The sequence below is a fragment of the Siniperca chuatsi genome, linkage group LG17 (genome assembly GCF_020085105.1).
Source record: "Siniperca chuatsi isolate FFG_IHB_CAS linkage group LG17, ASM2008510v1, whole genome shotgun sequence".
NCBI lineage: Eukaryota > Metazoa > Chordata > Actinopteri > Centrarchiformes > Sinipercidae > Siniperca > Siniperca chuatsi.
In genome coordinates, this window is record NC_058058.1 from 15,388,531 (window position 1) to 15,449,478 (window position 60,948).

At 40.0% G+C, this 60,948-nt stretch overlaps 4 protein-coding genes across 10 annotated transcripts in view; 1 reads left to right on the forward strand and 3 right to left on the reverse strand.

Moving 5' to 3' along the window:
* The window catches only part of LOC122864514, a 50,448-nt gene extending 35,031 nt beyond the window's left edge, over window positions 1–15,417 (reverse strand). For 4 of the 7 annotated variants that reach the window (XM_044172006.1, XM_044172005.1, XM_044171999.1 and 1 more), the window contains exons 1-11: window positions 15,085–15,414; window positions 10,479–10,547; window positions 9,906–9,930; window positions 9,774–9,791; window positions 8,810–8,875; window positions 8,050–8,186; window positions 6,852–6,968; window positions 5,893–5,950; window positions 5,754–5,801; window positions 2,962–3,030; window positions 1,819–1,958 (exon numbers count right to left, since the gene is read on the reverse strand). In XM_044172006.1, the coding sequence (XP_044027941.1) occupies window positions 1,819–1,958; window positions 2,962–3,030; window positions 5,754–5,801; window positions 5,893–5,950; window positions 6,852–6,968; window positions 8,050–8,186; window positions 8,810–8,875; window positions 9,774–9,791; window positions 9,906–9,930; window positions 10,479–10,547; window positions 15,085–15,111 (774 nt within the window). In that variant the 5' untranslated portion in view covers window positions 15,112–15,414. Of the gene's footprint in view, window positions 1–1,818; window positions 1,959–2,961; window positions 3,031–5,753; window positions 5,802–5,892; window positions 5,951–6,851; window positions 6,969–8,049; window positions 8,187–8,809; window positions 8,876–9,773; window positions 9,792–9,905; window positions 9,931–10,478; window positions 10,548–15,084 lie in introns of all 7 variants that reach the window. The other 3 variants (XM_044172000.1, XM_044172001.1, XM_044172008.1) reach the window with 2 other exon arrangements.
* A 4,798-nt stretch (window positions 15,418–20,215) lies between these two features.
* On the reverse strand, window positions 20,216–31,327 carry fkbp9 (FKBP prolyl isomerase 9). Its single transcript, XM_044172215.1, has 10 exons — window positions 30,998–31,327; window positions 29,855–30,000; window positions 27,634–27,823; window positions 27,393–27,538; window positions 25,663–25,852; window positions 24,556–24,701; window positions 24,242–24,431; window positions 22,668–22,813; window positions 21,553–21,716; window positions 20,216–21,428 (listed from the first exon to the last, which is right to left on the reverse strand). Exons 1-10 carry the CDS (start codon window positions 31,198–31,200, stop codon window positions 21,249–21,251), a joined length of 1,701 nt encoding a protein of 566 aa, XP_044028150.1. The 5' UTR covers window positions 31,201–31,327; the 3' UTR covers window positions 20,216–21,248.
* Window positions 31,328–32,192: 865 nt separating this feature from the next.
* Window positions 32,193–38,465, forward strand: LOC122864673 (cartilage associated protein). The gene is made up of 7 exons (XM_044172217.1): window positions 32,193–32,816; window positions 34,494–34,643; window positions 35,352–35,523; window positions 35,776–35,904; window positions 36,520–36,665; window positions 37,481–37,564; window positions 38,067–38,465. The coding sequence occupies exons 1-7, from the start codon at window positions 32,358–32,360 to the stop codon at window positions 38,142–38,144; spliced, it is 1,218 nt and encodes a 405-aa protein (XP_044028152.1). The 5' UTR covers window positions 32,193–32,357; the 3' UTR covers window positions 38,145–38,465.
* Window positions 38,466–39,335: 870 nt separating this feature from the next.
* On the reverse strand, window positions 39,336–54,298 carry susd5 (sushi domain containing 5). Its single transcript, XM_044172218.1, has 5 exons — window positions 53,900–54,298; window positions 52,604–52,781; window positions 47,477–47,586; window positions 45,251–45,439; window positions 39,336–44,128 (listed from the first exon to the last, which is right to left on the reverse strand). Exons 1-5 carry the CDS (start codon window positions 53,985–53,987, stop codon window positions 42,177–42,179), a joined length of 2,517 nt encoding a protein of 838 aa, XP_044028153.1. The 5' UTR covers window positions 53,988–54,298; the 3' UTR covers window positions 39,336–42,176.
* Between the last annotated feature and the right edge of the window lie 6,650 nt (window positions 54,299–60,948).

Below are 60,948 nucleotides of genomic sequence, written 5' to 3' on the forward strand. Positions count from 1 at the left end.
ACAATTGTGAAAGGTTGCTTTTTCCAGTTAAGAAACATCGCCAAACTCAAATCGTTCTTCTCTTTTAAATTATCTGAAGATTGTAACTAATGCCTTAATTTCCTCTCGGCTGGACTATTGCAATGCTCTGTATGTGGGAATTAGCCAGTCATCCATCCATCTCATTTGCAGCTAGTACAGAATGCGGCTGCTAGACTAGTAACTGGTACCTGGAAGAGAGACAGCATCACACCTGTATTGGCGTCCCTGCATTGGCTACCGGTCAAGTATAGGACCGAGTTTAAGGTTCTATTATTTGTTTCTAAAGCTTTACACAGCATGGTGCCCCTGTACATCTCTAAACTCCTCTGCCCCTTTTCCAACCCCAGATCAGCTTCTCCTGGCTGTCCCTTGATCAAAGCTAAGGTGTAAGGGCAATTGTGCATTTGCAGTAGCTGTCCCAAAGCTTTGGAACAGTTTAATGTTTGCAATTGAGTGTTCCCCTCTGCAGACAAACTAAAGACCCACATGTTTTCCCAGGTCTTTCAATGTCCATCTCTTTGAAGCTTTTATGCTTCACTTTTGGTCTTCTGTATTTTAAAAAATTTCCACCTGTACCTTTATTTATGTATGGCATAGTATTGTTATGCTGGCTACCAAGTCATGTTATTCTATTTTATCTGTTATTTTATTGTACAGCACTTCGGTCAACTAATTATTCTGATTGCTTTATAAATAAACTTGATTTAATATTACAGTATCTAAGTGCTGCAATCGACACGGTCGACCCCAACATATTACTAGACTGACTGGAAAAATAGCACAGTACTAAACTGGTTTGAATCCTACTTAAAAGGACAGGGATTACTTTGTGTCTATAGGTGATAACACATCTGAGTGGACAAAAATGACACGACACCTCTTCCATTTAACATCTACATGCTCCCACTGGCTCAGATTATGGAAAACAACAAAATAAGTTACCTTAGTTATGCAGACGACACACAGCTTTATATAACCATATCACCAGGGGACTACAATCTCATACAAGAGCTGAGTAAGCACATTGGACAAATCAACGATTGGATGTGCCAGAATTTTCTTCTATTAAACAAAGCCGAAACTGAAATCGATGGGCCTCATGCTTCTTATTTTTCTCTTCTTTACGTACGGTGGGCTTGTATGACTGTGCTACGTCAGATTCAGCAAATGCTCCTAACTTATAACTTTCTAAATGGCCCGCATAAACAAATCACAAATTAAAGGGCATATGTCTCCGGATTAGGAATAACTTTTCCATGCATTTATCTTCAGTAGACTTAACTATTGTAACCATGTCTTTACAGGCTTCCTGTCCGTCAAAGAATTGTTTTAAAAATACCGCTGTTGGTTTATAAAGCACTGAATGGTTTAGGGCCAAAATACATTTCTGATCTTTTCATTCGGATGGTTCTGATCTGAGCCATCCAGACTTCAAGTCACCTGGGACAGGTCTGCTTTCTGTCCCCAGAGTCAAAACTAAACATGGAGAAGCAGCATTCAGCGTTTATGCACCATATATCTGGAACAAAATCCCAGAAAACTGCAGGTCTGCTGCAACTCTGTTCTTTAAATCAAGGCTGAAGACTTTTCTATTTGCCGCTGCCTTTTGTAACTTTTACTGTTCTGTCCTTATTTTTATGCCTTTTATGTTTTATGTAAAGTACTTTGAATTGCCTCGTTGTTGAAATATGCTATACAGTTAAACTTACCTTGCCTTTTGTCTTGGTCTGGCAGACCATAAGATTTTGTGCCATTATTTGTTTTATGAATATTCTTTTTAATGTCATAGCTACTTACAAAGTAAGAAAAGATGTGATCAAAGCTCAGGACATGTTTGATGATCGCGTGGGTGGCCAAAGTTAGGTTGCAGAGCGTGCAAAGGTAGTATCTCTTCTCAGTCGGTCCAACACAAATGCATTCAACAAGATGCTGCATGCCTACAAGGCCATGATCAGAGAAGATAGAAAAGGGGAAGAGATTTTAGTTCAAAAAGAAAGCTGTGGAAGGTTAACAATGAAGCAAACTCTCCAACAACAGTATGTCTGTTCAAGTATGAATTTCATCTCATGGATTGGTAAAATCCTTCCTTGGATCAATACATTTTTGTTGAATTGGTATTCTATTAATATTACTGTAGTGACAAGGTAAGTTCACATAGATCACATAAGAAAACATTCCTATAAATGAATGAATTAATTTATTTCATTTGTACATTCAGTCATTAAAATCTAATATTCAATGTTGGGAGACAAAATAAATTTTCCCCTTAATATCTTCTTGTTTTTCATGCCCTTCCTGTTATCCATACCTAAGGAAACCATCTTTCATTTCATTACCAGCATGCAAAAATCTAAATTGCTTTAAAAAAGGTGGGGTAAGCGATTCTAATCCAGTACACGTCATTTTGTCAAATTCAGCAAATATCTCTTCACGGTCCGCTAGCTGTTCGTTCTGTGTGTGCGCTGAAAAAAAATCTGGTGTTTGTACACTGCCCTGGCTCTGTAAATGGGAAATAAACTACGTGGCTTGGACCAAGACACACAACACTATTCCAGCCATGATTTGTGTGTCGGGTAACGTTAAATGACTTGCCCATGGACATTTAGCTTACTTTCTACTTTGCCATGATATGCTGTTGTGATGCTTGCTATAGCAGCAGGAAAGTTGTATCGCATCACTGTCTGGAGCTGGTTTGCTGGCTCTGGGAAACCGTCTCGTCCTCTCTGGCTGTTAGCTTCGCAGCAGCAACTGTAGGGACATTTTGCTAACCCACAACCTAGCTAACGTTATTTATATTACTTACTGTGTTGTTATTCACGCTATATCATGGTATTTGTCATGGTACTGGATTTCTCCAAAATCGCATACCCCACCTTTAATCCAGAAGATTTAAAAATATATTGTGTTAGATCAGGTGTTATTTTAGGCACATTTACTGACCAAGAAGTGGATGCTTCCTGTTGCTGTCTCTTTGGTATGTTTGTATCATTGTCCTCTTTGGCTTGACAGCTAGAAGGGAAAAAACATTGCAGTGATGAAGCATGCACTAAAGGACAATAAGAATGAATATACAGAATCTGTTATGATAAGAATTGTAGATGTTCAAATTTTCATTTTTTCTGAGCACCTTAAGACTTCTTGTGTTAGGATATTATATAATTGAAACAAGCAGGTACTAAATGGACCTTGTGGTGAAATTCTTAATTTTTATCTGAATTCTCAGGTTTTATCAAGTTTAGTCCTTAAAACAGATAAATTATTGTAGGTGATTTTAATATTTGAGTGGACAGCGATAATGATAGCCTCAGTACTGCGTTTATCTCATTATTAGATTCAACTGGCTTCTCTCAGAGTGTACATAACCACACCCTCAACCTTGTTCTGGCATATGGCATTGAAATTAAACAATTAAGTCTTTTCACAGAATCATCAGGCAAAAATTACTACACTAGATGTCTATCTGATAGCATTGTAGCTAAATTTAAGGAAGTTATTCCATCTGCATTTAATTCAATGCCATGTCTCAATATAACAGAGGACTCCTGTGCCAGCTTTAGTCCCTCCCAAATTGATCATCTTGTTGATAATGCTGGAGGCTCACTGCTAACGAAACTCTACTATTTCCCCTCTAAAAAAGATGATAATAAAACAAAGAAGGTTAGCTCCATGGTATAACCCCCAAACCTGCAAATTAAACAACGCGAAAACCTGAAAGGAAATGGCATTCCACCAGTCTGGAAGAATCTCATTAGTCTGGCAAGATAGTCTTAAAACATATAGGATGCCAGAGTGGCTTATTACTCATCATTAATAGAGGAAAATAAGATCCAAGGTTTCTTTTCAGCGCTGTAGCCAGGCTGACAGAGTCACAGCTCTACTGAGCCATGTATTCCTATTGCCCTCAGTAGTAACGACTACATGAGTTTCTTTAATGATACAATTCTAAATTAGGCAACTTAAAGAAGTCTTACCCTAAGTTAGCAATTCTTTACTAAATATGATCAATCTGTCTTTATTAACAGGCAATGTACCACAGTCTTTTAAAGTAGAAGTAATTAAACCACTTCTTAAAAAGCCCACTCTTTATCCAGGGGTTTTAGCCAACTATAGACCAATATCTAACCTTCCCTTTCTCTCCAAGATCCTTGAGAAAGCAGTCGCCAATCAATTGTATGACTTTCTAAATAACAATAGTTTATTTGAGGATTTTCAGTCAGGTTTTAGAGTGCATCATAGCACAGAGACAGCACTGGTAAAAATTTCAAATGACCTTCAAGTTGCAACAGACAGAGGACTGGTCTCTGTACTTGACTTGTTAGATCTTGTTGCTGCATTCAACATCATTGACCATCACATCCTATTACAGAGACCGGAACATTTAATAGGATTTAAACCAGCTTAGTACAGTTCCTTTAATGCCAAACTATTAGATAAATCTCACTTTGTACATGTTAAAGATGAATACTACATGCACGCCAAAATTATTCACAGAGTTCCACAAGGTTCTGTGCTTGGACCAATTCTATTCACCTTATATATGCTTCCTTTAGGCAATATTATTAGGAAACACTCCATAAACTTTCATTGTTATGCAGATGATACCCAATTATATCTAGCGATCAAGCCAGATGAAACCTAAGCTAAACTTAAAACATGTCTGAAGAATATAAAAATCTGGATGACCTGTAATTTTCTGATGTTAAACTCAAACAAAACAGAAGTTATTGTTATTGCAGAATTTAGGGGTTTAGTTACACCTTAAAGAGCTCATAGTACCCTATTACCCCACTAGAACACTGCGCTCCCAGAATCCAGGGTTACTTGTGGTTCCTAGAGTCTCCAAAAGTAGAATGGGAGCCAGAGCCTTCAGTTATCCAGCTCCTCTTCTGTGGAATCAGGTCCCAGTTTGGGTTCAGGAGGCAGACACCATCTCCACATTTAAGAGTAAGCTTATGACTTTCCTCTTTGATAAAGCTTATAGTTAGGGCTGGCTTGGGTGAGTCCTGAACCAGCCCTTAGGTTATGCTGCTGTAGGCCTAGACTGCCAGGAGACTTCCCATGATGCACCTCTCTCCTCCTCTCCCTCTGTACGCATTCTTATCCCACTAATGCATGTTACTAACGCGACATCTTCACTCGCCCGTAGTTTTTGTACTTTCTCGTCTCTTTCCTCTCTCCTTCTGTCGCTTTCAGCAGGTACTTCTGCCTCCAGAGTCTGGATCTGTGATTGCAAGCCACCTTCTACCCGCATGTTCCTGCTCAACAACCGCTACTACGATTATTATTAGTCTTATTACGATGATCATCATCATCATATATTATTATTATTATTATTATTATTATTCGACCACTACCAATTCCATTATTTTAAATCTCAATGTGGAATTTGGATTGTTCTACTGTATGTTCTCTTTCCTCCTGCTCTATATAAAAAAGTGCAATGAGATAACTTCTGTTATGAATTGGCTCTATATAAATAAAATTGAATTGACTGCTGTTTCCAAGGTGAAGAATAAACTTGAACTTCAGCAGACATATTAACTGGGTTAAGTGATCAATACAAGTAGTGATTACAACAAAGGGCAGCTGTTTTGATTATTTGACAGACTGATAAAAGCGATGTTTTATTTTGGTAAAGGAGTAGATTGAACTCTATATTGAACTCCATAACTCCCTGAGACCTGATTAATTCTTCTGCAGAAATAAGAGTCTGGAAAAAATTGTGCACACACCTTCAAGCAGCTTGAGAAGCTTGTCATTTTCACTGAGTGCGCGCATCACTAGGGAGAAGGATCAGATAATTTTCATTAACAGACAATTTAATAAAATTCTCAAACAAATATTACATAGAGAAATCTTAAAATCCTATACCTTCAAAGTAGGTACTTGTTTCAAGCTTTTTCAACAGATTTTCAGGTAAATCCAACATCTGCAAAGAGAAAATGTGGTGAAAAGGCATAACATCTCCTATAATTTATTTTTCATCCCACCAATAAAAAAAATGCAACATAGTCTCTTTATATGGCAGTGCTGTGTAACCATAAAACAATGGTAAGAAACAATGTGGTGGTGGGGTGAACTAGAACAGCTGCAATGCATCCTTGGCAATGAGAAAAAGCATGACCATTTAACGGGTTTCAGTTCAGTCACACACACACACACACACTCAAGTATGATGCTATATGAAGACATTTCCTAAAGAGGACATGAAGTAAGAGCATTGTGTTTTGGGCAGCAGAAACAAGCTGTAAACACAACAATGACATTATCACCTTTTAAGTCGATATGGGTGAATGTGTTAGCAAACAGTTGCCCATTTACACATCCAACAGTCACGGAACAACATAAGCATTCATTTAGAGTCTTGTTTGTGGCCACCTGATGAATGTTAAGTCCAGTATTAGGACTCCTTTTAGCTTTGTTTTGGTATCCAGCAACTATTGAAAGAAATATCTGTTTCTTAAGCTGCTAAATGCTCCGCTATGTTCACCAGCTAGCCGCTAACTTTGTCTGTGTGCCATTTGGTGATGGGCAGCTAGTGTACAGTGGGTTTTAGAGCTTTTTCTGCCTGCTGCAGCCAAAAACGACATGATGGCTGAACCAAAACAGTAAAATTATGGGCTGGAAAACAAACAATGAGCTGAGCTATAAAGTTCCATAAAGCTGAGTTGAGAGTTGGGTGATAATTCTTTGTGGGTTTTCACTATGAGCAACCCCTTACACACATGAGTAGTTATGTGATCTATTGTTAATAGAAAATTATTGAATATAGCTGCTTTAAGTTTTCAATATACATTTACATGTATGATTGAAGGCCTCCAGGTACAAACCTGTAGTTGTCCGGGCCCTCTTTCTTTAACTTCCTTTGTGATCTCAGGCCTCAGAACGACTCTCATATCCATGCTGGGGACCCAGGAGAAACTCAGTACATTGGGGTTTGTGTAGTTCTGAAATACACAATACAAATTAAATTGTGCCTCCAAATATTAAAAAGGGGCAAAATGTAAGACTTGAGACTAATCTCCACCTGTCATACTCCCCCCTCAAAAAATACATACAATTTTAGAAAATAAATAGGAGGCAGCATATCACATATCCGGAGCTGCGTGAGCAGGCACTGAAACCGGGATCAGCAGCCTCCCAGTCAACACAGCCAGACTGGGACCGAAAACAGCCTCCAAGACCAGCGGTGGCCAGTTTGACAACAGGTAATACAGTACGGAGGTAGTTTACAGCGGCTCTGACCAGGACTCTGCCTCCGGGTACAACAAAGACACGGCGCATTCAGGTGGTGACAGGAGAGGTGTCAAGTGGGAGAGCAGCGAGAGGAAAGCCAGGCATCAGAGAGGCAGCAACAGCGTGTAGAGGCAGAATATTTTTCACAACAGGGTGAATTAAGGATTTATTTCCACCAAACCAGAGATGGTGATTGTTGGAACAGTTTAAAGACTAACCAAGACGGTTTTGGTGAATTTTTAGTTTCTGTCCAGTTTGAATGTGAAGTGTGTTTTACGATGTAATAGTTCGGTGAAAGAGAGAAACATGAATTTAGAAGGTGTACTGTTGTATTTTTCTGTTCGGTAAGGAAAATAGGTGTAAGAATATTTTCTTTGACATTTTGAGAGTTTATTTTGTTTATTTGTTAGATGAAAAAAACAAAACAAAAAAAAAAAAACTAAGAGCGCTTGTGTAATGTAGCGAATTCGCCGCTGGCACAGATCTCCCAGCTGGAACTATCTGAGCCATATTATCGGAGCAGATATCGCTTCTCGAGGCACAAGTGGTATTACAACACAGGACGGGCCAGAACGAGCCAGGGCTAGCAGGTTAGCATGCTAATTTCAGTAGATATCTCCAACACAGTACATTGACGTCATTGACATAATGTCAAAACTGTTACTTCTTTACATTCTGTAGACAAGGTTAGTTAATTTTTTTTAACATTTTAAAATACAATTCTGGCCAAATCTTACATATTGCCCCTATAAAAACATTGGTTAATTTTTATGATTTATGATCAGCACTTACAAAGTAGTTGCTGCAATGGTCACCAGAAGAGAGGTGGTGTAAAATCTTGTCTGGTGGACGCTTTTCCTCACAGACATGGCACAGGTAAAAAAAGGTCTTTGTCTCTCGACTGAAACACATAGTCAGCAGAGACAAGCCTGGAAGAAAGCACATTTCAAATAGAATAAATTGCTTCAGACACAATGAATCTTTTACATCTTCAGCAGTACTGCACATCACCTCACAGGTTTACATTTGTTTTAATGAGAATGACGGCATCCATGACCATCTGACGCCTGACACATTGCTTTAACTATGCACATATTTATGACTTCTCAGGCTTTTCTTTACACAAAAAAACCCCCGAAGCTTCTCCAGAGCTTTTAACCATAATCACACAGTCTTGAAGACCAGAGCTTTCAAGAACTGGAAAAAGCTAGTAAGCCTTGAGACCTTGAGTTGCCTGCGAAGACAGCTCTGGGAGACAATACAGTGAGCTACAGTTGAGAGCACAGAGGTCAGCTCCATTTCTAGGGCAGCCAGTGACCTTACTTGACTTTAGCCTTGTTTCTGTCCCTCACTTGTTAACCATATTTCTATCTATAAGGCCTTGGGGAAATAACTTACAAAATGGAATAGTAGACATGCAACATAGGAAATTCAATGACATTCCCAAGGTCAAAAAAAGAAACTTGATGCTAAACTTGAACCTTTTCTTGTTTTGTTTTTTTACAGTATATCTGTACCGCATGTCCTGTGCACTTAAAGACACTATACTAACCTATGATGGGCTGTTTCATTTCATGTTTGGATAGCGGATCCATCACAATAATGAAGGGAAAGAAGCCTGTAGAGCAAACATGACAATGAAAGAAAAAATTATTACACTTGAGGTACTCAGGACAGCCTACGTTACTTCAATCATTTGTTTACAACAAACTAGGTTACACATTGTGTTGTCTGACGTCTAAAGGGTTTATAGCTGTTCCAAATAACCACACTCATCATAAAATGTGTTTCCATTCGCCTATTTGTCACGCTCATTTTGAAATGGTGCATTAAAAAATAAATTAATTAAAATAAATTAAGGGAAAAAAAAGTTCAAATATCACAAAAAAGGTTTTACACTTGACTGATATGGAAAAGTTGGTGTATCAAGTGAGATGGAGACAGACTTAGCGAATAAATCACAACATACATGAAGCATGAGACTTAAAAACAGCCACGAAGCTTCCATTGAAGGGACATGAAAAACATAAATGGCATATCGTCTATTGTCTACATTGTTTTCCACCATTTGAGGTTTGACTAGCGCTTTTTTAATGATGTCAATTCATTCCAGCCTTTTCTTCTTCAATGTTTTAATGACACTGGATAAGTAGCGCCACTACCTGTTTCTTGATGTGCCCAAATCCTAATATTCACACAACAGTTGTGGATGAAAATGCAAATTAAAAAATAAGTCACACTTTCTTTTGTCTTTTCTGGAAATTCGGTTATAAATTTGCACTACATTTGGGTGGAAACCTGACTATAGAGAATGCATGCAGGTTACGCAATACACATTTCACAGAAAAAAATAAATAAAATAGCAAAGGCAGGAAAGAAGGCATTTTTCTGAGCAAATGCATTCAACATGTCCGTTAGGTTTCAAGGACACACACACACAAAATGTGTTTTGGTGATTAAACAGGAACTTTGTTAACAAGCACCAAACAAATTGGAAGGAGAAGAAGCAGGCTTACCAGAACCCTTGAACTTATCTAAAAAGAGGTAAAAGGTAAGAAAAATAAACAAAGATTAATAAACTAGACATAAAATCTGAGTAACATTAAATGTACACTTAAGAGTAAAAAAAACAAACAAGCAAGCATTACCTTTCTGGAAGACTTCTTCCATTTTCTATTGGTAAAGAACAGAGGAAACATGCAGAGGTGGTTTATTAATGCTGAGGCAAACGTAGCAACAAGACTGTCTCATGATACAGGATTACAGTTAAATGGACGGAGTCAAAGACAGGACTGGTCTTTTCACTCCAATCGTCCAGAGCCTCCAGCTTTAACTCAGTCACCCAGCTTACTTCTAATGCTGTTCATGAGACAGATAAACACTTTCAAGTAGCCACCAACGCACCATTGCATTTTACAGTCAGGAGGTTAGTACTATCTGTCCTGGGGTTGACCCTCTGATGAGGCAGCTGTGTATGTAGAGTTTGAATGTCTTACATCTGTTGACATTCCCTAACAGTCCAAATACCTGACGTTTAGGTGAAATGGAAACTCTAAAGTGCCCGTGCATATGCCATCACCAGTTGAAGGGTTTGAAGAACAGGAAAATTGCGTCGTTGCCCAAACTCTTGTTTTTAATTTTGGTTGGTGAGAACTTTATACCAATTCCAGAAAGTACTCTGAGGATAACCAGGTTAAGTGTAAATGAAGTCTTATGCCCACCTCTTGATGTGCCCTTGAGCGCATATGTTGCTTCAAATCACACATCTTGTTAAATGTGGTAAGGCAGACCTACAAGCAGCAAAAAAAACAAGAAAACAAAAGGTGCATCAGCAACACAGAAATAGAATAAGATAAGGGACATTTGTTTACACAAGCCAAGATTTGTGGATAGTATTTATCCACAAATCTTGTTCCAGTCTTCACTTCGGGCAGAGGTTTGTTTTTTGGTAATATACATAGCCAACAGCCTTACATTACACTTTTATCTCCATAATTATGTTTCTGACACTAACAGCAGGTGATTTAGGATTTAGGAAACTCAAGGCCCAGAAATATGCTCCAAGTGAAGTGAGGTGGAAGGCAGGTTGGTTTTCATGTATTCTTATTATGGTTTGACAGTTTGATCTACCTTGCAGCTCCTCAAAAGTGTAAATAAGCATTTTTCACCTTGAATACTGCAAGAAATCATTTTTTCCCAAAATTGCTATACAGATGCGAAGCTTAAGTGACTTATGAAGCTATCCACTGACTTGCCATGGCACTCCTCTCACTCACCTAATTTCATCATAGCTTATATCTACGCTGTTTGTTTTCTTTCTTTGTCAATTTTCAAACCAATCAATGAATTTTTCCCCTTTTGAAGCCTTGACTAAACCTATCACATCTCTGTCAAATATGCTCATTTATCTCTGTGTCAGATATATTAGCATTTACCTTCATAAATTAAATCACTATAATTATTACATCATCATGTTTACTTTTCCATATCGCGTATCAACACGTTTCCATTAGTTGTCTAAAACTCTCAAACTAAAACTTAAATATTAATATTTAAGTTTTAGTTTGAGAGTTTTAGTCAGTTCTGGGCATTAACCAGATGTACCTCTGAACTTGACTTTTGATTTTTACAATTACAATGCTTTGCCTGCCTCGCAAACAAAAGAAGCTGAAACCCAGCAGAAGGGAGGCTACTTGTGTCTTAGACAGGGGTGGTCTCCCATGCAAGTGATTTGCTCTCCAATACAGATGCTGGTCCTGTGCGTTTATTTTACTGTACATAAGTTGTTACATTCCCACGACAATTGTCTTTCACTGCGCCACAACGTTGCTCCACCTCCCGACCACCTCCAGCAGCCAGGACCTGGACAGGCTCAGCATTAGTGGTCTCACTTCTAGGGTGGCCCCTGGAGACTCAATCAAGATTCGAGACATACTTGTGCAAAGGAAACTAAATAATATCCATTAAAGAAACAATTTAAGAACATAGACAATATTAAATCACACAGTCTTAAAATCTGTGTTCACATTGTTGATGTGCATTAAAAATTAAAAATAAAAAAAGAGAGAGCAGCAAACTGTCCATAAAGTAAACCAATGACAGCAAAAGGTTTCTCAAAAACATATCAGGAAGCTGCTGTCATCATGGAGGCCATGATGGAGCTGACAGTGTGGGGGTAGGAACTGTTCTTGAGCCTGGTCGTCTTGGTGTGGATGCTCTTTGATAGGAGAAACAGTCTGTGAGTAGGGTGGGTTGGAGGTTTCATGATGTTGCTGGCCCTTCTTTGGTATCTTTCAGTGCAGATGTCTGTTATGGTGGGTAGACTGTTCGTGGTAATGCTCTTGGCAGTTTTCACTTCCTGTTATAGGTTCTTCGTTGTAGGTTCTTCCTGTTGGCAGGATACCCGTTGCTCTACTACGCAGTGATGCAAAATGTCAGGATCCAACTTGAAGAAAAATTGGCTTCAAATAATTCAGCAAATATCAAAAACAGTTACAAGAGCTACCACAGTGGTTCTCAAACTGAGGGATGGGCCGCCCTGGAGGGCGTAGAGCCACTGCAGGGGGGGTGGGGGGAGATGTTGAGCAGACCTAAGGTTGCAGGAATGTGTTTCCTGTGGTGACAAACAAAAAAAAAAAGTGCTTTGATGCTAGCAAGGAAATTTTGCAAATTTGAATCTTTAGTTTATTTAAAAAAAAAGAAAAAGAAAAAAAAAATCGCCCATATTGATAAAAATGAAATCCAGTTTTGCTGGGGGGATGCTCTTTTTTCAGCTTGTGGAAGGCCATGACAGAAAAAGTTTGAGAACCACTGAACTAACAAACGGTAATTAAAAAAGGGGCACTCCACCAATTTTACACTTGAAATTCAGTTTACTTGTCATTAAAACAAGCCTGTGAAAACATGCAATTTGTGGCTCTGGAGGAGCTTTGTCAAGTCTGAGAAAATAACCCTGATGAGGTCATCAGGGTTAATTAAAAAGACACTATTGAGTAGCATTATGAGACTTGTTGGATCCAGCGTTTATGGAGCTTGACCCATACATTACATTTCGTTATTCTGCCTTCAAATGATGAACCATTAACTGATTTAGTTATTTCTTGCTCTAGTTTACAATACTAAAGACGGCTGGCTAATAAGGACTCTTGTTACAGAGTGAAGTTTCATTTTGTGTAACAGTTGATACTTTCTGAAATGTACTAAAGATAACATTTCTATCTTGAAACACATTGTGCAGTCACTGATTCCCTCATATTTAAGTACTACATTTACACACGCGTTTCCTCTAAACACCATCAGTGTTACCCTCAGGTCAGCCAAAACCAAGGAACAGGCGCTGGCCAGAGGTTTTAAAAAAAATAAAAAAAAATAAATAATATATCTCCTCTAGCCATGCAATAGTTTGGTTGCTCAGATATTGGCATCTGAGATTTCTGCCTCCACCCAAATACAATGGATGTGAATGAAATTTAGCTTGTGGTGTTGACAACATTTAAAAATTCCATTTAAATAATATTCAGCAGCACCATCGAATCAGAATTATAACCAGTTCTTGGTGTCTAACCAGATATACATGTACATCTAAACTTGAATGTATTTATCTTGATTGTATGAAGTCTCCAATGTTATTCTGCTACCACAAGATAATGTTCGCTTCTCACACAGTACTTTGCCTGCCTAATAAAAAAAAGACGCTGAAACCCAGCAGAAGGGAGGCTACTTGGTCAGAGACGGTCTCCCACATGCGTGTTTGACCTCGAATACAGATGCTGGTCTTTGTGTTTGTTCTACACAAGCTGCTGATTCCCACACATTCCCTATTGGGTTTATATACCGACAGGTGACAAATCAAAGAAAAAAAAAAAAATAGAAACAGAGATAAATGAAACTGCATATTCTTTCATGCAGGTGTACCACATGATACAATAAAAGTAATTAACATCTAATGCTATGGCCTTTGCAGTCACCAGATTTTGGAGAGATGTCCCCACCATGATCAAAACAAAATAATCTTTGTCAAAGAGCACTGACCCTAACTCTGGAGCCCCATAATTTTTAAAACCGATGTGGTTCCTGTCCAACTGATGTATTATAGATAAACATACTCTAAACTATAAAAACACATGCAACTTCAACATGGATTGACCAATACTTAACCTAACAATGGATTTCCGTTAAATTTTGTAAAGACATTCATGGCCCCCTCTGGATGAATTTTAATAACTCTGATCCTCTGAGGATCAGGTCAATATTGAAATGTTATTTATGACCAAACACCTGCAAAATTAATGACATTGCCATCACCCTCAGCTGTACTTTCTGATAGTACTAATAAGCAAATGTTCGCATGCCAGCATGACACAAAACAAACAAGATGAGCATAATAGACATTGTAGCTGCTAAACATTTCCATGTTACCATTGTGTACAGACTCACAGGATGGAAACAGAATTATGGTTCTAATTCTCTACTTATAAATATATATTAACTAATTGTTAATAAATAAAGAGTTTGTCTCCATACAGTCATTTTCAGAACAGAACCAGCATGTGTATCAGAGTGTGAGCGAGTTTCCTTTATCAGTTTAGTGTTAATTAAGGTGCTAAGTTTCTCCTGTACCTTACACCTGTAGTGCTTTTCATCTAATTGTTTAACATGAGGCTGAGAGACAAATGACAAATTTCCCGTATAGACCACTGTATAAACCTCGAGAAGCCAATCTTCTTGCGCAGGGAATAAAACTCATCTGAAACGGCCACAGAATTAGACTTGAAAGATTTTAGTAGTGGACCCTTGTCATGTGGAGTTACTTGGCTCCATACTACTTGATCTGCTTTTGTCTCAGGGCAGACCTTGGGCGGTACTTTGGTTCTACTCTGAGTCTGATCACGCATGAATAAACCAGCCTTAACTAAGAATCGACGATGATTTATTTGAACTTAATAGATAACAGAATCTCCCGTTCAATTTCTCACTTGGCTTTCGGTCTCCAAGAGCCTTTCAAGTTTCAAGTTGATTCTCTGGGCACACAGCAGTAGCCTATGTGGCGTATCAGCTGTCTCTCAGCTTTAGTCACATTAGGAATTAATACAATTCAGAATGTATCCATCAGTTTATCATTTCAGACCATGGTCTGTAGATAAGAAAATGCTTGCACACTTGACACACCCATCCAAACACACCCATCCAAACACACACACACACACACACACACACACAGTCTAAATATTGCCGCTAAATCACTATCACATCTTCTCGTTTGTTACAGGCGCAAAAAAACAACGCGGAGGACCGGTCACCTACAGCCAGAAGTACACGTTCACCCACCTGGCAGCCCAAGCTGTTGTGCTCCATGGTCAAAAGTTACTGTCGCCGTCAACTAAACTAAAAACACTTCTCTCCAGACAGGAAATTAATGTTTACTTGTTAAGTAGCTACAACATCGGCTCATCTAATATGGCTGCAGAGAAGGGGGAAAAAACTATCTGATGTGTAGGCGTCGACATCGATCTTGAGTCCAAATAATAATGAACCCGAGAAAAATATGTTTGCTTCTCTTTACCGCGCACTTTCCATGATGGTACTCAAATGCACCGATTTGTGTCAGCTGTGGTGCTTTTGGGCGCGATGGGCTGACTCCTCCCTCCTCAGCTCATCTGCGGCTGTGGCTTAGAGGTAGAGCAGAGGAAAGAGGCCGTTTCATTGTGTCTTTAAATGTTGTTAGGCCTTTTACAAAACATATGGGTGGCACAAATTCAAGACTTTGATAAGAAACATGAGGAAATAAATGATCCACCCTGAAAACAGTTAGGACTGAAATGAGCTGTGAGGTGCTGGTTTCTGTGATGAAACTGAAAATGTTTTCTGTCTGTCTCTGTCTCTCCAGCCTCCTCCTTCCTGTGCCTCCTCTGTGCCGACTCAGCAGTAAATTCACACACATAAATGAACTGTTACCACAGTGTGCCATGAAGATTTCTTATACACAGACTTCTAAAACAGCCCCACTGAGTAGATACATTTCATGACTCCAGTGTGGAGTATTAAAAGGGGTATTTAGTGGTGATTATGATTTTACACTCTGCTCATTAAAGACATTAAAAGCAGACACTTTTTAATGACATTTTAGCTTTGGAAGAAGTTGCTTAATTGGATTTATCAGATATTGAAACAACAGTCTAATGTATGTTTCCATTTAGTCTTACAGGTGTCCTGCTGTCCAGCTGCTGTGTCCTCTCCTCTGTCAAATTGGCTCTCTGTCTGTCCTATTCTTTGCATCCTTGTATATATCTTAATTATGGCTCCTCTGGCTTTCCTGTCCCATCTACAGCTCTGTCTTTAATTTTGGACATTCTACCTTTCTATCCTCACAATCTGATCAGAATTTTGGCATTTTGAAAAAAGTGCTGAGTGTAAACAAGTGTACATTGTATTAATTCTCCCTGATTCACATATAATTGTGAATCTATAGAACCATTCACACAGTTTGAATCAATAAGTGTACGTAAGTGCTTTGTTGTTGTTTAAACCTTTATAATAAATCAACCATCTGTCATGGATGATTTCATTAAACAAACTATGTGTTAAGGATTTATTATATAACCAGCCTGTGCATTTAGTATAGTGATTAACACCAATTTTGTTGTGATATGTAACACTACTGAAGAAATGACATGTATTAGGACATATAAAGTGTGAAGAAATGAAATATATTAAGAACATATAAGGTGTGAAGATATTAAAGTTAAAAAATACAGTCTCGCTCCCCCCAGCCTGCATGTCGAAGTGTCCTTGGGCAAGATACTGAACCACAAATTGTTCCCGAGGACTGTGCTTTCGCTGTGTGAGTGTGTGTGAATGTGTGTCTCTTTGTACTGATGTGTCTGAAATTGGGTGAATGACATGTAGTGTAAAGCGGCTAGAAAGACTGTATACGTACAGTCCATTTACCATTTGAGGGTCATCCTGAAGCAGCAACATGTTGGATGCTGCAATGGGTATGGAAGCCAAGTAGTTCAAATGTGTGGGTTAACGTACCTGTGAATATGTGTGTACACATTGCTTATGTGGAGTATATATATATGAAGTCAATATAGCCACAAAATCATATGCTCTATCACTTCCTATATTAGACTCAGTTCTAAGTATGTCCTTTTTCTGAGAATAACAAGTTGAAATACAGGAAAGGCAGGGGAGAGAGAGGGGGGAGGACATGCACCAAAAGCCCTGGGTCAGCCTTGTGGTACACACTCTACCAGGTGAGCTACTGGGACGGGCCCCCCTGATATGGGTATAAGTTTGTAAAGTAGTAGTGAAAATATGGTCAAATTTAAAAAAGGAAAGAAAAAAATGAACAATTCTTACACATTAATTCAAATTCCACATACTACCTTTTTCCAGAGCTTTCACACAGCAGAGCAAACACTGTCTGATGAAGACTGTGAGATTACTATTTTCAATATCAAGAGTGAACTTTCATGCCCAATTCCAACACTGTTTATCTAATTTGGGGTTTAAGGGCTGACTCTCAGTTTAACATTCATAGTCTATTTCTTTTCAAGTGTGTTGAGACTACAGAGCTAAAACAAGCTAAAATTTGTTCAAACTAGTGCACTGTAAATTACTTCATTCCATTTAAATATCAAAAGGTTCAGCCACTTAAATAGATGAACAGCAAAGACAGTATAACAGTAATTTTCTAAAATTCTGACTACTTAAATTCATTCCATAGTGTTCTCACTCTAGTGGGATTCAACAAACTGATCCGTAAGGCCAGTGACACTGTGGGGGTGGAGCTGGACTCTCTGTCGGTGGTGTCAGAGAGGAGGATGCTGGCCAAACTACTTGCCATCTTGGATAGTGGCTCCCACCCACTCCATGACGTGCTGGTCAAACAAAGGAGCACCTTCAGCGAAAGACTCATCCCCCCAAAATGCACCACAGAGCGCCACAGGAAGTCATTCCTGCCTGTGGCCATCAGACTATTTAACTCCTCCCTCTAAGTGTTAGTCTAAATGACCCTAAGTCATTAAACTGGACATTGATCATTAACATCACTGCAATACTCCACATAATTGTGCAATATCCTGTGTTAATACTCCTGGGCAATATACTTAAATTCCCTATTTATTGATATTGATATTTATTCATACCTCTATTACTGCTGTGCAATATCCTCCGTCTCATTATAACCTTAATAAGCTACACTTAACTTGACAGTTCATGCACTGGTACTTTATACCATGTTATTATCATCAACCGGTAAAACCACTTTGTACTTCACACTTACTTTATTTTCTACTTATACCCACTTGGTACTTAATTTATTTTCTGACCTGTATTATAGTGTATTTTTTTATTTTTTTTGCCTAGTACTTTTATTCCTGTGCGCACTGACGTGATAGTGAGCTGCTGTAGCAAAAATTCTTTGCATTTGTTCCAGGAAAAGATGCTGGTCAAGAACATGGATCCAGAAGAGTGCCAAAGAAAGTGTGGTCTAAGGTTGAGTAAAGGAAAACTGGCCACCAAAAACGTTTAGCTTGAAAGATAATATGGTTTAAAAAAGGTGTGGTTCTTGTTGTGTTATGTTTCAGGCTGTTGTCCTGCTGTTACTCAGTGTCACCACCTAACAGAGTGGTGCTATTTCAGCTCAGTTATATATGTAGACAGATAACTAACGGGATTGTAAAGGTTCAATGCAAAAATAGAGGGCAGAATTATGCAAAGAGGTAGTCACAAAAACAAGCTGTAAACCCACGGTTCTTTTTTGTTTTTGTTTTTAAATTATTTATCTTGTGTTGTGGTTATGCTGATGCCTTAATGTTTTATACAGCAACCATGTTCCATTATTGTTCAAAAGTCGTGGCACTTGTGTTTTGTGACAGGCTGTTGTCTGGCTGTGACGCAGACTAACAGAATGGTGATATTTCAGCTTTATGCAATAAATAAATGATAGTAAAATTACTGTCCCATTAATGCTTTGTGCTGTCAGGTTAATGTGTATTTATGTTAATGAGGAGTGATTTATAAGTGACATCATTGTCCCTTTAAAGACCCCATAGTGTTTGTTTGGACCTTATAATTCACATATTTGTCAAAAAGAGAACTGTCTGCATAAACCACAATTGCATTAGGGTGGTGTGTATGTATGAAAGTGTTGTCTGGTTGACATGCATTCAGTATGCCTTAAAGCCATAAAAGAGACATTTCTCAGTCTGTCTTCACCCGCCAATTTCAAACTGCCTTCACAGATAATTGAGCAGCAAGGAATCTTCAGAAAGAGCAGCAAACTTTGACCTTTTAGGGACACAGGATGTTTTGACGATTGAGAAACGCCATGGGCTCCTTTATGGTTATATTTGCCCTGTGTGAGGAGTTTCACACCCCAATTTCAAACTGCCTTCACAGATGGCTGACTTAAGGAGGAAATCTGATATACCCTCATTCCTCAGTCCGTCTTCACACGGTCTGCACAAGATCTGCAAGAGATGCTTCTCATGCAGGCTAATGCTAGGCACAGATCACAGCTGTAAGAGATGCCGCACGTTGACATTCATCAACGGATATCCGGACATTTATTCAACTTCAAAACTTTAATCATTTATTTTTTAGTTCACATTTTCACAAAATTGCTGCCTCACTTAAACTCCTCCTAACCTACCCTCCCACATTCTTCCAATTTATTCACACCTTACTCTGCACCAGACAGACAACAGAGAGGGACATGTCTTTTTCTCCTGAAAGATTAGATTTTACAGATGGTAAATTATTTTTTATACTTTTGATACTATGGATTTAAATGATTGAATTATTTACTCATATTATTTAATTCACTGGGTTTTTTTCATTCCCACGCCTACTTCACTTCTATTAGCTCCTGCTAACCACGCCTGCTTCACGCTTGTTGGTCCACGCATAGCATTGCCCACTTCTGGAGGGAAGGAGGGTCAAGAGGTCAAGGGGGCGGGGTTTAATTCATGTTTAATCAAAGGTCACCATCCATCACCCGTTGATTAAAAAGTGACAGAAAGTGTTACATATCACTCTCTCACTCCTCTCACTCTCTCTCCCAGCCACCTGATTACTGACGCACTTGCCATCCATCAGCTCATCAACTCAGCAGTACTTCAACCCAGGGTCTTTCATCCACTGTACGCTGGATCGTTGCTTCAGCCAGTTTAGTAGCTCTATCATGGCTGCTTAGTATTGTGTATGTAAAGTCTATGAGTATCGCTGTCTGGAGCTGGTTTGCTGGCTCTGGGAAACCGTCTCGTCCTCTCTGGCTGTTAGCTTCGCAGCAGCAACTGTAGCGACAGTTTGCTAGCCCACAACCTAGCTAATGTTAGTTACATTACTTGCTATGTCGTTGTTCACTCTATATCATGGTATTTGTCATGGTATTGGATTTTTCCAGAATCACATACCCCACCTTTAGGACAAAAGGACAGACACAATCTAGGCATATATTTAGGTCAGGTCATTTAATCAAATTAAACTTTGTGTTGACATTGTCATCAAGCCTCAGTATTCTCCTTAATGAAAAAGTAAAACAAAAACAACATTCACACACACATTTCTCACTCTCTCTCAAACACACACACTCACACAAATTCTTAAATTGCAATTAGGTGTTGACATTTGACAAAAACAAGCGATGCAACAACTAGTTGACCAAAAGTGATTGAAAGACTGGAAAGCCCCAACAACATCTGGGGCCTTTTCAGTGTTATTTCAGATGATTTGAACAGCAGAAAAGTCATCCTGACATTTAAATGTAAAACAGTGGAAGGTGTCAGCTGTAAACTATGTAAATAAAACATTATTCTAACTTAAACCTCTCACTTAAAATGATCACCTACTTTCATTGATAAATGAGTGGTAACGCAAAATGTAACTTTTCTCCATCACAGTATATTACAGTGATTGATGACCGACTCATTGCTCCATGGAAGACTGTCAGATATTTCAGAGACAAGCTGATACCCAGTAAAAAGAAAACCAAGTTTCACGCACAACCACAAAATGTTAACAACAATAAAAGTCATGAAGGAGTGTTGAATGTAGAGATCGTGGAGTGAGGCCTTGGATTGTTCTCTCACACATGAGTGCTTTTGTACCCTTCAAAATGAAAAAAATGTCACATAAAACAAGACAAGAACTTGATGGGAGAAGAGGTAAAAAAAAGTCATTCACTGTCATTATAGTCCTCAAATTATTTGTCTTCTTTCCAATATTTATTTCTCAAAATCTTCTCATTCCTAAATCCTCCTCCTTTCTTCTCAGACTCATTTGGCTCTCAAAGGACAAGACGCCCTTTGACCATCATCTGAGTCTTCAAAATAAAATAAACAAAATCTCTCAGCACATTTCTTACTTCACACTTGCTTACTTTACCCATACAACCCAATATTTTTCTACGCTACCACCCACATATGTAATATCACCCCCCACTGTCTGACCCTTCAGCATACACCTGAGTTTTACACTCAGTCCCGTCATAGTTCGTCATGGGGGGCGGCTTCATCTGCTTTAAGTTTGAACTCTGCCTCTGTGATCTTTCCGTCTCCATCCCGGTCCTGGTTGGAGAACATGTTGTCAATGATGCGATAAGGATCGAAGCCAGGAGCCAAGCGGCCTTTGCCCTCATTCACCTGCCGCAGGATGTAGTCAGTAAACTATGGAAACAAAGGGATCGAAGAGAGTAAATTATGGATACATGGACAGTAGCAAAAAGGTAAAATATTTCAGATGTACATTTAGGCGTTAAAAATATTACAGTAACAGCAGGTTATAACATACCTCAGAGGGCTCCACTTGCTCGTTCTTGTCTTTGTCCATCTCAGCAAAGAGGTCAGGTGACACATCGTCGTTCCAGATGAACATGTAGCCTTCAGGAAGGCCTTCCTCCATGTCTACTAGGTCGATGTCAAACACCAGCACAGCGCTCCCTGGAACTTCGTCAGCTACACACAAACACACACAAACAGTATAAGCTGGAGAGCTCAAACTCAGTGGGACGGAAGCAAGACTGTGTTTAGAAATGTTCCCTCAGACTGGCTGATGAGTGAATTCCAGTCACCAGCAAGAGAAACTCAACACCAAAATATATATATTATGAATATTAAATTGTTACTGCCACTAAGGAGGTTAGGTTTCTGGACTGTTAAGCATGCGAGCAAGGACTGAGTAGTTTGCAGATCCAAATCGAGATGTAAATCCAAGGATTTTAAAGGATGCGCCTATGTGTTGATATTTTGATTAGAAAATTTTTCAAATTTTCCAGTCTTTGTGCTAAGCTAAACTAACCGGCTGCAGGATGTGCCTTCATATTTAATGGACAGATATGAGAGTGGTATCAACTTCTCATCTAACTCACCACCAGAAATGCCACCAGAAACTATTTTTTTTTTATCCTTATTGGTAAGAAAGTGTTCAGACTCAGAAGTCTATTCAGCAACATGATTCATAGATATGTATTAATAGTGACATGATTTCTAGATTTAAAAAAAATCCTAATTATCGTTAAAGTTCATAAGATCTTGCAGACTGCACATAACCAACTAACGTAATGACAGTGTGTGTTTCCACGTGTGTCTTGTTTACTCCAGCGTATAAATGCAATGTGTTTTCTTTCTTCTTCAAAAATGACTATTTATGCCGCGTAAGTTTTCTCTCTGGGCCAAGGAAATTGAATACATTCATGTAAGACAGTGCGAAGAGTTTTCTTTGATCAACAAATTATTATACATTAATATTGAAAGTTTTTGTTAATAGAAAGACATCATAAATGTTCAACTCGGTACACATAGAAGCTTTAACATTGCAAAATAGGATGTTTTTCAACATTTTTTTCATGAATAACTGCTCTGTATTACATGTGTCTGTCACTAATCCCAATTTTGTGTGTGACTTACTGACTCCTCTCTCCCCATAACCCAGATGAGGAGGAATAACAAGGTGCCTTTTCTCTCCCACACACATGTCCATCAGTCCGTCCTCCATCCCTGGGACGACCTGGTTGGCTCCCAGGACGATGTTGTATGTCTTTCCATAATTATACCTGAAACAAATTGAGACATACGAAATAACTGTATTTTTTTGTGATTATTCTTAAGCAAGCTCACATATTGTGGTACTTCTTGGAGTGTCCTTGACATGACACATATTTTCTATTTGCCAAGTAAGTGCTACAGCAGTTCTGTCACTGATTTTGTGTTTTCATACATAAAATGATAATTTCAGATGATAATTTTCTTACTCATTCCTAAAGTTTGCTGTGTGAGAATGTAAGAGGTGAACTTTTGTTTCTTTGTCAGATTCAGGATGATCATTTGTGACAGAAGGTCAGAGGATTTAATGTCTGCATTGCATCAAGTGTTTCAGTGGGTGAGAAGCCAAATTTTAGTTTGAATCCAGGAAGTAAAATAGTTTTGTTTTCATTTATATGATGGTTTTATTAGTATACTGTGTTGAAAGGTGTGCTGTCTGTAAACTCCTGCAATTTTGTGGTGGAAATTCATAGTAATATCACATATTTTCTAATACCTCTCAGTAACCTGTGTGGGATTCATCATATTGTTGACCGTACACCCTTATGACATTGTGTATAAATCTGCTGTGTGCCAGTGTGAATTCAGTTACTTTGTAACTCGAGTCAGGTCTTTGTTACTTCAATAAAAATCTCTATTACTCTGATGAATGCCTCCAAATGTTTGATTTCTACAACAATTTTTCCAAACAAGTTTTGCAATAATGTTAATTCTACTCAACTTTTGACACAAACCAGACAGGGCTGTGTGGCGCACTAATAAGGGGAAGAATAAAAAGGGGAAGAGACGGGGGCAGAGTGCATCTGCAGAGGAAGTGAAATTTTGTGCAGTTCAGACTTAAAAATCAAAGAGGATATGACCACAGGAATTTGAATGATTTTGGTGAGCCCCTGATTTTTTCTCTAGCACCACTTTGGCTGTTATTGAAATATCTCAACAATTATTGATTTCCCTGAAAATTGACATTCATACCTGCAAAAATAATGACATTCCCATCATCCTCAGCACTTTGTGTTTAGTGCTGATCAGCAAATGCTAGCATGTTAACATGCTAAACTAAGATGGTGAACGGGCAAACACATCTGTTTAACAACAGCATGTTAGCACTGTCATTGTGAGCATGTTAGCATGCCGATGTTAATATTTAGCTCAAAGCACAGCCTAAGTACAGCCTCACAGAGCTGCTAGCATGGCTGTAGACTCCTAGTCTTGTTTTCCTTCAAAAGGTTGACACGGTTCATTATTCACACAGGTTATGTCTGAGTGTACCTGCGTTATATTCCCAACCATGATATTTATACCTGTCCTTCTTACACTGTTTACAACATAGGACTTTCAACACTTAATCTGACATGATGCGATCATTCTTTAAAACTAGGTTTTCTAAGATGTTTTGCTTACCCAGGAGGCCTTAAAGTGTCTCACAGAAGTTTACTCACGTGGAGTCGATGGACGTGCCGTCCATCAGAGAGGCATTATAGTGATATTTGATAAAGTCTCCCTTCTTGGTTTGCTTATCACACTCTTCTGGCTTGTAAGTGACAGTGACCTCAGTGCTGTCTGATGGGTTGTGGAAGTCGATGATGTGAATGTCAAAGACCAGCACAGCTGAACCAGGGATCTTAGAGCCTGAGAGACGTGGTAAGGGGGGAACAAGAAGGAATACAATATAAAAAGCTGCAGACACAGGAGTATAAATGGTGAGAGAACATTTTTGTGATACAAATAAGGGTATCCGAGCATTACCACACACCTGTGCCCTCCTCTCCATAGGCGAGATGTGGGGGGATGGTGATGGTGCGTTTCTCTCCGACACAGACTCCAATCAGACCCTCGTCCATGCCAGCAATCACGTAGCCTCGACCCACATAGGTGTCATAGGTACGATTACGAGAGTAGCTGTGGTACAGAAAATATTAACAAAAGTATTGTTACACTGCCCCATAGAGAAAGAAATCACAAATATACTAAAGAGAAGATAGAAACTAAATATACAGGGGTTTTTTTTCTCACAGAGTTGTCATTTAATAACATATACAGGGATTTTAGGCAGCGCACAGAAGAGCACAACTGAACAACCACCTGACAACCTAAAAGAGATGACTATACGATACAAAATGAGTCTGTAGCAGGGAGCTGGTTCAGAGAAAAGCCACTATGCTTGTGTTGCAACCAGCTGTTTGTTTTGGAGGCTGCATTTGTGGTTTTTATTTACTGAAACACCCAGTGTGGTGGCAATTTACAACATGAAGAACTTCAAATTCCTGGTATGTGTATGAAGAGAGAGAAAATGTGTTTGGCTGGAAGTTAACATGGGGCCTTTCGTGGGTCCTTGACATCTGTACAGAATGTGCAAAAGAATTTCTTGAAGATAACAAGAAAGGCTACAAGCCTAACCTACAAGGCTGTGAAGGCTGCAGCATACAATGATTATACATGATAAGAAAATACGAATTTTTAATAATCATCAACCTATGTTTTTTAATACTTTTAAAGACCTTAATTTTTAGTTTAATTTAGACTTTTTTAGACTTTAGGGTATATAGACAGTGTCTGCTTTTCAGTCAACCAGTCTTTCCCAAAAAGTTACAGCACATGAAACTCACATCTGTTGTGAGTAACAGCACAAGAAGAAAGAAGTTTCATAACTATTGAGAGGATGCAGTGTTATATAATGGAAACAGGACGTGGTTTTTAAGTTTTGATTCATCTTTTGATACGTCTTCAATGCACAGAGAGATGCTGCCACCCTGAGGCTACTTTAAGAACAACAGACATTAAACATCTATTGATAATCCAAAGCTTTACTATGAGCTTTTCTGTGTGGTTAACATGATGAATATTGAACTTTGACACATACCTGGAATCAAAAAATGTTCCGTCGAGCAGGCTGCCATTGTAGTGGTAGCGTACAAAGTCTCCAGAGATGGTCTTCCTCGTGCAGGACTCAGGCACCTTCTGATTGGTCACTGTGATCCCATCTCTGGGGTTATGGAGGTCCAGAAGTACAACATCAAACACCAGAGACGCCTGTCCTGGGATGTCACTACCTGGAGGGGAGAAGAAGAAGAAAGGTTGAAGAAGGGAAGGGAGGCAGGTATGGGGATATAAAGATAAAGGAGAGGCTTGATGATGATGAACTACAGAAATATTCTTCATCATTCTTCTTCTAACCATAACCAGGATCAATTCCTAATGAACTGTGAGGGAAATTACAAATTACACATACTATATGTATAATCATGTTCGAATATCTGGTATACCTTTACTGCACCTGTAATCATGTTTAATTCTACTGTGTTTGATCATTCTGAATCTTGTGTAAAGGTGCCTCTGAGAGAAGTGGTCTTGTGGGAACGACAGAACTTTCAGTACTAATAAAGTAAATGTAAAGTGACCGTATGGGAACCTTCTGAAACCCAAACAAACATTTATTTATATTGTTTATTTATGTATTGTTATTTTTCAGATATCAGGCATTAAGCGGAAGGCCTTATTTATGTTGTTTAAATGTTGTTGATACTCTCCCTCATTCTAGATGTGATTATATTTTGCTTATTTATTGTAGGAGGTTATTTGAAAATATTCATAAAAAAAACAATTTACAGACTCTAGTACAGAAAATTTGTTTCTTGTGTGTAAATATGTAAATATAACAACCTGTCAATTAAAGGAATACTTTGTTATTTCTGTCGTGGAGTTAGATGAGAAGATCAATGCCACTCTTAGGTCTGTACAGTAAATATGAAGCTACAGCGTTTAGTCGTTTTATATGGAGGTTATGTGCCGCACTATTTCTTGTCACTGTGAAATAGACCAGCGCATTACCCTCGTAAAACAGTCCTTTTTACACTCCTGGTTTTGTACACATTAACCAAACAAGACACAATGTGTTAATTAGGGAGCTTTAGACATGCTGTTAGGTGAAAAGCCAGGCTAGCTGTTTCCGCCTGTTTTTCTTCTCAATTTATGTTGCACAGAAAGTAAGCTTATTTCCCAAAATGTTGAACTATTCCTTTAAAGAGGTCAAACCATGTCACAAGCTTTGAGGTTTGTTGAAGGAGTATAAGATGAAAACCTCTTCCTGATTTCTGTTATTCAATCAGTGTCTGGTGAGCAAGAAGCTGTTTTCAGAATCAAGACATTTCGGCTCCCGTGGGAAGTTCTGAAAACAGTGTCCAGATGACTACGACTGAAACCTTTTCTACGGTCACTCAGTTTAGAAAAGTTAAAGTGCAATTGGCTGGGAAAGGAAGGCAAAATCTATCATGAAAATGATATTTGTCAAAGTTAAAAGGTAAGAAAGAGTTAGAGTTTGGGACAATTAAGAACTCTACATTCTTCATCTCTGACAAGACTGAGAGGGTAAAACAAGATGAGATGTAGAGTTTAACTGCATATGTGTATGGTGTACTGTACTGCCACCTTGTGCTCCAAGTGTGCAACTACAGCACCTGTTGCTTTGCACTGTAATGATCAATCTATTGTTATTCCCAAAGGAGTGGAGACTTTTAAGGGCTTGAAGTCACTCATAGGAATGTAATCAGACTCAAGTAAACAAGTGATAATAAAGAAATTGTTAATACTCACCATCTCCATTCTCTCCATATCCAAGTGAGGGTGGCATAGTGATGATGCGTCTCTCTCCAACACACATTCCCAGAAGGCCCTGATCCATACCAGCGATTAGCCACCCAATCCCAACATAAGTGTCATAGGTACGCATACGGGTGTGGCTACAGCGAAGGACGAAGGAGAGAGATTACATATTTGTCTGCAATTTGGTGTGATTGTCTGTGTGTGAATGATGAATTAATTATACAGAACAAACCTGGAATCAAACAGCGTCCCGTCCAACAAGGTGCCATTATAGTGGTAGCGAATGTAGTCGGACACCTCCACCTTTCTGGAGCAGATGGAGGGCGTGTGGTAGGTGTTGGTCTGGACGCCGTCTTCCGGGTTCCACACATCGAGCAGCAGCACGTCAAAGTGGAGGATGGAGTCAGGAGGGATGATGTCACCTGAAGGGGAGAGAAAAGCAAGTCATTCCCTTTCAAACAGCTAACATGACTTTCTAATCTCACTCGCATGTGTTAATCGCTCTCAGACTAGGTCTTGGCAGTATGACCTAAAGTCTGTATCAAGATCAAGATCGAAACGTCTTGATTTTGAAAACATTGTCCAGATGACTACAACTGAAATCGTTTCTATGATGGAACACTCCTGGACGAATGAGGGACTACACCGTCTTTAAGGTCTTGCTAGATGAAATTCAAAAGGGTCCAAACACTTGTAACGTTAAGAACAACTTGTCTTGCTGTTCCTGTTTAATGTTCTTTATGAAGTGTTGTATGTTGACCCCGAATGAAGGCCACAAGAGGAAAATCACTGATCTCACAATATTGTGTGTTCTTAATAATATAAGTGTTGACGCTTTAAGAGCCAAAACTACCATTCTACAAGGTAAAAGAGATTTAATGCTTTGGAGTTGACATGGTTGACATTGGTCATTAAACTGTTGCATTATAAATACAAATTCACATCAGTGGGGTTTTTCTCAGGATGTGAGCATTGGTCTTAGGATTGTTAGATGTTCAGATACCTGAGGCATTTTGAGATGTGAGTGCTATTTTTTAAATTAAATTAATTGTTTAAATCCTTTTTCAAGCAAAAATGTCAAACATTTGATGGTTTAAGCTTATCAAATGTGATGAATTGCTGCTTTTCCTGGTCTTAACATTATAGTAAACTGAATGTCTTTGGATTTTGGACAAAACAAGACATGTGACGACATTAGCTTGGGTTCTAGAAAATTGTGATGGGCATTTTTCACTGTTTTCTGATGTGTTCAAACGATTAATTGAAAAACTAATCTGCAGATTAATCGATTATGAAAACAGTCTTAGTTAGTTGAGGTTATGTGCCGGACTATTTGGTTGACTAGTTGGTAGATTTTTAGAAACAGGACATGACAGTGGTGTCATGCCTTTCAGCAGTGTGAAAGCTCATTAAACATCTCAACCAGTTGTGTTTGTAGACATGAGCGTGAGTCACTTTTTACTCACTTACTATTTCTGGGTATAAAATGTTTGAAACAGTTTTCTCTCAGTGTTGCTTGGATGCATGTAAAGTTGCCTTTCAAGCCTTTAGTAGCTCAACAAGTGTACAGAAGACTCTAGATAAGGAGAAGAAGGTGAAGTTAAGGAGAGGAGGGTGGGAGGAGGTGGAGGAGGGGTGCAAGGACTGGTGGGTGGCAGCCATTAAATGCTTACTACTGATGAGCTGGCAGGTCTCTTTCCGGTTTAAATCTCTTTCTACCTCCTCCAAAATCTCGCCTCTGTACTTTCGTCTTTCTCTCTGATGTTCCCTCTAATGCAGACTGCTGGTAGAGGACAGAGCCTCAGCTTTAACCTGTCCACACATGCCCCCCTCCCCCCACTCCCCTCTCTCTCTCTCTCTCTCACTCTCTCATTATCTAACAATTTCATAGACACACACAAATACACTAACACACCGGTCTCTACATGTAAACAGAGCCTCGACATTTTTCTTCTCATCACTATAATCACATGCAAATATAAAGAACATTTTCTGATACAAACACACTGCATTTATTTATGTTCATACACCGATGCTGATGCTCTAGCATTTGCAGCGCAGTTACTAACAGCTGAAAGTCTTGATCCAGAGCAGCTGCCTCTGACCTGTTTCCTGGTTTGTGCTGTCCCTCTGACATCATTCAACATGGATGCTTGGGTGCAGCCCACTTCCACTCTGCTTCGGCTGACTCTAATACAACACAATACGTTACTTTCTTCTGTAATTTTTGTCCCTTGTGCTTCTGCCAAAGTCCTACCAAATTCTCTCATTGTTATGATGAGCAGTGCCAACTGTGTGCTCACTCATCTGTGTATTTATAACTCCCCAGAAGACTAAACTCTGGCTTGTCCTAAAACTTGATGAAGAACATGTTATATTCTCAGTCAGTGTCATGATGCGACACAGAGATGTGCTAATGTGACAGGAAGTTTAAAACACTTAAAAATACACACCATATCCCTGTTTTCCGTAGGCAAGGTGAGGTGGGATCTTGACCAGACTTCTCTCGTTGACACACATCCCCACCAGAGCTTTGTCCATCCCTTGGATCAGCTGCTTCTTACCAACAAACACATTGTAGGTGCTGCCACGGTCGTAACTGAAACAGACACATAACTTTTATATACCTGTGAGGATGTGAATGCCTGCATTACATTAATTCTGTGCTTTGCTCCAACTACAAATGTAATCATAACCTAAAGCAAACCCAGTTCACTCTGTGCCCTGGCTAAAGGTTTTGTACCAGTGACCACATTTCCATTTGTTGTGGAGACTAAAGAAAATAGTATTCAGGTGTCGTCAAACAGATAGGACCTGAGCCACACGACCTCCTCTCCACCATCTTGCTTTGACAACTCATTCAGAAAAAACTCACAAGATGTCACACTGGCCAGGGATCCAATTCATCAAAAGGGACTCAAGAGTGACTGAATGCACCAAGCAAGATCTTTTATTTTTACATTACATTATGTGCCTGGACCAGCTTTACAGTCTGTCATTTTTTAAGATGTATCATACAGGTACACATGGCCAGATTATTGATATTGATATTGCCCTTTAGCAGTTCAAATACTTTAATGTGCAATTATTTACATTACCAAAAACCACGTGACACACAGTGAATATGGGGCTTTTGGGACCCTTAGAGGTCTGGGGTCCCTGGGCAGTTGACCACTTTGCACATTACATTTTATTACTGTTGTCTAGGTCAGTGGTTGTCCAGGAACCTTCAAAGGTCCTGGAAGCAGGTTCAACATTACGCATAAGGACTTGGTCCACAGGTTTCAATAAATCCAGTGTGATCAAGTGGGATACTATTAATCTTGTAATCTCATCTAATAGCAAAACATCTGATCAAGTAGGGGTCCTTTTGTGTAGGCCTAATCCCTGTGGGGGTCCTTGATATGAAAAAGTTTTGGAGCCCTTGGATTAAGCATATATGGATCCAGAGCTCAGTCAGCCTGCCTGCGTGGCTAAGGGCGAACCACTAAACGCGCACTTTTACGCATCGCGCACGCTGTTCGCACCGTGCACCCGGTCTGCGCTATATGGAGAGACTAAAGTGAGAGTAAATTCATTCTTTGCGTGATACTAACCTGGAGTCGAACTTCTTGCCGTCCGGAAACGTGCCAATGTAGTGATATCTGACATAATCCCCTACTTTGACTGCGCGCACACACTGCTCTGGCACGAAAGTTTTCTCAATGAAGATGTCGTCTAACGGTACCGGAGGAGCGTTGCAGGCGGCGAACGCCACCAGAACCGACAGATACAGCATCCCCTGCACGCACTTGATCATTTTCTCTGCCGATAAACTCTCAGACGGTGGAGATAATTGTGAGTACGGCCTGTAGGTGTATGCGCTGCCTATTCTCCAGTACTTTGGCTTCCTCTACTCCGACTTGGATAGAAGTCCTGCCCCCGGTCCCAGAGCAGGAACGATCACGTGTCAAGACAGACAAAAAATGCACAACATCCGGTTAAACATTGAAGATAAAACGTCAACTGATGATCTAAATGCAATGTTTTATTCATAAAACGCAAATAAATAAGGATAAAAAATATATACCCCGATACCTGTGTGAGACACAAAGAAATACAAAGAAAGCGTAAGCAGCCAATTGTACTTTTATTTTGAAATTTCAATCTTTATTTCCTGTCTCATCCTGCTTTTTTCTAGCTGACTTGACGCACTTTGGGGTTTGAATGGGATAGTTTTGGGCACCACGTATTGCTCTTGCGCAGTGCGGCCTCTGAGATGTGTCAACGTGGTAACGTAGGGGTCTCCACACAGCTGCAGACACATCCCCCTCTGGATCCATTAAAATCACAGTAATGCACACATCTGGACACGCCTCTGATGCAGTCAAATTTTAACAATGAGCAGGACACATAAAGTTTGCTCTTAGACGATGTTATACGTTACAATGTTGTGTTGGTGGGGTTCAGGCCTTTTGAGGGGGGCAGACCAGGGAGGAATGTCTCTACGTGGCAGTGGGAGGGGGGAGGGAGAGGGACACTCCCCTCTCACCGGAGGTTTAATTAGTGACCGAGAGGAAACTGGTTTTAACTTTAAAGAGATGTATTTTATGGAATAAAATGTTTTTGGTCAGTCCTGAAACAAGAAAAATAGCAAAATGACATTCCCCGTCACATGAAAAGTACATTTCTCTAAAGTATTTCTCCCTTGTGATGTTAAGTTATAAAAGGTCTAGTCTGCTTTTTACTTGTACTGTATTTGGAAAGAACAACAGCAGTGATTTACTTGTGTGATTTAGTGGGAGGAGCAGCTCCAGCAGCCCCCACCCGCCGGACAGACTATTCCAGACCTGCGCCCGGGGGAGGGGAGACTTTGTCCGGATACGTGGTGGATCTTGAGGCGGTCCTAAAGACCCACGCACAGCGACAGTCCGGGATCAACCCAGCCAGCCCCTCCACCGTTTACCAAACTTAAAAATGGCACCTTCCACTTCCCAACTCTTCTCTGCGCTATTAATCGCATTTTCCATCTCTGTTGTGAACGCTCAGTATGAAAAATACAGCTTCAGGAGTTTCCCCAGGAATGAGCTGATGCCCCTCGAGTCCGCTTACAAATACGCACTGGACCAGTACACCGGGGAGAAGTGGAAGGAGACGGTGGACTACATGGAGGTGTCTCTGCGGCTGTACCGGCTGCTGCGGGACAGCGAGGCCTTCTGCAACCTCAACTGCAGCTCCGTGAGGCTGGACGACGAGCAGAAGTTTGCGGAGTTTCCAGAGCTGCGGGCGTTTGGTAACGTTATGAAGAGGGCGCAGTGCTTGAAGCGCTGCAAACAGGGGCTGCCCGCTTTCAGACAGACCATGCCCAGCCGGGACACCATAGATGAATTTGAGAGGAGAGAGCCGTACAGATACCTGCAGTACGCCTACTTTAAAGTAAGCAAATATGTTGAATGTGTGGGGTCACCAGGGGCGTCAAGGGGCCAAATTATCCATCAAAGTCAAACCTATAGATGACTTGTATGGTTTTACATGTGTTTGTTTACCTTATGATGATTATCAATATAAGATGATGGTTTTACTCATTTTCACTGTGGACAACGTCACTGACTTTTCCTGAAATGCGTTCTGACGTCACCTGCGTGCCACGGATGCACAGGGGGGCTCTGTTCGGCAAGAGGGCAGGCCCTGAGCTTTTTACCTGTGTATGCTTGTGTTTTCTTGTCCATCCTATTAAGAAGTAATAGGAACACTAATAAAGACACATAAGGACATTTCATTGGTCATCACCTCTACAAGGGACCACTGTAGGAACTACTTTAGATTTAGGATTAGCTATGAATCACAGTTCATTTAGATTGGAATTAGTTAGAAAAGGTTATGTAGTTGTGATGGTTGAGGTCTAATTTACACATAAAATATATACAGAGGTGTGACAAATTAAAGGAAAAACCTGAATACTGTAAATGAGAAACATAACAAATGCAGATGCTTCCATACAGGTGCATTTTCCCGGCATGGTTTGGGTTCACTTGTATCAAAGTACAAAGATATTCTATCATTACCCCTTATATATTGAATAATTGCATTGTAATTTGCGGGCTGTAATCTAAAGTATTACCAAATTAATCTGAGCGATCACCTTTATCCCATGATGAAACATTTGTATCTCAGTGGTCTTGTCCAGAATGAAAATCCAGAGGGCATGAGGTGTCACTGAATGGTTTGATTAATATGAACACGAGATAAATCACAAGATTTGGTCTTCACAGTCATCAGATGTAACCCAATTTAACATCTATGGGAGATTTTGGACTGACATGTTAGACAGCATCATCAAAACACTAAATGAGAAAATGTCTTTTGGAAAAAGGTGTTAGTCCCTCCAGTAGAGTTACAGAGATTTGTAGAATCGATGATAAGCACCATTAAAGCTGCTCTGGAGGCGTGTGATGGCACCTTACTAAGACACTTTCTGTTAGGTGATAAATTAAAGGCAAACCTATCTGTATGTAACACTGGGGGATTACATAACTAGTCTTCTAAAGTAATGGTTTTAAAAGAGTGTGGCCTCAGAGGTCCTTTAGATGGATCAGCAGTTGGTCCTTAAATAAATCTTACCGTAATATCGCTCACCAGATAATGAGGAGATAATATAATAATATAAAACCATTGTTTACAACTACAAACAGTGTAGACTGTCATATGAAACAGTAGAAATCATGGGGTCTCTGACATGAGACAGTTTAGGAATCGCCTTCCTGGTTGACTCTTAACAATAAGATAAACAAAATACTCAGTAGTTACATAGAAATAAGTGAGGAATAAATAAGGAACGACCCGATAATTGACAAATAGCTAATAAGTAGTTCCTGAATAACTCTGAATCAGCTGCTGAGTTTGACAAAACCAAACTTAGCCACCATATAGTTCTTGATTCTGAGTTATTCAGGAATTATTTATTGGCATTTTTTGGTTATCCTGTCCTTGGTAACTACTCAGTATTTTTTGTACCACAGTGTAGTGTTAGCATTAGCCATAGTATCTATTTCCTTCCCATGATGAGCACAAAAAATAGCTGTTTACAACATGTGCTTGTGTTATTTCTCCCAGTCTGACAACCTGGCCAAGGCCGTGTCTGCTGCCCACACCTTCCTGCTGAAGCACCCAAACGATGAGATGATGCAGAGGAACATGGCCTACTACAAGAGTCTCCCTGGAGCCGAAGAACACCTCAAAGACCTGGAGACCAAATCCTATGAGGTATACACACACACACACACACACAGAATCAGATTCTCTTTAGTTTGCGTCGTAGAGGCATGTTGAGAAGCAAACATGGAGAGGCTGTGTCCATGCAAGAGTCACACCCATACCCACATGTCTTTGTGAACGTACACACACACACACAAACCATCCTATTACTGGCAAGTGGGTGTGCTGATGTGGTAGCAGCATGCGGTGAACCGGCCAAGCTGGCCACATCATGGGTGGATTCCTTCATAGACACCAGTGCCTCCCAGAATGGGGCATGGGGACCTTCAGTGGTCCTTGACAGGGCTGTAGTGGCCCCAGCAAAATAAGGAGTCTGAGGTTTCATCTCCACCCTCATTTTACCGTAAAAAAAATTCTATGTTTTGATAATTTTTATGTTTTGTTTCATGTTCTGTCAGTTTTTATAACCTGGTCCTGAGAGAAAAGATATTTCATTCAGCTGGATTTCTTTATAGCTGGAATGACAAATAAACTTGAGCCTGTTACAGTTGTTGAAATGACTGCCTTTGAATGTCCCTGATATAGCTCACAATAATAATACAGATAATTTAATTTAATTACAGCATTGAAAATATAATTGAATTTAGTAAGAAAGGGATTTTTAACCATGTGTAAAGCTTCAGCAATTCCTAAAATGAACATTAAATGACTGACTGATATTTTCTTGTGTGCGTGCGTGTGTGTGTGTTGTTGCAGACATTGTTTGTGCGTGCAGTGCGGGCATATAATGGAGAAAACTTCCGCACCTCGGTGTCAGACATGGAGCTGGCTCTGCGGGACTTCTTCAAGGTCTACGACGAGTGTCTGGCTGCGTCTGAGGGCCCTAGGGACGTCAAAGACTTCAAAGACTTCTACCCCTCCATAGCTGGTCAGTTCATGTCTGTCTCATCTGCGGTACCTCAGCTCTGACTGTTTCTCCTCCCTAGTCCACCTGTCGCTGCATTTTGTTTTTGTTTCCTAGATAATATAGCGCCTTTTGCATCTGTCATTTAATTAACCCTTTAACCAACATGTTTCTTGTTGTTGCTAAGTTTAATCTTTTTTCCATCATCTAATTTTGAGTCTTTCTAAAAACTCTTTGGGCAGTCTAGTGCAGAGCTTTGATTTTGTTCCTCTACAGATCACTACATAGAGGTCCTTGACAGGAAAGTGAGGTGTGAAAGTGACCTGACACCTGTCGTAGGGGGTTTCGTCGTTGAGAAGTTTGTGGCCACAATGTACCACTATCTGCAGTTCGCCTATTACAAATGTGAGTAGCATGTTGTTAGCGTTTTGTTATTGCTGACACATTTTTTGCAATTACAGTGGTGTGAAATAGTGTTTGCCCCCTTCCTGATTTCTTATTTTTTTGCTTGTTTGCCACACTTTAATGTTTCAGATCATCAAACAAATTTAAATATTAGTCAAAGATAACACAAGTAAACACAAAATGCAGTTTTTAAATGAAGGTTGTTATTATTAAGGGAAAACAAAATCCAAACCTACATGGCCCTGTGTGAAAAAGTGATTGCCCCACCTGTTAAAACATAACTTAACTGTGGTTTATCACACCTGAGTTCAATTTCTCTAGCCACACCCAGGCCTGATTACTGCCACACCTGTTCTCAATCAAGAAATCTTGATTAAATAGGACCTGCCTGACAAAGCAAAGTAGACCAAAAGATCTTCAAAAGCTAAACACCATGCCGAGAGCCAAAGAAATTCAGGAACAAATGAGAAAGAAACACTTTTTCCACACCACTGTATATGAAGTGTAGTGATGAAACTAGAGCACTGTTGTCTTTTGGAGTTTCCTCATGTCTACTGCGTCTTGACTTTTATCAAGGAAAATCTGTGAATTAAGTGCTGTAATCGTTGTTTTCAGTGAATGACCTGAAGAACGCAGTACCATGTGCGGCCAGCTACATGCTCTTTGACCCCAGCGATGAAGTTATGAAGAATAACGTGGCCTATTACCAGTTCCACAAAAGCCAGTGGGGACTGATAGACGAGGACTTCCTGCCCAGATCAGTGAGACATTTTAATGAATACAAACCTTATGCACCCACTCTGAAGCACACACAGTTCCTGTCCCTAGTTTGTGTCTGGGGTGGGGAAACAGGTTTTCAGGAACAATGAGGAGAAAGAATATATTAAAAGCCTTTATTTAGTCTGGCTTATTGGTTTGAAACAAACAGTTCAGACCTAACCATTATGCCTGCACATAACTCCCCCAAAAAACAGAACTTTCACTGTCATTTTTATACTTTGTTTCTTGTACAGATTAAACAAACGAGATGCAACATAGTGAGCTTTAAAGCTGCTTCCCCATGTTTCCATTCTTTATGTTAAGATAAACTAACTGGCTGCTGGCTGTAGCCTTATATTAAACTGTCAGACATGTAATTGGTATCAATCTTCTCATCTACAGTAACACGTGGAAAGAAAGCAAATAAGCCTATTTCCCAATATGTTGAACTACTGCTTTAATTAGTTTAAAACTGAAGTGTGAAAACGACAAGTTGCGGTTTTATTGGGGTTATGTGTTTATTTCTTGGCCGGGCACAGAAACTTTGTGGCGTTTCCAGTCTTTGTGCTAAGCTAAGCTAACCGGCTGCTGCTGGTTGCTTTATATTTAAAGGACAGATATGAGATTGGTTGAAATCTTTAAATGTAACTCTTGGCAAAAACACAAATAAGCGTATTTCCCAAATATCAAACTATTCATATAAGGTTTCCTGGACTAACTACATGTGAAATTGATTTAGCACTTGGCCTCTGCCTTCTTTCCCTGTTTTGTGCCTTTGGTTCACTATAACACACATTTTACGTGTTGTGTGCTACAGGAGGCAGTGCGGTACTACAATCAGACCACCATGCAGCTACAGATGTTGGAGTTCTCCAGACAGCACCTAGTGAGCGATGATGAGGTGTGTGCCTGTGTTTACATATTTTTGTTACATTAGTTACAGTCTACCCTTAAAAACAGACCTGCATGATTCCCATGAAATCAGTTAGAGTTTGGATTAGGTTGTTTGCAGCTCTCACAGGCTCTGTTCTTGTTTAACTTATGGAAAAACCCTAGATTCTTCAGTCTGGTCACATGACACCCTGCAGTACAATGTAGGCCCTGTTTATCAGGCTGCAATATGAGAGACGGCCATGGGGTGGCAGTATGACACTGGCATTTCTTTAAGTTATTATGACGCAGCACAAGGACCATGGCCATCAGGGCAACCCAATATAAGCCAGGTTTACATGTTGTATGTGGTAAATATTCAGTTCAGACTGTAATCTCTTTAGCAATGCCAGGTATGAGAAATCACAGATAGAACTGTGAGTGGGAAGATTTATGCTAATTCACTTGAAACAAACAGACCCTCCTGAGTTGTCTCTGTTTTTTTTTTTGTGTGTGTGTGTGTGTGTGTGCAGGGGGAGGTGGTGGAGTTTATAGATGAGTTCCTCGACGAGGATAAATTCCCCACGTTGGAAAGTCCGCCGAAACACTGAAAAACAAACAAGCAATAAAACAGCACCATCACTCCCCAGTTTGTATTTATTGGGTTTTGTACAAGACTCTGATTGGTCACTGTGTTTTTTCCTGCAGATCCACATCCTGAATATATTTTAATTTCCTATTTTGTGCACTAAATATCCTGTTCAGAGGTATGGACATACAGCACAGTGGCTAAATGATTTAAAGACAAATAATGATAATAGAGATAGAACTGTTTACTCACTGTTTTATGGATTGCTCCCTCCACTGTGAATCATGTATGTTGTTTTTTTACAATGAAATGATAATAAAACATCAGGTCTTTCAAGAAGTCATCACAGTGTTGTTGTTGTTGTAATACTAGTTGCTGGTTTTGGGGATGTGGCCAGTTGTGAATAACACACCTTTTAGTCTAGGGCTGTAACTACATCTGCCAGTTATTTTTCCAAGTAATATATTAAGTGTTAGGTCTATGAAACATGAGTAGATAGTGAAATATGCTCATCACAATTTCCTAAAGCCCAAGTTCACTTCTTCAGATGGCTTGTTCTGTCCAACCACCCATCCAACCCGAAAATGATCAATTTACTATCACACAAGACAAAGAAAAGCAGCAAATCATCACAACTTAGAGGCTGAAACTAGGTAATTGTATAGTATTTGTGCTTGAAAAATTATTAAGGAATCAATTAATACTCTTTCAGTCCACTGATTTTTGACTGAAGGGGTGAATAGCAGGATGTTTGCGAGGGCCCTTTAGACGAAATCCGGGGCTGTGCTGAGCAGAGAGACATCCACAGAAAACACTGAGTTGTTTAATAATGTTTGAACATTGAGTCTCTGTGCAGTTTGTCACACAGTGATGTTAAAAACCCACAGGGGAACATTCTCGCTGTATTACTGTCTCTGACTGCATTCTCATTCCTCTCCTGCCTGTATTTACCTGTCTCTTTTATTACTTCACCTTCTCCCTTGCCAATGCTTTATGTTTCATCTGCCCTCTTTTGTTCTTTTTAAACATTTTTGGAACATATCGCAAAGAAATGGGGGATAATGGCTGGTAGAAGGGGTCTTGGTTAAAAGTTAAGATAAAAGGCTGATTGTCAGGACTCAAGGTCACAGGTCTAAGTCGCACTTTAATATACGTCAAGTCAGTGAATGTGTTTGTTTGACCTTGACGGAAATAGAAAATCAAGACTTAAAACCACATTTAAGAGTTTATTATGATTTTAGAGAACACATATACAGTACACATTTCATCCTGACATCACACACATCAGGCTGTTTCAGATTAAGAAGAAACAGACGTGGAGAAATATTAGCATTGTGTGAATGAGAGTCAGCAATGTCAAAAAAGTCCTTTTCCTTGTGGCAAACCTGGTGTGTGACCAGACAGGTCATATTGCTTGATAATCTACAATGTGGTCTTTATTTATGCTACTAGGAGTACAGTACTAGGTGAAGTAAAACGTTTAGTAACATGGAGATAAGCTGACCCTGTATAAGACATGAAGAGGTTATGTCTACTGTCAACTGTGCTTGACTGCATTGGTGAAGAAACATAAGTCAAATTGATTTCCCACAGTCCAGTAATGCTACAGTATGTACAGCAAGTTATTACAGTTAGAGATTCATATTTACAGAAACATACAGACAACAGGTACTTTATTCCCCGTGGCCTTGCCACATTAGGACAATTCAGTTTCAGACACCACAATATCGAAATGAAAAAGAAGGTGAAATATTTTTAGCAAGTTGAAGTAAATCAAAAGGTATTATTGATTTAATTCAAATCAAATCAATAATAGCTGTTATTCACTTAACACATTCAAATACAACAAATCCTTGTTTCATAACTAGATTAAAAATACTTCTTAGAAATCAGCTGAGAACACTGAATGCTAAGTCAGAAACATATGAGGAAAATTAAATGATCATTCATGACTGATGACACCATAAAGTGCCTTGTCTACAAGCCACCACCCACTTTTGACATTAATTACAAGCAAAGCACTTTCTATTTAAGTTATTGCCATATAATTCATTTTGTAGTCTTTATACATCACCAGAATTACAAAGTCTAAACCCTCTCTTATGGCTATTTGAATTTATTTACATTTGCACCTTTTATGAGCTTTTCTATTTTAACATTTGACCTTGCTCTCAAGCATTTGACACAGTACGAAAACAGCAAGAGCATAAATATCACAGAATCATACACAGTTACAGTACACTGTAAAATCCTTATTTTTTTGAACTACGACTGGACAATAAACCAAATTTATAAAGTTGTAGACATTTTGAAATTTTAACCAAGCTAAATTTACTCATATCACATTTTTTTAATTGTCTGAATTGCCAGATATTTAAAATGTGAATAACTCCAACAACCAATGATACCAAGACCAGAAGTTAAATTAACAAATTCTCCCCCAGTCAAGTGCAGATAACCATCTTTAACTTCTCATACTGTAATTTATCAAGAGAAACACAGCAGAGCACAAGTAAGGAAATATAAAGTTTTGAAAAATATTTAGCATTACATTTATCATTATAGAGCTAAATGTAACACTTTATCATGATATACATTTTAGGGCATGTGGTCCAGCTCCAATTTTAACCCAAAGTCATATGCTCACCTAACTCCACATAATATTTAGAAATCTAACTACTTTCACATAACACCCTAAACCATCATAATATGGCAGACTATTACTAACCCTTTAAATTAAAACTATAACAATGGGGGTTGTGATTTTAGTTTCTCTCTGTTGCCATGGCAGCACCACAATGTTTGATCTCTGGTTGGTCTGAATACCGTCAGCAAATACGACGTACTGCTGACCAGTGGATTGCACGGACCTGAGACACACACACACACACACAGATCCTTGTACTTCTACGTTTGTGAAGACTGTTATTGACATAATGCATTCCCTAGCCCCTTACCCTAACCTTAACCATCACAACTAAATGCCTAACTCTAACCCTCACCATAACCATACCCTAACTTAACCCTTAAAACCAAGTCTTAACCTTCAAACAGCCCTTTGAAGTTGTCCAAAATGTCCTCACTTTCCAAAAATGTCCTCCCTCTGTAGGTAAAAAACATGTTTCAGTCCTCACAATGTCGCAAGTACAAGTACACACACACACACACAGGGGCTGAGTCTGCAATCTGGATGGACTCTCTCACCAGCCGACTGTCAAAACTAACAGAGGCAAGAAGATCTTAAAATGTTTCAACTGTCATCCTTCTTTCTCACACCTTTCCCTGCATACCACTCATTCAACTCTCTCATCTGGTCTAACCATCATCATCATCATCCTTTTTTTCCCGTTCATGCTGGAAGCATGGAGGTTCATTTGGGACTACCTGCCCAAATCTGCTGTGATGATCTGATGTGTTCTGAACTTCAGCTCTCTCGTCGTGGAGTAACAAGTGGAATACAGTTTTTATCAACACAATACTCAGGCAAACAGAGAAGATTTAAAATCAAGAGCAATACAGCTAAATCAACAAAAAACGAGCAATCAATGAAGTCAACAAAAATAACACAAGGTAACACAGAGAATCTTTACCACAATGTCCAAGAGCTTTGGCGGTTGAAGTCTCAGTTTATATATTCAGGCGGGCAGGCATGCCTTCTTGTGGTTTTCCTACATGGTCATCTCCTTTTTCAGTTCCTGGAGTTGAGTCCAGTCAAGACACAGCCCCTCCACCTGTCCAGCTAGATGTCAGAGCTTTGAAAATAACGGTTAGGTATAACAAAGATGGGTAAAATTCCTTAAAATCGATGAGAGGGACAGGCAGAACTGCTTCCATCTTGTTTCACTATGTTAAGCATCAGTTCTTACATGTTAGGTAAGGTTTTGCTCTTCAAAACAGGGCTGTAACTCAACTCATCTGTTCATACCTACCCAAAATCTTCAATTATGCAGTATTTTCTAGCAAGATGAGGGGCTGTGCGTTTCATTTGAATCTTCCCAGCCTTCCTAAATGTCTCTGTCCTCTGTCAGTGTCCCTCTTTCCTCATCTCTCACTCTTACACTTTTTGCTGCATCTCAATCTGTTGGCCCAGTCTGGTCTGACTTTGGCCCTTCCCATTCATGTCGTACATTGAGCTCTTCTGCTGTTGCCGTCGGTAACACCACACCCCGACGATGACCGCCGCGGCAACCGCACACAGCACCACAATTATGGCTGCCACAGTTGGACCTCGGCTGGAGGAGCTCGGAGGATGGGGAGGGCAGTTCTCACCTGTACAGATCGTCTCCCCCAGCTCTCCCTCCATCTCACCCCTCTCTCCAGTCTCACCAGGCAGATTGTGCACAGGGTACTCCTCCATTGCTTTGGTGAGGATGTCACCGTCGTGCACCGGTGGAGCTGGGTCGTGATGGAGGAAGGGGTGCTCAGTGAGGTCACCCAGCCAGGAGTGGGTGGGAGCTACCTGTTGTGTGTCGTAGTCCAGGGTGTCGGAGTATGAGGGGGAGTCTGAGGGCTGTGAGCGGTCAGGGGAGGGAATAGCAGTGGGGATGAAGCCAGGCCACATCTCCTCCACTCCCCCTTGCTTTAAGGCAGGCTCCGTGGTGGGAGACTCGGGCACCTCTGGTAAGCTGGTGTAAGGGACGGGTCTACGAATTTCCACCTCATTGGGTCTGTCTGTTGTCCTGACAACTGTCCCCCTCTCTCTATCCTCTGGTCTTACCCTTTCCGTTGTGGAGTCACCATTTGCTGTTTCCTCTGGAACGACAGGGTAGCCATCCAGCCAGGTCTCATCTGTGGTGGCCTTCCCTCCTGCTGTCTTCTGAGTGACGTTCTGACGTTCATCTGTTGCTATAGAAAAGATTTCATGCTGATGACTGTCATCGACATCTTCATGACTATCATGATCATCATAGCTGTCATGGTCATCGTGTTTGTGATCTACGTGATCATCGTGATCATCGTGATCAGTGTAACGGTCATGATCATCCTCCTCCAGATCATAATGCTCCTCACCATCATCATGGTCATCACGGTCTGAATGTTCTTCAGAGCCATCAGGGTGTTCTCGATCACCATGATCGTCAGTCACATCATCATGATCTTCATAGCCTTCATGTTCATCGTAAGTATCATCTCGGTCATCATACTCCTGGCTACCATAGTGAGCACGATCACGGTTCTCTTCATGTTCACCCATGTCATAATGGTCATCATGATCGTCATGATTTTCGTGGCGGTCCTGTCTATCCAGATCATCATGCTGAGCTGGAATGTAATGTTCCACATGATCATGACGGTCATCTTCCTCCTGGTGACTGTCATGGTCATCTTGATCATCGTGGTGGCTGTCGTCATGGGCATCCAGGTCGTCGTGGTTGCCGTCACCATGATCATCTTGGTCATCTGTATCATGATCATCATAGCTGTCTGGCTCATGATCATGGTCATCAACATCTACTGGATGCTGGTGGTAGTTCCTTTCTTGGCTCTCATGCTCTTTGCTCTCCTCTGATTGGGCGCCTGAGGCCCTCTGTGTAGTCTGTGTGACTGGATTGGTGGAGACAGGGTGTCCCTCCTCCTGGAAGGCCTCAGAAGGAAACCAGAAGAGGTGTTTCTGGGAGAGAAGAGAGACAGGAGCTTCTGTGGCTGCAGCTGCATCAGTCGTGACCACCTCCCTCCTCTCCTGCTCCCACCTCGTATGACCTATAAAGTCCTCAACAGCTCGTTCCTTGTCTTTTTCTCCTCCTTCTACAGCTCCTTCAAATTCTCTACTAATCACTTCTCCTTCCACTTCATGCTCCCCATGTTGGTCTTGATGCTCCTCCTCCGCTTCAACACTAAAGCTCATCTCTTGCTGCGCCTGACTCGTTTTCCCTTCCGGGTATGCAGCTCCATGCACCTCCTCGTACACCTCACCATGAGCCTCCTCTGGTCTCTCATTGTGGTGCTCTCCCTCTCCATAGGAATCTGTGAACTTGTCCTCGTAGTCTACGTGACTTACAGCCTCATCTGCAGAAACACAAACAAAGATACATTTACTTGATCAGTTGACAAAGCAATATTAAATCTCAACATTCATGATCATACAACTCAACTCAAAAACATCAAAGAGGTATATGCATACTTCAAAGACAACTTTTAGATTCTGTTAATGTGAAAGTAATTTAGAGCAGTGGTTCTCAAACTTTTTGGATTATCACCCTTTAAAGGAATGGTCTGAGATTTTGGGAAATACGCTTATTTATTTGCTTTCTTGCCAAGAGTCAGATGAGAAGATCGATACCATTCTTGTTTCTGTCCATTCAATATGAAGGTACAGTCAGTTAGCTAGGCTTAGAATGAAGACTGGAAACAGGGGGGAAACAGCTAGCCTAGCTCTGTCGAAAGATTAAAAAAAAAAAATCTGCCTACCATCACCTCTAAAGTTCACGATTTCCTGGTTGAAGTTGCCAGGCAACCTGGGGAGACCTCAGGAAGTCACTTCTCCTGGCTAAAAAATAGTCTGGCACCTAACCCCCCATAACACTGCAACATTTTGGTTTTGCAAAATTAGTTTTTTTTACAGATTAAACAAACTACATGTTAATTAGTGAGCTTTAGAGGTGCTGTTAGGCAGATTTTGTTACCTTTGGACAGAACCAGGTAAATATAACTTTGTGTAATAGAAATGTATTTTCTCTTTAAATATCTTGTGACCGCTCAGATTTATCTTGACACACTTCAGGAACAACTACTGTAGAGCACAAACATGACTAAGACTCTGTTAGCTAACGATGGACACAGGCCTGGCATTCTGCCTTCATAGACAACTCTTGCCCCCTTCTCCCACTGCTATGAACTGGGCCACACTATGGCATGTCACACTGAGGTGTCATAGAAGCCATTTTCATCCCAACTCACAACTGAGACTCTGTTTTCCAAAAGAAAGGAATCAAGCACTGGCCACCTAACAACAATTGGATCTAACAAGCAAAAGGTGAGGAGGTTGACCTCAGAGAGGTCTTCTGTCTGGGTCAAAGCTCAATGCTTTTGAAGAGGATGAGCAAAAGGAGGGGTTTCTCTTTCTGCCTCTTTCCATTTCTGTCCCACTCTCCAACATTTCTCACTCAAACAGTTTAAATGCCTTTTTACCTTTGACACATATGTCCACCAGTCCATACCACTCTCCACAGCTGTCGCACAGCAGGCTAAAGGCACTGTGTCCACTGGGCATTACATAACCTGGCATACATGTGTACATCAGCTCATCTCCCAACTCATACCCAGAGTGCCCCTGTAGACGGGCATTAGGAAAGGATGGAGGGTCACCACACGGCACACCTGTCAACAACAAACAGAGATGCATGTAATCTAAAAAAAACACATTCAACATACAAAGTGGAAGATAAATGTTTTGAATTGTTAAACAAACTAGTAAATAAAGATGATGAAATCCCTATTTAATACTACACAGTGTGGTTAATGAAACATGACTCATTATTATTATCCAGCTTTACAGCATCACTATCCCATTTGTAAACAGAAAGAGATAAGACTGTCTCAAGGGACAGGAAGCAATGGGGTTTGTGGAAAATGTGGATGCAATTTTGACAAACACGACCACTAACAATGCCACTGGGATAGGATAATGGCTATGTATTGTCTTGACTCTGGTCTTATTATTCATAGTAATTATACCAAGGCAACACAGTTTATTTGACAAATAATAACATGTTGATTGACTCAAAAATGTTACACAATATATCTTTAAGTTTTCAGTTCTTATTTACTCTCCAAAATAAAAATGTTTTAATAATACATTTAGCTGCTGTTTTATTATAATATTAAACAATGAAAATCAAGTGTTTATTTTCCAGAATGAAGGTCTAATATTTTCAATTTACAGTAGTATTACTGTTAATGACATGACAAAACAGTTTTTTTCTGCAGGTTTTAGTCCATTTACTACAAATCACTCTCCTTTACATTACTGTCTGAAGCATTTTCCAAAACAAATCTTTTGATGCATTTTTCTTCCTTCCATGCAGACAATGGTATCAGTTCAATGGCTGATTTTAAACCAAAATCTCAAAAACCCAAACCCCCTCAAAAAATGTGACCTAAATTTTCCCACCAAAACATGATTTGTACCAAATTAATCTGTACTTCTTGCATTATAACTAAACAATAATGTGTAGTTGCTATGTTATAATAGTAATTGTTTATTATCTTTAAAGTACTCAAAAAATAAATGGAAATTTGAACAACTACAATATCATGACAACTGGGCAAACTCCAAAGATTTTGTGATATGATTGAAAGCTCCAGAGCAGCTACTAAATGGACCTTGCAGTGTGATTGTTTTGTCAACAATAAAGTAATTTTATAGAAAATGAAGGAAGATCCCATGTGTGCTGTGATCAATTATAGCTACCTCATGTAAATTTCAAGTCTACAAGTTGATTTTCATCATTGTGTGCTAAAATGATTTGAAACCAATGTCTACAAAGTTCAAAAACACATTAAAAGACCATGAACTATGGTGTGTTTTTCAAAAATGTCTGTTTAAATGTAATGTATACAGCACTTACAGTAAACAGAATTAAAATACAAATACCAAGAAATACCCCAGAATGCCAACAGAATTTACTTAATTTACTGTAATGTAATTTTCAAATTTTGTTGCCCTGATAATAGGACTAACATGGCACCTTATACCTCCAACCCTTCTATTATAACCATAACTGTAGCCACAGCCACAGCCCTGACTGTGAAGCTGTGTCATTACTTTCCGCTGCTTTAAGTGGATCTGTACTGTTCATTTTTCCCACAGCAGAGAGTTTGTTCCCGCCTCGTGGTGTGTAGTATATAAACAGCCACAGTAGCTCTACTGTTTATGAGGAAGGACTAGAGATCTCTTCTGGGGGGCGTCCAATAATAGACTGATCCAAAACCAACCACCGACTGGCCCTCTCTCTTCCCAGAGCCATGCCAGTGGAATAGGTGGGTGGAATTTAGCTTGATCTCCGTCGGCGCTTACATACATTCATGGATCGAGTTATATCTTCACGTACTCAGATATTCATGAGAAGGTAGAAAGATTGGTATATAATGACAATGATATGAGTAAAAACATAGAGGTGGCACAAACACACACACACACACACGCATGCAGGATGGAGAGTTATGAAAGTAGAGGTGTAGATGGAAGGAACGCAGGAACACAGCCTCTTTCACACCTCAGGAAATATCTCAGGAAATCACACACATACAAATATTCTGTACACACAAAGCTCATCCATTCATATCCTGATCACTACTCGCAACTTCATGTACAGGTTTAAAAGTGCATATATCTGTGTATGTGCGTTTACTGACCTTTGTCTTTGATACAGAAGGCGTCCATGTGTGCAGCATCCTCTGTGGCATTTTCTATTTTCACGTCCACTGCTTTCAGTGCACTGCCCACAACATTACACACTGTGGTCCTACAAATCAATAGATAGATAGATAGATAGATAGATAGATAGATAGATAGATAGATAGATAGATAGATAGATAGATAGATAGATAGATAGATAGATAGATAGATAGATAGATAGATAGATAGATAGATAGATAGATAGATAGATAGACAGACAGACGGATAGATGGATAGATCAATTGATCTATCAAATCATGTTGGAGAACTTAACATACACACAAACACACTCATTAATTACAATGTGATTGTGAGAGCAAATACAGCGAAGGATTTAAGCACCCCTAAGGGACTCTAAGATTGAGGGTGGTCTTAATTAAACCCACTTTGTTTATTTTTAACATACTCTCATTACAATACATCAACGAAAGAGTTTCCCCTTGGGGATTAATAAAGTATTTCTGATTCTGATTACTCTCACACTCACACACTACACATACACAGAAACATACTCCCTTAAGTACACACCTTGCACTTGAGGCATTACACCCAGTGGTGGAGAGTACAGTACAGTATCAGTACTGTACTATACTGGTACTTTTCACTCCACTACATTTATTTGACAACTATAGTTACTACTTACTTTCAGATTAAGATTTAACATTTAAAAAAATCACATAATAAGCTACAATGCATTGTTAAAGATTAAACCAGTAGTTCCCAAGCTTTTTGGCTTACAAAAAAGCAGCGTGTAGTTGGGTCCCCTCATCATGTTTCAGATGTCTATGAGTTGTTAGCAGTTCCACCAAAACGTCTCAGATGGTTTCATTTAAGTAATTGTTCGAGGCCCAAAGAGGTCTGATAACCCAATATTTTTTTGTTTTTCTTCTTTCCTCTAACCTCAAAATTTATCTTGTGACCCTTTGGAGGGGCCCAACCCACAGGTTGGGAACAACTGGACTAAAATACCTAACAGTACATAAAGTAGTTCAAAATAGCTCCACTAGCTCTGGTTTATATGTATATGGGTAACATGACGACACACACGGACAGATATACAGTATACAGTACTTGCTGCTCTCTCAGTCACCGCCTGATTCCTTGCTTATTCAAAATTATAACAGCATGACATCAGAGTCCGGGAACACACATCGTGGCTCAGACATGCTGCAGTATCAGCAGTTGTAGCCTGTGGCACAATATTATCACACTATGGCACATTATGAATAGATGTTCCCATGCAGAAGGCTTAAGTTACAGCCAACTTCATATAGAACAATCATTACATCAGGGACCAAATGAATAATGCACGTCAGTGCACAACGCCTACAAGCTGCAGAGGCAAAAAATGCTGAGTAAATAGTCTACTTTTGTTACCACATTAAGGTTTATAGCATTGTTAGCCAATTTGTCACTCAAAAGCACAAGATAAGACTGACTCAAACTTCCCAGGCTGATCAAATCATGTTCCCATAGCTGCTCCCGACACCAATCAAAGTTGTCATTAAATGTCAGACATATTACACTTTTCATTACAGGTTTGATTGGTAATATTTTTAATCAAGCCATTAAATGGAAAAGGTATTGGCCCAGACATGTGTGTGAGTCTGTGTGTGAATGTGTGTGTGTGTGCACTTGTGTAACAGAGTTAATCAAAGCATCAGTAATTGGAAAGAATTTGACTGGCAGTGCAGCGAGACTGTGAGAAGCGGTGTGAGTCATACTGCATGCTTGTGCCATGCTAACTTCAGCTTATAAGGACAAAAGTCTGAGAAAGAGAGAGAGAAATGGGCAGCAAGAGAGAAATTGCCAAGAAAACACTCAGAGAGAGACAAAAAACAGAAACTGTTTTCACATAAAAAATATAGCTCCTGCAGGCATCTGTGTGTGTGTGTCTGTGTGTGTGTGTGTGTGTGTGTGAGAGAGAGAGAGAGAGAGAGAGAGAGAGAGAGAGAGAGAGAGAGATTGACCTCTATCAGGGGCAGGGAAAACTTCACCTGACCAAACAACCATTTCTCAAAACCCTCACCTTACATGACACAACTATTACAGGGAACACCCAAAGGTATGTGTACGTGCGTGTTTGTATGAAACTGAGTGTTAATTCAGTCTGCTGGTATTATTGTGTTTGGTTACCGGGGCAGCAGATCTATGACTGACAGGTAAGAGGAAGGCATTAAGGTAGGAGAGTCAATCTGAGAAGCACTTGTTATTACGCAACAGACCTAAACATTGCGTCAATGCAACTCTGAAGACTATAAGACTATAACACTACAGTACACTTCACACCACATAGAAATAAGTGAAAGAAACAATTATTATTACATTTCAGAACCAAAATGTGACTGAAGGTGTACTGGAAGGAGCATGGCAGTCTGTTCACTTGAGCTTCAATGCAGTACCCTGCTCTTAGCACATGACAGCCTCTAAAAAAACCCTGCAATTCTCTGATATCTTCTGCTCACTTGTGAGTGTTGGGGTGCAGAGGTGAGGCAAAAGATCTAGACAGAGAAAGGGAAGAGGGCATGGGTTACAGGGAAACTGTGTGGGAGTGGATGTTGTGGAAGATACAGTAGACAGAAAATGAGAAACAAGGATGAATGGACGATAGAAATTCTGAATTAAAAGTTGAATATCAGAAACCCCTGAAATGTATAACTTAAAAGCATGCAGTTAAAAGGCAGACAGCAAATGTGGGGAGAGGCAGAAGGGGATGACATGCAACAAAGGTCCCTGGCTGCCGAGATGTTGTGGTACTTTTTCTACTCAATAGCCTACAACACAGTGGTGTGTGAGCCCATTCCAAAAGTGTTTATGAAAAAAAGTATATTTAGATTCAATAATTGATCCAAAAAAAAAGCAAGATTACCTCTCATCATGTAAGATACCAGTTTACGGTACTGATTGCATGAGTAATTAATTCTACCAGGATATACCTGAAATTCCACATTTGTTTATGATTATTGTCACTGCTCTACTGAGTCATCAGAAATGGAGAGAAAGGTATGGAGCGCAAGACTTTTGCATAAAAACTTAGGCGGAGGGGATATGAGATCATCAGACAGGAGTGTACGGGACAATGGCCAACACTCAGAGGAGATCTGCTACTCTACAACAGGCAGCCGAGGAGCAGCCTTACAGGGAGCAGGCAGGAAAGGAGAAACGATGTCCCATCAGCTGAAATATGTGATTGGCAGAAGGTGTTTTTGTGCATTCCTAATCACATACGGGGAAAAAACTAAAGAAGAAGAAACAATAACACAGAAAATGTCTGTGATGTAACACTGGACACAGAGAAGTACCTCTGGTCTACGTTAACATTAACCTCAATTTTCTTCACCAACACAGCAGAAGAATAAGGAGAGTCCAGGTGGAAAAGGCTTGGGGGGGTGAGGGTGAAGATGAACTTAGACAGACAGAGCCATAGATGGGTGATACACTGTGATACATGGTAAGCAGGTGTGAAAGCTGGTGTCCACTGGCCAACACGTAGAGAGCAGGGAGCATGAGGAAAGAACAAAATGTGTCAGCTATTCCTCTGATCAGACGTTCGTCATTCTCAGGGAAGCTGCCATTTTGAAGCAGGTTCAGTTTTGTAACACTGATAATTTCTCCTTTGACTAATGATTTAGGAAAATATGAGTTGTTTATTTTCAATGCATCATATATTCATTTTCCAAGTGCACCACAATATCTTATTTAGCCCATTTAGTCTATTTAGTAACTTTGCAGAGAATTAGAGTTGTTCATTCAACATCTGTCTGGAGCTGTGCTAGCGTTAGCTGTGCTAGCGTTAGCCATGCTAGCGGCCTGACTCTAGGGATAGGTAGTCTGTTGGTCTTTAGGTGGGTAGATTGGTGCACCACTTTGGTCCAGACCAAAATATCTCAACAACTAGTGTGGATTACTATGAAATTGTGTACAGACATTCATGTCCCCATCAGGATGAATCGTAATAACTTTGATGATCCCTTAACGTTTTATCTAGCACCAGGTCAACCTTTTAATTTGTCCGATACTTTGGTTTAAGACCAAATATGCAAATTAGCAAATGTTAGCTAACACGCTAAACTAAGATGAACATGGTAAACATACCTGTTAAACAATGTTAGCATTGTCATTTTGAGCATGTAAGCTTTCTAGCGTTAGCATTGGGCTGTAGACTCTTTGTCTTGTTTGTTGTTTCTTTTTTCTTCTTTTTTTTTGCAAAAAACTGTGACTTTGTAGTTTAAAGTACAGCTGAAGCGCTTAGTCAATGAACCATTTGAGTCATTTTTCAAGCAACCCAGGGAAGAGGAATGCTTTTTAGGGGGAGGAAAGGAGAGACAGAAATGACATGTTTGAGAAATTACTCCTTATGCACTTAATTCTATTTCATTGAGCAAATATTGCAAAAAAGATTCTCACTTTTGAAGAATTCAGGGAAGTATTTCAGCTCAACTTTGAAATGAAAGGCACAAGTACCATTCCACCATCTATGTAACACTGAACATCATATACCCTACAGGCTTGAGATCACCTTATATTTGTAACCACATAGACCAGGAAGACTGCTGTGCTTTCTGTCTATCCTCTGCAATTACTGCTAAGGACAGCCTACAAGTTGTCACTCAAACACCTGACTATAACAGTGTACCTATCTTCCTCCAGGCATATAAATCAGCTGTCTCTCTGCCTGTCTGTTTCTGTCTCTGGGTGCTGAAAGCTGTGTGTCATGTTACCGTGGAGATGAGAGGTGTAAATGGAGGCAGTTGTCGACATGACACCCCGGCTCAGAATTCCCTCCTCCTCCAGGAAGGAACAGAGGCGTCTTTCTCCCTCTCTTCCTCTCTCTTTTTTTCTCTTTCCCCCCTGAAATGTGTCACTCTCTTCTATCTTCCCACTCTTTCTTTAACTGCCGCTGCCTTTACTTCCTTTCTCTTTCATCCATTCCTGCAACCTCCGTCACACACACAGAAGAGCACTCACCAAAATGACCTTTGACATCTCTAGAAACCTCATGCCTCCCTACATGTGCCTTAAAACAATGAAGACCCTCACGCACAAACACGCACAATTACACACACAAAAACGTCTTTTCTTACCCTACTGAGCCTCCATAGAGCCACCCACGGGTGCATTGGGAGAAGAAGCACTCCACCACAGCATAACGGAGCTCCTCTGATGATGCCAAGCGGGCATGTCGTGAAGCGCAAGCTCGCTGAGCATCTCTGAAGCCCTGCAGGCCAGAGGAGTTCCTCAGGTCCAACACGAACACTCGACCTGAGAAGAGAGAGAGCAGGGAGTAAGAGGAAAACCTCTGAAACTTCTCATGTTATTAAGCTCTTGTATTCCACACAAGTGTTTGTGAGCACTGCTGTATAAATTCAACCTGTGAGCTTCTGGGTACTGGCAGGGTCTAAGAATTAGACAAAGGACAGATGCATTTGTTCACAAAAAACAATCACCTGCAGGTTACTTGAACATGACTGGCAGACGAAAAATGGAAGGCTAAAAGGCCTGTTATTGATCTTAGGGGACCTATATTTTAACAATAGATTATATGCTGCTCAGATGTCCTCAGCCCATATGCCAGGTTTCTGAGCACTAATCATTTTTGTTAATATGGGTTTTGAGCATCCATTGGAATGGGTGCTGAAAAACCACACAGTTACCAGTGACTCCAAGTTGTGATGGTGTGAGACTTAAAACAGTAAAGCAGATCATGCAAAATATGGATTTTGAGACTGATACCAAAATCCATACGCTGAATATGTGTGCCATAATAAAGATTTCCATTAGAGTACAAATGCAGGTGTGAATCAATCAATGGTCTGGAGAAGAGCTCAGCAGAGAAGTTTGATATCTGCTCCAAAGAACTCCTGTGATGGTTCATTGGCTACACTGTCACATCATTAGCTAGTGAAAGAAAAGGAGCGTTTATGTTTAAAATCGTAAGAGTTAAATCTTCTAAGTATTTGGACTAAGCCGTATCTGTAAAAGCTTGAAGTAAAGATGACTGCGCGCGCACATCCATTACGCACAGATTTATTAGACGTATAAGGCTTTTTGGATATTGCATGAAATATTTATTTTACAGACAAAAAAAAAAAACCCAGAGAGGGAACGTGCTCTCTGGCGATGAAACGCACGAGATTACAAAGCTGGTGCCAACTGCGCGCGCTTCCAGCAGCTCTGAGCAACGGTCAGTGCATCACCAAACCCTAACTTTTGAGATGGAAACTCAGAGTGAAACTCGTTTAATATTCCAATAAAAAGCTTATAATTATGTTTGGGAATATATCGTGAGTTTATACTTTTGTTGTCACATTTATATAGTAGGTAGCCTATTTTTTTTATATAATTCCCCTCTGTTACAGTAGCTTAAAATATTAACTTACCGTCTGCATTTACAACAGAGGTCACCTCAAGACAAGCCAGGCATCCAAAGAGCAATGATAGAGCAATTTGGTTACAACGACCCCGCATCTTTTTTTCGCCCTCGACTCTCACTTTTTTTAATGTTGGAAAACGTGTCCAAAAACTTCCAAATGACTTCACAATCTTGCAGGTGAAAGTGACGGTGGAGAGCAAACTCCCGCTATTTCCCTCCTGGTGGACAGAGGTGGACTGAGCAGCAGGGAGGCGTCGCAGTGTTGACAAAGTGCGTGTGATAACGGAAAGAAAAACGGTCAGAGCGGCTCCGGAGCGAGGCGCAGTTTATCTCCCCAAAAAGCTGGAGCACCGGTGTGAAAACTCGCGTGTCCCCGTTAGTAAATACGTCACGGCTCAAACTCTTGAGGGGGGGCTACCGGACTGCTTCTTTACAGAGAGAGTCGAGAGACAGAGAGAGTTGGGGGATTTAAAAGCTGCTGAAGTGTCCTTGAGCAAGAAATGGAAGCCCTACCCACTCATTACTTGTTGGCAGCGATAAAAGCTAAACGTTAAAAATGTAAGCAAGTGTGTGTTTGTGCTGAAGAATAACACACTGGCACTGCATTGCTATTTAAAGACAATTTAACACCCAGTGACTAACAAGGGACTTCAGGTTCAGTTCACCCAAATGGAGCTGATCCTTTGAGCATAAATATCGTAAATAATTAAGATGAATTGTCCTCTCTGCTGTAAGCCAAACAAACCCTCTGTTAGTCAGTGTGTGTGTGTGTGTGTGTGTGTGTGTGTGTGTCCCATTTGGTGAGGGAGATAAAGACGGATGACCATAGCCCATAGAGAGCTTTTTGGAGCATGCAGGCATTGTTTCAGTGAATCTGCAGGTGAAGATAACCAACCTACATAGTACCAGTAGGCTACATACAGGATCCACACCACTAAACCTAAAGCTACATTATAACCTATAAAAACATTGCACATATACAATAAAAGTTATTGCAGTGTGCACACATACTTTTTTTTATAAATAAAGTTACTACACATACAAGTAATTGCATTTTCCTCTCTTGTAGGTTATTACATGTGCAAAAACATCAGTGTTAGATTTGCAGTATGACAGCTGTCCTCTGTGAATGTTTTCTCATCTACAAATAACAAGAATGGAATATTTAGAAGTTGAAAGTTCATTCTTGACCTTGGAAACAGTAATGTGATGAAGAAATCTCACCGCAATGTCAATTTAGTAGCTGTTCTGGAGCTTTTTACATGATCTTCCTCAGCAGATGTAGATGATTTCCAAGATTTTCTCAACTTTTAAGCCAACGTGGTCAAGAAGTCTATAAAGTCAAAATCAGAAAAATGGACATTTGATCATCTACAATTACATGACACCCAGGCAACTTCATCTGCTGAAGAAGATCATGTGCTCATGAAAGCTCCAGAGCAGCTACAAAGCAGACCTTGTAGTGAGATTTTCAGTGGAGGAAGTATTTAGATTCTTTACTACTAAAAGAAGCAATACCACAATGTAAAAACACTCCATTACAAGTAAAAGTACTGCATTGAAAATGTTACTTAAAGTGACAGTTCACCCCTAAAATCTTTTCTACCATTTTCTTTCTACCAACAACAAGGTCTGTGGATTATCTTGAATAACCGGGTGAGAATTTCTGGAAAGAGACATTACTGTTTAGTTTTTCAAATATATATTTTTTTGGCGCTTTGAGCACCACAAGCCGAGTGCCATATTGTCCCATTTTATTTCAAAAAGGCAGACATCTTTACGGCCGATATCTCCAAAACTTGGCAACTCGCACCAAAGCAATCTAGATGGATAAATAGCACTACAGGTAAGAGGAAAATTATATGTATTTTTGATTTTGGGGTGAACTGTCCCTTTAAGTAAAATTATCTAAGTATATCAGGAAAATATACTTAAAGGTGGGGTATGCGATTCTGGAGAAATCCAATACCATGACAAATACCATGATATAGAGCAAACAACGACACAGCAAGTAAAATAACTAAAGTTAGCTAGGTTGTGGGTCTCGTCCTCTCTGGCTAACCAAGCCAGCACAGCAGCTCCAGACAGCGATACTCACAACTCTCCTGCTACTATAGCTAACATCACAACAACAGCATATCTTGGCAAACTAGAAAGTAAGCTGAATTTAACGTTACCTGACACACAAATCATGGCTGGAACAGTGTTGTGTGGACCGGTCCGAGCCACTTTGTTTATTTCCCATTTACAGAGCCAGGGCTGTGTACAAACATTTTTCAGCGCACACACTGAACGGACAGCTAGCTGATCGTGAGGAAATATTCGCTGAATTTGACAAAAAGACGTGTATTGGATTAGAACCGCGTACCCCACCAAGTATAGAAAGTAAGAGTACTCATTGCAGAAAAATGGTCCCTGTGAGTGTTTTACTGCCTATTATATGTCTTATCACTGATGCAATAATGCAGCATTTTACTCTTGATTGTATACAGGGCTGAAACTAATAATTACTTTCATTATAGATTAATCTGCTGATTATTTTTCTTGATTAATTGATTTGTTGTTTGGTCTGTAAAATGTCAGAAAATATTAAGAAATGTCCATCACAATTTCCCAGAGCCCAGATTAACATCTTCTAGCTGCTTGTTTTCTCCAGCCAATAGTCCAAACCCCAGAAGTATTCAGTTTATTGTAATTTAAGTAAATTTAAGAAAAAGCAGAAAATCTTCACATTTGAGAAGCTGGAATTGTTTCAGCTTTAATTCTATATACTGTTAGATAATTTCGTCTATAACAGTACACCGCATTTCATAAGCTCACTATGTGTTTTGTATATAAAATCTTATTTTTTCATTCATCAAACACTCCATTACAAGTAAAAGTACAGACAGCAAAAGTTCAGTAACTAGTAATGTCAAATAATTGTGGAGTAAAAAGTACAATATTTGCCTCTGAATTGTAGACGAGTAGAGGCATAATTTGTACTTAAGTACAGTACTTGAGTAAATACACTTAATTACTTTCCACTACTGGAGATGGTTTTGTCAAGAATGATATAGTTCTTCTTATATTCTGTCTCTGTTTAAAACAAAGAGATGGAAAAGGAAAGGAAAGAAGATGAAGAGGCTGCAGAAGGGGATGAAAACACTTGGAGGAAAGGACTGTTTTCCTGCTCCCTGCAGAAGGAAAGATGATGGGTGTGATTTGGAAGGAGAGAAAAGTGCGTGGCCTCAACAGTGAGGGACAGGAGCAATATATGTGTGTGTGTGTGTGTGTGTGTGTGTGTGTGTGTGTGTGTGTGTGTGTGTGTGTGTGTGTGTGTGTGTGTGTGTGAATACAGGAATCAAATTATTTTTAAAAGGGGAAAAAACAACTGGAATGAGATTTATTTTAAAAACAGCGATATTGAAATTCCTTAAGGAGTGACACCTTTATTGAGGATTCAGACTTACTCATCTTTTTCCACACCCCACCTTTTCCATTTTCATAATTATCTGTGTTCCCTCTGCCCCAGTGGAGTCTCCCATGCTGCTGCTGCATTGTGGCTTTAAATCCCCCACTGATGTTTTTCCATCTCTGTCACTCTCGTCTGTGTTTCTCTGTCACATCTTTCCACCCTGCTCTCCTGCACCTCGCATACTTTCACCTCCAGTTCAGAGGGGTTTGGATGAGGGAGTTTAAGGTGGGCTGGGATCCTGACTCGTGCACGGGGGCTATTTCTGGAGAGGTGGGGGGTCGTAGAGGAGAGGGGAGAGGAATGGCGAGGAGGAGAGAGACAGTGATTCACACCTGCGCCATCTCAGAGACGCTGGTGAGAATTATGTTTGCTGCAGGTATTTGGATGGTGGGGGGTCTCCGTTAGGGGACAGACACATGTTCAGACTTCACACAGGTGTGTAATTTCACAGGACTTCCAGTACACACCCATCAGACAATCTGTGCTGTGGAAGTAAACACACACACACGAACCACAAGATTGCTCTGAGTATGTGTGAGACCAGTGACTTCCCCTGTGAGACACGTCCTGTCAGAATGAGTTGTAGTGCAGGTGTGTGGTTGACTCAGAGGAAATCACTGGTCATACTGGTGCAGCCCAGGGACAGAGGGAGGTATGGCTTTGTCTCCATGGCAACAGCCTCCTTAAACCTTCATGAGGAGTGGGGTCGAGAAAAACAGGCACAGCTTCGAAAGCCAAGAGTTGAAGCTGCATGCAGGGAAAATTGGTTTTGAGAGAGATGGTTGATGTGTGTGTGTGTGTGTGTGTGTGTGTGGGTGTGTGTGTGTGTGTGTGTGTCCAAGTCCTGTGAAAACCACATATCTCCAAAATGTCAACTTTTCATGAGCTGAGGAAAACAGCCCTGTTGTTTAGCTTTGTGACAGTGCACTTTTTAGATAAACCAGTGTGTTTTTAGAAGTAGTTTGTTTAGGTTAAAGACATAAAGCAACACTTAATCCTTCAGTTACACTGAAAAATCGAAAATCACAAAATTTGGAGATACATGGTTTTCAGTGGACAGTGACAATATGTGTGTCCATGTGTCTGAACCTGCAAATACTGTACATGTGTGTTTTAGCTACAGTATACAAGCATTATGAAAAAAACACAGGGAACAGAGTAAATGCTCATACATAGACACAGTAAAGGTGACAAACTACAATCAAACTGTAATAAAATAAACAAAAAACATGTTAAAAATAGATAAGAAAAACAGATTAATACAAAATAGGAGGAGTTAATAAATACAGATTATGACAAAAAGGCGGAGTCTGCATGTCCTCCCCGTGTTACCGTGGGTTCTCTCCGGGTTCTCCGGCTTCCTCCCACCGTCCAAAGACATGCATGTGTAGGTTAATTGATAACTCTAAATTGCCCGTATTGAATGAATGTGAGAGTGAATGGTTGTCTGTCCTTGTCTGTGTCTGTGTTAGCCCTGTGACGAGTTGGCCACTGTCCAGGGTGTACCCTGCCTAAGGCCCAAAGTCACTGGGATAGGCTCCAGTCACCCGCGACCCCTAACGGGACCAAGCGGTAGAAAATGGATGGATGGATGGATGACAAAAAGGCCAAAATACAAATAAGTCTTTAAATATACTGAAAGAAGCACAGAAGATAATAGTATTCAAATCCGTATTATCTTCCTAAACATACTGTATCAACAGCTGAGGTACACTTTCCATTTGAAACATTATGTGTTTGACGTAGATGACCTTGCTTGACATCAGTGGAGTCACTGCGATCATCAGGACACATTCAACACTGAGCTGCCAGCCACAGCAGAGTCAGAATGAGAAGGGCATGAAGCTATTCAAAGAACTGACTTAATTAATCTGACTTTTGATGAGAGATTGTTAATTACCATGCAACGCAGTGAGATGGGGTGGCACAAGGATTGAAAATGTGTTGCATGCTGATGAAAGACTACATTTTAACACAAGTATCATAAAATTCATACCAAAAGACAAAAGTGTTTCCTCTAGTCATCTCTGTTCCATATTCATGTAATAGAATAATACATTGTATAAGCTTCAGACATAATTTATATTAATGACTGTAACTATTATATGACTGTGTTTGCATACAACAGAATTCAAATCCTGCTGTGTTTACATTAACATGGTCCTAAATGGCTTACTATAGTATTAAACCTAATTGGCAGCAAAGCAGCTGCTTTGAAAAATGTAGCTCAACGGACACATGTGGGTGGGAGTGAAATAAATAAATCCCAGAAATAAGTCAAATGACATTTCTGTTCAGATGTTTCTCTCTCTCCACTAATATTCCTCTCCTTTTTAAACAACAGCTTAATAATAACAAACCTTTCTAAATATCACATGCTACTTTTATCAGGGCTAAAAGAAAATCCTTGCCGAAGCCCTGACATTCTTCAGTGAAGGATCAGTGGCTGGCAGTCAGACCATGCTGCCAGGCTGCATACTTTCCCTGACAAGCTCCACCAATCATACAGTTATGATTTCAGTTATGGTTAGGATTAAAGTTTGCCAAAATAGTGAAGAAGGTGGGGTTTGTATGCAGCCAACAGGCATTAATGGCAGGAAGCATCATTTTTTTCCCACCAGCTTTCCTCCAAGTACCGCCCCTACTCTGCCTCTTATTGGCTTTCCCTAACCCTAACTCCACCCTAACCAACCTAACCAACGGAAGTAACGAGTACTAGCCAATCAGAGGGAATGCTGGCGGAAAAAAAATACCGCTGGCAGGAAAAGCGCAGGTGGATGTCTCTCTGGCATTTAAATATCCCACTAAAGATACACAACACCAGGGCCCTGAAACCAGCACACCTGAATATAATTCAGTCAGTAATGTTATTAGTTACACCTGTGTTACACAAGTCAAAGTGTCAGCCATGAGAAAAGTATTAAGAGCAAGTACATCCTACTATTCACTGAGAAGCACACCTTTAAGCAAAGAGGAGATACTGTGTAACCATGGCTGCATTAACCTGGTCCTCCCCCTTTCTGTGCATTGTATTCCTATGCTGGAATATTATACTGTATAATCCCAGGTTTGTTGTGTGGTAATATGATAAAACACAATTTAATTTTGTAATATGCACTACGTAAGTACAGTATCAAAGAGACCACACAGGTGTTTTCACTTACTTTGCCTAATTAGACCTCTTCTGAGGACTGTGTGGGTGTATATAAACTGAGCATGACTGACACCTGCCTCACTTTCCTGTTAAGAACTTGTTAAGAATGGGACAATTACACCTTTTCCATATAGGCCTTTTTCACAGCAGGCATTTTGAACTAGCAGGAAAAGCACAGGTGTTCCTAATAACATTAACGATGGCTCTGTTCTATTCAAGTGTCCCAGTAAGTCGTGACAGTGAGCCAGCATGCACAATACCAGGACCCTGGAACTGAAGCAGCTAAATGGAATTAAGCCATCATTAGTTTTATTATTTACACCTGTGCTTTTACTATGACATGTAAAAATGTAAGCTGTGAAAAATGCCTGTGAATTTTTTGGCACTGGGGTTCTGAGGCAGGTGCCAGCTTTGTCTGGTTGGTAATCCAGCCATGTATGAAGCC

Bases quoted from the DNA above. Each gene is read 5' to 3' on its own strand.
- LOC122864673 (XM_044172217.1), top strand. From the start codon at position 32,358: ATGGCACCTTCCACTTCCCAACTCTTCTCTGCGCTATTAATCGCATTT. The intron at 32,817-34,493 runs GTAAGCAAATAT...TATTTCTCCCAG, and splicing joins TGCAGTACGCCTACTTTAAA to TCTGACAACCTGGCCAAGGC. The intron at 34,644-35,351 runs GTATACACACAC...GTGTTGTTGCAG, and splicing joins TGGAGACCAAATCCTATGAG to ACATTGTTTGTGCGTGCAGT.
- fkbp9 (XM_044172215.1), bottom strand. From the start codon at position 31,200: ATGATCAAGTGCGTGCAGGGGATGCTGTATCTGTCGGTTCTGGTGGCG. The intron at 27,539-27,633 runs GTTTGTTCTGTA...CCTTCGCTGTAG, and splicing joins GGGACGCTGTTTGATTCCAG to CCACACCCGTATGCGTACCT. The intron at 21,717-22,667 runs GTAAGTCACACA...GTTTGTGTGTAG, and splicing joins TTATGGGGAGAGAGGAGTCA to CTGACGAAGTTCCAGGGAGC.
- susd5 (XM_044172218.1), bottom strand. From the start codon at position 53,987: ATGCGGGGTCGTTGTAACCAAATTGCTCTATCATTGCTCTTTGGATGC. The intron at 47,587-52,603 runs GTAAGAAAAGAC...ATTGATTTGTAG, and splicing joins CTCTATGGAGGCTCAGTAGG to GACCACAGTGTGTAATGTTG. The intron at 44,129-45,250 runs GTAAAAAGGCAT...GTGTTTCTGCAG, and splicing joins GGTGGACATATGTGTCAAAG to ATGAGGCTGTAAGTCACGTA.